At 37.9% G+C, this 72,089-nt stretch overlaps 5 protein-coding genes across 5 annotated transcripts; all 5 read left to right on the top strand.

The window, feature by feature from the left end:
* The first annotated feature begins 15,787 nt into the window (after positions 1-15,787).
* On the top strand, positions 15,788-16,726 carry LOC138376572 (olfactory receptor 6C74-like). The gene has a single exon (XM_069460970.1). The coding sequence runs from the start codon at positions 15,788-15,790 to the stop codon at positions 16,724-16,726; it is 939 nt and encodes a 312-aa protein (XP_069317071.1).
* Positions 16,727-28,148: 11,422 nt separating this feature from the next.
* Positions 28,149-29,096, top strand: LOC138376493 (olfactory receptor 6C74-like). Its single transcript, XM_069460846.1, has one exon. The coding sequence runs from the start codon at positions 28,149-28,151 to the stop codon at positions 29,094-29,096; it is 948 nt and encodes a 315-aa protein (XP_069316947.1).
* A 6,829-nt stretch (positions 29,097-35,925) lies between these two features.
* LOC138376478 (olfactory receptor 6C74-like) lies at positions 35,926-36,873 on the top strand. Its single transcript, XM_069460807.1, has one exon. The coding sequence runs from the start codon at positions 35,926-35,928 to the stop codon at positions 36,871-36,873; it is 948 nt and encodes a 315-aa protein (XP_069316908.1).
* A 3,804-nt stretch (positions 36,874-40,677) lies between these two features.
* LOC138376500 (olfactory receptor 6C74-like) lies at positions 40,678-44,986 on the top strand. Its single transcript, XM_069460858.1, has 2 exons — positions 40,678-40,689; positions 44,039-44,986. Exons 1-2 carry the CDS (start codon positions 40,678-40,680, stop codon positions 44,984-44,986), a joined length of 960 nt encoding a protein of 319 aa, XP_069316959.1.
* Positions 44,987-54,209: 9,223 nt separating this feature from the next.
* On the top strand, positions 54,210-55,139 carry LOC138376503 (olfactory receptor 6C74-like). The gene has a single exon (XM_069460862.1). It carries the CDS (start codon positions 54,210-54,212, stop codon positions 55,137-55,139), a length of 930 nt encoding a protein of 309 aa, XP_069316963.1.
* Positions 55,140-72,089: the final 16,950 nt, after the last annotated feature.

The following is a 72,089-nucleotide window of genomic DNA, read 5'->3' as shown; positions in this document are numbered from 1 at the left end:
TAGCCACCACCTGGAGGCATCCATAGGGAACGGGGCTTGGACCTTTCCTTCTGGGGCCCTACAGTGGACTGAGGGGTGCTCAGACTGTGAGCTCCCTAACCAATGGCCTTTCTTGGTGCTGCTTGCCCAGTGACCCCAGCAGAGAGGGACAAACCCTGAGGTGGAGGGACATTGAACCAGCTTGGGGACCCTATGGGTGACTTGGGACCAGCATTCTTCTCCCTGGAATGGTCAGGGATTGATCTCAGGGGCTGAGGAGACATTCCTGCAGGCCAGATCCTGTACACTCAGGTCTCAATTGCATTGCCCAGGGGCACAGAGGGGATATTTGTGAATTAGTCTCTTGGGGTGTGGGTTCCTACGGGAGCAGATCAGATTGGGTCCTAGCTGAGGTATGGTCACTAGGCACCCCTCCTCCCATGGGAGGCCTGTGCTCCTTATGCAGGCTAGCATCCTGGGCTGGGAACTGGACCTCCCAGCCTGCATCACAGTCATGGAGGATGTTGGCTGGCTAGAGGTCCTGCCTGCCAGCAGAGGCCCTGGAGAAACCATGGAATAGGGGAGGGTGGAAAGTAGTGAGGCTTGTTCCAGACTGCCAGATGGTGGGATTCAGACAGCCCCACCTCCGCAAGCAGACTTTCTGGTTGAGTGGGGCCACTTCGGCCCCTCTCTGGAAGCTTTGCCCAGAGGCAGGGAAAAGACCTTTGACCGCTGCTAACAGCATTTGTGGAGCTTGAGGTCAGGATCACCCAATCCAACCCCACCCAGCCTCACTCCCCTCCCGCCTCTGCTAAGGTGGAGAATAAGGACACACCTGGAAGTTCCAGGGCCACACCCACCACCTGGGGCACTACACTGCTTCCTTAGAGGAAGTAGAGCTGGTCACAGGATCAAAAAACAACATTGCAGTTTGTTTCTCCTGGCAAGAGTAACCTACTGACAGCGAGGTCAATGTGCATGCCCTTTTACTGCATTTACTGACTCAGTATACAGGGTGTGGTCGATTTTTACCCATATGCACCACCCACTTTCTCAGAGACTAAACTGGGTCCATCACCATCTAAACAAAAATCCAAAGGTAAGAAGCAACTGCTGCTCCAGATGGGAAGGAATCAGTGAAAGAACTCTGGATGTATGAAGAATCAAACAAAAAGGACACCCCCAGAAGGAAACACCAGCTCTCTAGCAATGCATACTAACCAAAATCAGAACACTGACATGACATGTAAAGAATTTTGAGCATGACCATCAAATTGGTTTCACTGATCATCACCTGAGAGCACATTTAGGAAGAACATTAATCGGGTGTTGGGCAGATGTGGGGGGGGGGCGAGGGGATGGGCATATACACACATAATGAATGAGTGCAATGCGCACCGTCTAGGGGATGGACACACTTGAAGCTCTGATGGGGGGGAAGGGCAATATACATAACCTAAACTTTTGTACCCCGATAATATGCTGAAATTAAAAAAAAAAGAATTTTGAGCATGGATTGTAAGAAAACTCAATGAAATGCAAAATAAAATAGATACTCAACACAAAGAAACCACAAAAATAAGTGAAGGAAATGAATGAAATATTCACTAAAGAAATTGAAATATTAAAGAAAAATCAAACAGAAATTCTGGAAATGAAAAATTTATTCACTTTATTACAAAACACAGTGGAAAGCGTCAAGAACAGGTTAGATAAAGCAGAAGAAAGACTCTGAGGTTGAAGACAACACCTTTTGACAACATCTTTCAGTTGCAGGGATAGAGCAGAGAAATGAGAAAAGAGCAAAGCCTACAAGAAATGTGGGATTATAGAAAGAGTCCTAACTTAAGAATCATAGACATCCATGAGGGTGAAGAAAATAATACAGAAGGATTGGGAAATGTATTTGAGGGAATAATGGAGGAAAATTTTCCCGACCTTGCTAGAAATCTAGATATCCTGGTATGAGAATCTCAGAGGAATCCTTGGAGATTCATTGCATACAGGAAGACACCATGACACATAGTCATCAAGCTGGCCAAAATAAACATGAAAAAGGCCCTCCTATGAGCTGTAAGGAGAAAGCAGCAGGTAACCTACAGAGGAAAATGCATCAGACTACCTGCAGATTTCTCAACTGAGACTTTATAAGCCAGAAATGACTGGGGCTCTATTCTCAGTCATCTCAAGCAGAATAATTCCAAGCCTAGAATCTTGTATCTGCAAAACTAAGTTTCTTATACAAAGGAGAAATAAAGACCTTCTCAGACAAGCAAACACTGAGGGAATTCGTCAAGACAAGACCTGCCCTCCAGGAAGTACTCAGAACAACATTACACATGGATCAGCACAATAGACACTCACCAGTGTAAAATCATCCAAAAGCTAAAGTTCAAAGGCCAGATACAAAAATGGCTCAAGAGAGAAAACAAAGCAACAAAGTTCAACTCAACAGGATCAACAGAAATCTGCCCACTTATCAATTCTTTCAATAAATGTGAATGGCTTGAACTGCCCACTAAAGAGACAGGCTGGCAGAATGGATAAATATACACAAGCCAAATATCTGTTGTCTTCAGGAAACACATCTAACACACAAGGATGCATTCAGACTCAGGGTGAAAGGACAGAAAACAATCTTCTATGCAAATGGAAAACAAAAGAAAGCTGGTGTAGCAGTTCAGATTTCAGGTAATTTAGTCTTCAAATCAACAAAAATAATGAAAGACAAAAATGGTCATTAAATAATGGTGAAGGGTACAATTCAACAAGAAGATGGAACAATTCTAAATATTCATGCACCTATTCAAGTTCACCCAGACTCATTAAGCAAATCCTACTCAATCTAAACAAAATGATAAAAAGCAGCACAGTAATATACAGGGACTTCAGCACCCGTTTGACAGAACAGGACAGAGCCTCCAAACAGAAAGTAAACAAAGAAACAGTGGGCTTAGATGGAACACTAGAACAAATGGGCCTGACAGACATTTACAGAACATTCTACCCCAAAACCACTAAATATCTGTTGTTCACATCACCTCATGAGACAGTCTCTAAGACTGAGCATATCCTAGGGTACAAAACATATCTCAACAAATGTAAAAAAATAGAACTTATACCATGTATCTTCTCAGACCACAGTGGAATAAAATTAGAAATCAATTCCAACAGAAATGCTCATTTCTATACAAAGTCATGGAAACAAAACAACTTTCTGCTGAATGACTATTGGGTTAAAGAGGAAATTAAGATGTAAATCAAAAGATTCTTTGAACTAAATGATAAAGGGGCCACAAATTATCAAAACCTGTGGGACACAGCTAAGGCAGTCCTGAGAGGAAAAATTATAGCCAGAAATACCCACATCCAAAGACAGAAAGATCACATATCAACAATCTAATCAATTGTCTCAAAGATCTGAAAAGAATGAGAAAACCAATATAAAACCCAGCAGAAGAAAAGAAATAACCAAGATTAGAGTAGAACTAGATGAAATCAATAATAAAAAAACTATACGAAAGATTAACACCTGGAGCTTTGACTTGTGGCAACAGGCGGTACATGGGCAATGTATGTAACCTGAAATTCTGTACCACCCATAATAAGATGAAATAAATAAAAAAAAAAGAAATACTCTTCAGCTATAAAAACAAGAATGAAAACCTGTCATTTGCAACAACATGGATGATCCTGGAGAACGTTATGTTAAGCGAAATAAGCCAGGTATATTAATAGAAAGACAAATACTACATGATCTTACTCATCATAGTGGAATCTAAAAAAGTTGATCTCATAGAAGTAGAGAATAAAAGGAGAGTTACCAGAGGCTGAGATGATTGAGGAAAATGGGGAGACATTTGTCAATGGACACAAAATTTCAGTTAGACAGGAAAAGTAGGTTCAAGAGATGTATTGTATAACATGGAAACTATAGTTAATAATACCTTGTATTCTTGAAAAATGTTAAAAGAGTGGATATAAAGTGTACTCACCACAAAAATGGTAACAGTGTGAGGTAATAATATGTTAATTAGAAAGATTTAGTCATTTCACAATATGTATATACTTGAAAATATGTGTACACAGTACATATATTATCAATTTTATCTGTCAATGTAAAACACAAAATAAAAATAAGAAAATAAATATGTTAACTGCATAGCTACCATCATGTAAAAAAAAAGTTGATTATTTGAAAAAATTTAAAAAATGACATACTTTTTGCTAGATTGATCGGAAACACAAAAGAAAGGACTTTAAGAAGCTCAATCAGGAATGAAAAAGGAGAAATTACAACTGATACCATGGAAATACAAAATATCATCTATGAATACCATAAAAATTCTATGCACATGAGCTTGAAATATGGGGGAAATGGACAAATTCTTAGAAACACACAGCCTCCCTGGGCTCAATCAGGAAGAAATAGAATTCCTGAACAGACCAATATCATGTACCAAAATTGAAGCAGCAATAAAAAACCTTCCTAAAAAGAAAAGTCCTGGACCAAATGGCTTCAAACCCAAATTTTACCAGACCTACAAAGAGGAGCTGGTGCCTATCCTGCAGATATTACTCCACAACATCAAGAAGGAAGGAATCCTTCCCAACATGTTTTATAAAGCCAACATCATCCTGATACCAAAATCAGGAAAAGACTCAACACAAAAAGAAAACTACAGACCAATATCTCTTATGAATATGGATGCAAAAATTCTCAAAAAAATCCTAGCAAACAGAATTCAGGTCCTTATAAAAAAAATAATCCTTCAGGACCAAGTGGACTTCATCCCAGAGACGTAGAGATGGTTCAACATAGGCAAATCTATAAATGTAATTCACCACGTAAATGGAAGTAAAAACAAGGACCAAATGATCCTCTCAATACAAGCAGAAAAAGCATTCAAGAAAATTCAGTATCTTTTTATGATAAGAACTCTTAACAGAATAAGCATAGACGGGACTTATCTCAAAATGATAAAAGCCACATATGACAAACCCACATCCAACATCATACAGAATGGGAAAAATTGAAAGCATTCCCACTTATAACTGGAACCAGAAAAGGTTGCCCTCTATTACCACTTCTATTCAACATAGTGCTGGAAGTTCTAGCTAGAGCAATCAGAGAAGAGAAGGAAATCAAGTGTATCCAAATGGGGACAGAAGTGGTCAAAATATTGCTCTTTGCTGACAATGTGATCTTATATCTAGAAAACCCTAAAGATTCTTCCATGAGGCTACTGGAATTGATAAACAAGTTCAGCAAAGTCTCAGGTTACAAAAATAATGTACACAAATCAGTAGTACTCATATATACCAACAATAGTCAAAGTGAGAACCAAATCAAAGACTCAATACCCTTCATAATAGCAACAAAGAAAATAAAGTACCTAGGAATATGTTTAAAGAGGTAAAAGGCCTCTACAGGGAGAATGACAAAACCTTGAGGAAGGGACTCACAGAGTACATAAACAGGTGGATAACCATACCATGCTCATGGGTCAGCAGAATCTATGTTGTTAAAATGTCTGTACTACCCAAAGTGATCTACAGATTAAATGCAATCCCTATTAAAATACCAACATTATTTTTCATGGATCTAGAAAAAATTCTATGCTTCATATAGAACCAGAGAAGCCCCTGTATAGCAAAAGCAGCCTTAAACTAAAAGAACAAAATGAGAGGCATTAATTTACCAGACTTCAAGCTATACTACAAGGCTATAGTAACCAAAACAGCATGGTACTGGCACAAAATCAGAGACATAGAACAATGGAACAGAACTGAGAACCTAGATATAAAACCATCCTCATACAGCCATCTGATCTTTGACAAAACAGACAAAAACGTACACTGAGGAAAAGAATCCTTATTCAATAAATGGTGCTGAGAAAATTGGATAGCCACATGTAGAAGACAGAGCCAGGATCTGCACCTATCACCTCTCACAAAAATCAACTCACGATACATAACAGACTTAAACCTAAGGCATGTAACTGTAAGAATTCTAGAAGAAAATGTTGGAAAAACTCTTATCAATAGTGGCCTAGGGAAAGAATTTATGAGGAAGAGCCCAAAGGCTATCCCAGCAACAAGAAAATTAAATAAATGGGACCTGATCAAATCAAAAGCTTCTGCTCAGCCAAGGGAACTATCATTAGAGCACACAGACAACCTACAGAATGGGAGAAAATATTTGCATTCTACATATCTTATAAAGGGCTGATAAATAGAATCTATATAGAACTCAGGAAAATCATCAAGCAAAAATCAAACAACCCTATTAAAAAGTGGGCAAATGACATGAACAGAAACTTTCAAAAGAAGACAGGCTAATGGCCAACAAACCTATGAAAAAAATGCTCAACATCTCTAATAATCAGGGAAATGCAAATCACAACCACAGTGAGATATCACTTAATTCCAGTGAGAATTATTTCTATCAAAAAGTCTCAATCAAACAAATGTTGGCATGGATGCAGAGAGTTATGAACACTCATACCCTGCTGGTGGGAATGCAAGCTAGCACAACCGCTGTGGAAAGTTATATGGAGAGACCTCAAAGAGCTAAAAGTAGAACTATGATTTGATCCAGCAATCCCATTACTGGGCATCTACCCAATGAAAAAAAGACATTCTGCAAAATATACATGTAAACGTGAATATTTATAGCAGCACAATTCACAATTGCAAAGATGTGGAAACAACCCAATTACCCATCAATGCATGAGTGGATTAATAAAATGTGATATGTGTATATTATGGAGTAATAGTCACAAAAAGAATGGTGAACTAGCACCTCTTGTATTTTCCTAGATGGAGCTGGAGCCCATTCTACTAAGTGAAGTATCCCAAGAATGGAAAAACAAGCACCATTTGTACTCACCATAGAGTTGATACTATTTGATCAACACTTATGTGTGCATATGATAATAACATTCATTAGGTGTCAGAAGGTGGGATGGGGGTGAAAGAGATGGGTATATTTATACCTAATGGGTGTGGTGTACACTGTCTGGGGGAGGGGCATGCTTGTAACTCTTACTCGAGGGAGCAAAGGCAATGTATGTAACCTAAACATTTGTGCCTTCACAATATTCTGAAATAAAAAAGGAAAAAGAATAAAAGAACAAACAAAGAAACAAAAAAGAAGTCCAATTAGTCCAATTGCTCTAGCACCATTTGTTTAAAAGACTCTTTCTTCTATTGAATTACTTTTGCACTTTTGTCAAAAATGATTTGGGCTTTTGCATTTTCGTCAAAAATGATTTGGGCATATTTGTTTGACTCTATGGACTCTCTATTTTTTCCATTGATTTATGTGTCTATCCATCCAACAATTCCACAGTCTTAATTTATGTAGCTATATAAGAATTCTTGAAATGAAATCCATCTAATTGGTTTTTTAAAAATTATTTTAGCTATTATGGTTCTTATGTATTTCCATATAAATTTTAGGACAAACTTGTATGTATTTATTAAAAATCTTGGTGTGATTTTGGTGAGAACTGCATTAGACCTGCATATCAATTTGAAAAGAATTGACATTTTTACTATGTTGACTCTTCAGATACACAAACATTGTATATTGCTCCATTTATCTTTGATTTCTTTCATTAACTTTTTCTTGTTTTAGGCATACAAGTTCCTTGAGGTTAATACTGACATTTCACTTTTATTTAGTGATTGTAAATGGTGTTTTTTTTCAATGTACATATGTTCATTGTCAGTATACAGAAATTCAACTAGTTTTTGTATATTGCTCTTGCATCCTGCAGCCTTGCTGAACTCAGTTCTAGGAGTTCTAATTTTTTTTTTGTAAATTCCTTGAGATTTTTTTTTTTTTTTTTTTATTTCAGGGTATTATGGAGGTACAAACATTTTGGTTACATGTTATGACTTTGCCTCACCCAAGCCAGGATTACAGGTGTGCCCTTCCCCCATAGAATGCTCACTGCATCCATTAGTTATGAGCTTACCCACCCCCACCTCCACAACCCACAACCCCCAGTGAATATTACCACCATATGAGCACCTTAGTGTTGATCAGTTAGTGGCAATTTGATGGTGCTTATTCTTCCATTCTTGCGATACTTCACTTTGGAGAATGGGCTCAAGCCCTATCCAGGATAATTAAAGAGGTGCTAGATCACCATTGTTTTTTGTACATGAGTAGTATTCCATTGTATACATATACCATATTTTATTAATTCACTCATGGATTGAAGGGCACTTGGGTTGTTTTCACATCCTTGAAATAGTGAATTGTGCTATCATAAACATTCAAGTGCAGATGTCTTTATTATAGAATATCTTTTGTTCCTTTGAGTAGATGTCTAGTAGTTCTGTTGCTGGATCAAATGGTATTTCTATTTTTAGCTCTTTGAGGTATCTCCAAATTACTTTCCACAGGGGTTGTATTAATTGGCAGTCCCATGAGCAGTATAAGAGTGTTCCTATCTCTTCACACCCTCACCAGCATTTGTTGTTTTGGGACTTTTTGATAAAGGCCATTCTCATAGGAGTTAGGTGATATCTCATCATTCTGGTTTGATTTGCATTTTCCTAATGGTTAGAGATGTTGAGCATTTTTTTTATGTTTGCTGGCCATTATTCTCTCTTCTTTTGAAGTTTCTGTTCATGTCCTTTGCTCATTTTTGATGGGGTTGTTTGATTTTTTCTTGTTGATTTTTTTGAGTTCTATATAGATTTCTGTTATGAGACCTCTATCGGGTGCGTAGAAAGCAAATATTTTCTCCCATTCTGTAGGCTGTCTATTCACTCTAAGGATAGTTTCCTCGAAATAGACAATCATGTCACCTGCAAATCGAAATAGTTTCACTTTTTCATTTTGATCTGTATGACTTTTATTTCCTTTTCATGTCTTACTGCACGGGCTAGACTTCCAGCACTATGTTGAATAAGAGTAGTAAGTAGACATCTTTGCCTTGTTCCTGATCTTGGCGGGATGGAATTCAGTGTTTCATTATTAAGTATGATGTTAGCAGTGGGTTTTTTTGTAGATGTTTCTTAGCAAGTTGAGGACATTCCCTTCTATTCCTATTTTTTTCAGAGTTTTAATATGTGTCACATTTTGACAAATATTTTCCTACATCCAATGATATGATCATCTGAATTTTCTTCTTTAGCCTCTCAATGTGGTAGATTACATTAATTTTTTAATATTGAACTAGCCATGCAGCCCTGGAATAAACCTACCTCATCATGGTATATTGTATATATCACTAAAGTCTATTTGCTAAGATTTTTTAAGAATTTTTGTATCCATATTTTGAGGGACATTGGCCTCTTGTTTTCTTTTTGTACTGTCTTTGGTTTTTGGCATTAGGATAATATTAGCTTCATAAAATGAATTGTGAAGTGTTTTTTATTTTTTCTAATACTTTTCACACAATTGGTATTAATTTGTTCTCAATGAGTAACTGCAGAGACTTCTTTTTGGTAGTTTTTACATTTTGAATTTAATTTCCTTGGTGGATGTAGGACTATTTAAGTGATCTATCTCATATTGAATGAACTATGGTATTGTTTCATCTCATTTAAGGTGTCAAATTTATGTGTCTAGTGTTTTTAGTGTTATGTTATTACCTTTTTAATATTTGTACGGTCTTTAGTAATATCCCCTGTTTCATTACTGATATTGAAAATTTGTGTCTTTTGTTCTTCTTTCTTGTCAGTCTCGCTAGAGGTTTGTCAATTTTATTTATCTTTTCAAAGAACCAGCTTTTTGCTTTATTGATTTTCTCATTTTTCTGTTTTGAATTTTATTGATTTCTGCTCTTATGTCTATTTTTTCCTCCATTTTTTTGCTTTGGTTTTATTTGGCTATTTTTTCCTGGGTTCTTGAAGTGGGAGTTTAGATTATTGAGACTTTTTCTCTTTTCTAATATATAAATTTAGTGCTATGAATTTCCCTCTCACCACTACTTGGGCTATGCCTCACAAGTGTATTGTTATTTTATTTAGTTCAATGTATTTTTGATTTCTTTGAGACTTCCTCTTTTACCAATTAACTGTTTAGCAGTATGTTGTTTAGTTTCCAAGCATTTGGAGATTTTTCCTATTATCTTTCTGTTATTGATTTCTGTTAATTTCTGTTAATATCCTGCTCTCTTTCTGTTAATTATTTAATTCTGGTTGGATAATACATTCTGTATGATTTAAAATATTTTAAATTTACTGAAGTTTGTTTTGTGGCCTAGGATGTGATTGGTCTATATTGTATGTAGTATGGCATATATGGTTGGCATAAATTTGGTAGGCAACTGAAAAGAAATTAAATTCTACTGTTGTTGGGTAGAGTGTACTATATTGTTTGTTAGATATTATTGGTTCTTGGTGATATTGAGCTATTCTATATCCATGATGATTTTTTTGTCTAGTTGTTCTATCAAACATTGAGAATAGGATGGTGATGTCTCCAACTATAATTGTGGATTTGTCTTTTTCTCCTTTTCAGTTCTATCAGTTTTGGCTTCACATGTTTTGCAGCTCTGTTGTTTAGGGCACACATTTAGGATTGTTGTATCTTCTTGTGGATTGATCTTTCCATCATTATTTAATGTCCCTCTCTGAGTTTGATAATGTAAGATTTCTTTAAAGTAGCCCACACCAGAGAAAGAAAGACGAGCAGAGTTGAAAGGGATAAGTAAAGAGGCTTTATTGGGGCATGTTGAGCCTAAGAATACTGAGTTATAGAAATGCCCCCTGTATTTCTGGAGACAAGATTTGATTTCAGAAGTCAAATAAGGCTTTGCCTTAAGGAAAAAATAAATGTGTTAGTTCAAAAGCTGCCTCGTCTCAGGAGGGCGTCTTGCTGGTCAGTAGAAGGTGCATCTCAAGGAGACAGCTGTAAACTGGGCCTTTGGTTCTCACCTGTTTTGAAAGACAAGGCAGGCCTCCCTTAGGACCAAAGGTTGCCGGTGCTGCTGACAGGTGGACCCCCGGAGATGAGAGCTAATCAGATAGATATGCTATTGCCCAAGCCGGGCCCAGATGGAATCATGCGGTTAAAGTAATTAACACAAAGCACAGCCCATGTTGACTTCTGGGATCATCTCTGTCTCCAAGAACACAATCACCAGAGCCAAGATGTCTCTGTTTGTTGCTAAAGTAATAGCCTTATCATAAAACTTAGAAGTTTGCCCCAAGATGATTTTGTAACTCATTGTTCCCCTAGTTAGAGTTAGTCAAAGGATCTGTAGTAGCCTTTTAGGAGACTTTGACCCTAAAGCAAACTGCCTGTTAATATGCAAATCCCGTTGCCCTTGGCAACGGGGAGCCTGTATGTACCCTATATAATACCTGTGTGGAGTTTCAGTCGGGGAGATATTTTATGCGGGTAAAATATTTCCATCCGGATACCCTCCTTTATCTATTTTCATAAACTTTTACTTTATAAACTATATCTTTGGCTCTGTGTATTATTATTGCCATTACTTTATATTTTTATTTGTGTTTCCTACTATATTTTTCATCCTTTGCGATGACCCCTGCCTGAGAGACCTGATCGGAAGAAAAAACCTCTTTTCAGGGAGCGTAGCTAACTCCCTGCAAACTGGCGTAGTCAACCTAGAGACCTGATCAGAACAAAGAGAAAAGGACCTCTTTGCGGGGAGCATAGCTAACTCCCCGCAGGGGCGCTTCTGGGTGGGGGTAACGAGTCCTTGAGAGAGGGACCCGGGCGAGCCTCACGGGACCCACGGGACCCAGAGAAGCCACCCCGCCCAGAAGTCTGAGTGGGTTTATATAGGTTTTTAGGGCTGGGGGATGGGAGTTTCTTCGGCCAGGAGATGTCGGTGCAAGGAGTGAGGAATTTGTTTCAGCTTTGGGGCGGGTATTGAGAGATAGGAGGGACTTCTTCGTTTTTCATTAGGGAGGGGAGGAGTACCTGCCACCAGCCTTACAGATAATATTCTTTGCTCTGAAGCCTGTTTTATCTGATATTAATATAGCCACTCTTGTTTTCATGTGTAAATATTTCCATAAAAGTCTTTCCCCACATTTTTACTTTCAAACTGCCTATATTTTTATATTAAATGTGAATATATGTAGACATTACAACATTGTGTTATGTTTTTAATATACTTTATCAATCTGTTTTTAATTGGCATATGTAGCCCACTCATACTTAATGTAATTATATGATTTTTGATAGCTTAGGGTTTGTCTGTGATTTTATTTTTTGTTTTCTATTTTTTGTCTGCTTTTGTTTCTTTTTTCTTTCTTGCCTTCATGTAGGCTTTGAACTTTTTTTTTCCCTAGAATTTCTTATCTGTAGTGTTTTTAGTTATCTCTTTTTAGAACATTTAGAACATGATGCACATGATGTACTTTTCTCTGAGACAAATTAAGGGCATCTAAAATGCAAGTATTTATTTTCTTATATTTCCAACTTTCTAGAGAAGCATCTTGGTTTTTTGAAAGTCAGAGAGAGCGGGGGCTAGAGTTCTGGTTGCTGGGAGCTGTGTGTGGGTGAGCACGTGGCTTTAGTGAAAAGGGATCATCTTATCATTCATTTGTTGCAAACTGAAGCAGAGTCTGATCCTCTTCCAGCTGGTCTCACATACTAAAAAGAGTGGAGGTATTAGGTGTGGCTTAATGAGACAGCTAGTTCAGAGATCTAGATCATTCCCTTTCTATTTAGAGAGCTTCTTTTGGCCATTATTTTGCTGGCGATGAATTCTTAGTTTTAATTCATCTGAGGATGCTTTTGTTTCTTCTCTGTTCTTGAAGGACATTTTCACTGAATATAGGATTCTGGATATAGAGTTCTATATATTGATAGTTCTTTTCTTTAGGACTTGAAAAATATTATGCCATTTCTTTCTGGCCTTAAAAGTTTCTGATGAGAAGTCCACTGTCTTTTGAATTGTTTTTTCCCCCCCATAGGTAATATGTTATTTCTCTCTTGCTCTCACAATTTTTCTTCGTTTTTAATTACCAGAAGTTTGACTATAATGTGTCTTGGTGTGTATTTTTTGGTTTTATACTGTTTGAGATTTATCCACCTTATTGCATCTTATGTTTTGTTGTTGTTGTTGTCGTTTGTTTGTGTTTTTTTACCAAATTTGGGGACAGCCGTGCCCCTTTTCCAGACTCTTCTAGATTCCAATGACATGAATGTTAAATATTTTGTTTTAGTCCCACAGGTCTCTGAGGCTCTATTTACATTTTCCCAGTCTATTTTCTTTCTATTGCTCAGATTGGGTAATTTCTAGTGTTCTAATCTCAAGTAATGAACTTGAAAAAAAATCAATGGATTTTTGTTCTCTCCATTCTACTGTTGAACACATCCACTGAGTTTTCAATATTTCAGTTATTGTATTTTTCAGCTCTGAAATTTTTATTTGGTTCTTCTTTATGTTTTCTATTTCTTAGCTGCAAGTTTCCATTTTTTGCTGATACTTTCTATTTTTCAAAATTTGTTTTAAGAATATTTCTAATTTCCCATTGAAGCATTTTTATGGCTACTTTTAATTCTTTTTCATGTAATTCTAATATCTCTGTCATCTTTATGTTCTATTGACTGTCTTTTAAAATTCAATTAAGATCTTCCTACTAAATATGACCAGTGATTTTAAAATAAAACCTGGACATTTTGGATATTATGTTAAGAGACTCTGGCTTTCATTTAAACCTTGTATTGTATTTTATCTGGCTTTCTTTAACACTGCTCTGGCAGAGTAAAGGGGACCTCCAACCTCATTACAGCCAGGTGGAGGTCCAAGTTCCCCACTTGACCTTTCAGCTTCACCTTAGTAATAGAATACAATCTGGGACTTTATAAACCCTGGGGGTATCATATGTGTTCCAATTTTAAAGATTCATAGAGGACACCTCAGACATTTGAGAGCCCATATTACCATATCTGCATATATAATGAAAAAGTAATTATAATGCTTGTGAAATAATTTTCTAGTTTCTGCAGTGCCCAGTTAGCAGCCACATGGGGTCCTGGAGGGACATTGGTCTCCAGATGGTTTTGTACTATCTTCTTCTAATGATGTCTGGTGTGTCTGGGGTCTGCCCACTGGTCCTGGTGGATCCTGATTGGTCTCAAGAGACAGTTCAATGATAAACATATGATGAAACAAATTTATATCACTTTCATTTCTGCCTTCAATGGGGTGGGTATCCTCCCTAGTCTGGAGAGTGGGAATGGTAAACCTAGTGCCCTGGAATGCATTTTAGAGAAACACTATGTATTTTCAGTGGAGCAGTTTGAGTGAGGAGGCTATTGCCTCCCACCCTGCCCTGAAGTACTTGCCAAGCAAATAGGGTCTCCTGCTGGTGCTGGCTGGTGCAGGAGCAGGAGCAGCATGGTGGCCTGTGAGACCTAGGGCCTGCGGGAAGGGTATGAAATATTATTAGAATTCCAAGTGGACTCACTGGTAAGTTCCAGCAGAACATTGGGGAATTATGTGCTCTCCTTCCTTTCCCAGGATTTCATCAGTCAAGATTGCCATGGGGTTATCACTTTTGTTTATCCTAGTTTTGGAAAGCTCTGGAGTCACTGAAGAAGGATCCTTAGCAGACATGATGCACATGGTGTACTTTTCTCTGGGACAAATTAAGGGCATCTAAAATCCAAATATTTATTTTCTTATATTTCCAACTTTCTAGAGCAGGATCTTGGTTTTTTGGAAGCCAGAGAGAGCAGGGGCTAGAGTTCTGGTTGCTGTGAGCTGTGTGTGAGCGAGCACGTGGCCTTAGTGAAAAGGGATCATCTTATCATTCATTTGTTGCAAACTGAAGCAGAGTCTGATCCTCTTCCAGCTGGTCTCACATACTAAAAAAAGTGGGGGTATTAGGCATGGCTAAATGAGACAGCTTGTTCAGAGATCTAGCTGAGCACTAGATGAACAGAATGGCAAAGGTTCTTGTATGAGAAGTTTATGGATTTAAAGTGTGAAAGAGAATATTTATTCCACTTAGGTGGACAAAGAGGGAGAATTAATCAGAAAATAATTGCTGGAATCAAGTCATACAATCCCTCTTTCTATCTTCTGATAGACATTCCTTAAATATATGCATGGAAGAGTCAGAAGATGCAGATCTTCCCCTGAACTGACCACTTAGGATGGGATGAAGGGAAAATGCTCCACTTTACTGACTGATCTCAGGCTGTAGATCAAAGTGACCTGGGTTAAGTCTCCAACAATCCAATTAGAGTGGGTCTGTGACTCTTCTAACCTAACTCACTTCCGAGGGCTGCAGCTGTAGCCACAGAAAGTTTTCTTACTCGTGATATTATGGCCCCAAATATTGAAACAAACCCTAAGACATGATAAAGGAATTTTTTTTTGTGGGATGACAGACATTAATGACAAGGTTTTTTTTGTTGCAAATTTCCTTCTGCAGTATTCATCTTGCCACTGCATTACATATTAATAATATGAGTGGTATCTTCCCAGGAACATGTTGCATGATCAGATATACAATTAAAAGGAGGACTTCTTTTTCTGCTTGAAAATAGACAATATGTGAAAATGACAAATATTGTTAAAACTTCATTTTCTTTTAGGAAGACTGGTAGCTACATGCACAGTTCTCATTTACCCAGTATTTTAGGCTGCATGTAATATGAAAATATTCATAGATAAAATCACTTATTTTTAATTAACCATGAGCAAAAACTACATATAAAATTTAAAAATAATAAAGTCCACCTGCTATACCTATGTTGTTTTACATGTTTAATAAATCAAATTTCTTCATTCTTTAGTGTGCTACTATCAAAAGCTCAATGAGAGTTGATTGAAGAAATGAAAAGCTAGCGATGGGAGAAGCAAGGAACAGAACAGCAGTCCAGGAGTTCATCCTGGAGGGGTTTCCTGCTGTCCAGCACCTGGGGAATATGCTGTTCCTGGTGCACCTGCTGGCTTACCTAGCCTCCGTCATGGGAAACACACTGATAATCACAATCACCTGGGCTGACCATCGCCTCCAGACACCAATGTATATTTTACTCAGAAGTTTCTCCTTCTGTGAATGTGGTTTTATAACCACAGTTATTCCTAAACTGCTGGTCATCTTTCTTTCAGGAAGGCAAACAATTCCCTTTACTGACTGTCTCACACAAGCCTTTTCTTTTTTATTTCTTGGGGCAACAATTTTCTTCCTCATGGCTGCCATGTCCTTGGATCGCTACCTGGCCATTTGCAAACCTCTGCACTACCCAACCATCATGAATCTGAGGGTTTGCTTCCTTCTTGTTGTCTTCTGCTATGCTTTGTCTTTCATCGTCATCACTGGTCTGTTCTTAAAGGTTTCCCAGCTGTCCTTCTGTGGTCCCAATGTCATCCCTCATTTCTTCTGTGATCTTGGCTCCTTAATTCATCTCTCCTGTTCTGACACCAGATCTACTGAAATGTTGGCCTTTGGCCTCACTTCGTTTATCCTGTTTGCATCCCTCATGATAACCATCATTGCGTATAGCAACATAGTCATCACAATCATGCGTCTCCCGTTAGCCAAGGAGCAGCAGAAAGCTTTCTCCACCTGTTCCTCCCACCTCATTGTCCTCTCTCTGAAGTATGGCAGCTGTGTCTTTATATACGTGAAACCAAACCAAAGGGACAGGCTGGACTCCAACAGAGAGGCTGCTCTTGTGAACACAGTGGTGACCCCCCTGTTGAACCCGATCATCTACACTCTGCGGAACAAGCAGGTTCACCAAGCTCTGAGGGATGCTCTGTCCAGGGTGAAATTGCAATAATGGGAGCATAGGTCGTTGGACAGCAAATAGAGCTCCTCGGTCATGTGGTTCACTTTCCTACCGTGGCAGAAATCTTCTCCGTATATTCTCTGCTTATGGTCATCTCGCTTAGGCTAATATTTGCCTAGGTGGGTACTACCTATCTTGCAATTCAATGCTTTTCAAGTATCAAAAATCAAATTAGTTCTCCATACTGTGATTAAAATTATCTTCCTTGATTTCTGCTTATTGGTCTTATGTGAATTCAATTCAAACAACATTTATATAAAGTCTAATATACATACATGAAATAATACAAACTCTTTAAGATAAGAATAAGAAAGTTATGAATCATATTTAATAATTGCTGTTCATGGAATAGTCTTATGTTTGAACATTCTGATACCTAAGAACAAATAGATAGAAACTTTTTTTTTTTATTTCAGCTTACTATGGGGGTACAAAAGTTCAGGTTACATACGTTGCCCATGTACCGCCTATCCCCCCAACTCAGAGCTCCAGGCGTGTCCATTCCCCAGATGGTGCACAACGCACTCATCATGTAGGCGTACACCCATCCCCTTCCCTCACCCTCACCTCAGTTTGATATCCAATTGGTATCATTCCCAAATGTGCATTTAGGTGATGATCAGGGAAACCAATTTTCTGGTGAGTACATGTGATGCTTGTTTTTCCATTCTTGGGATACTTCACTTAATATAATGGGATCCAACTCTCTCCAGGAGAACCAAAGAGATGTCGTATCACTGTTATTTCTTATAGCTGAGTAATACTCCATGGTATACATATACCATAATTTACTAATCCAATCATGAATTGATGGGCATTTGGGTTGTTTCCACATCTTTGCAAATGTGAATTGTGCTGCTATAAACATTTGGGTACAGGTGTCTTTGTCATAGAATGACTTATGTTCCTTTGGGTAGATGCCCAATAATGGGATCGCTGGATCGAATGGTAGGTCTATTTGAATCTGTTTAAGGTATATCCATAATGCTTTCCACAGGGGTTGCACTAGTTTGCAGTCCCACCAGCAGTGTATGAGTGTTCCTGTCTCTCCGCATCCACGCCAACATGTGTTGCTTTGGGACTTTTTGATAAAGGCCATTCTCACTGGGGTTAAGTGATATCTCATTGTGGTTTTGATTTGCATTTCTCTGATGATTAGGGATGTTGAGCATTTTTGCATATGTTTGTTAGCCATTCTTATATCCTCTTTTGAAAAATTTCTATTCATGTTGCTTGCTCACTTCTTGATAGGGTTGTTTGATTTTTTTCTTGCTGATTTTCCTGAGTTCTAAATAGATTCTTGTTATCAGTCCTTTATCTGATGTGCAGTATGCAAAAATTTTTTCCCATTCTGTAGGTGGTCTGTTTATTCTCGTGACTGTTTCTTTGGCTGTGCAGAAGCTTTTTAATTTAATCAGGTCCCATTCATTTATTTCTGTTGTTGCTGTGGTTGCCTTTGGGGTCTTCTTCATAAATTCTTTGCCTAGGCCAATGTCTGTAAGAGTCTTTCCTATATTTTCTTCTAGAATTCTAATCGTTTCACACCTAAGTTTTAAATCTGTTATCCACCGTGATTTGATTTTTGTGAGAGGTGAAATCTGTGGGTCCTGTTTCAGTCTTCTACATGTGGCTATCCAATTTTCCCAGCACCGTTTATTGAATAGGGATTCTTGTCCCCAGAGTATGTTTTTGTCTGCTTTGTCAAAGATTAGATGTCTATATAAGGATGGTTTTATATTTGGATTTTCTGTTCTGTTCCACTGGTCTGTGTCCCTGCACTTGTGCCAATACCAGGCAGTTTTAAGAACCACAGCCTTGTAGTATAGTTTGAAGTCTGGCAAATTAATACCTCCCATTTTGTTTTTATTGCTTAAATTTGCTTTTGCTATACGGGGTCTTCTCTGATTCCATACAAAGTGTATAATTATTTTTTCTATATCTGTGAAAAATGATGTTGGTAATTTAATAGGGATTGCATTGAATCTCTAGATCACTTTGGGTACTATACACATTTTAACAATGTTGATTCTTCCGATCCATGAGCATGGTATGATTTTCCACCTATTTACAAGTTCTGCTATTTCCTTCTTCAGTGTTTCATAGTTTTCCCTATAGAGGTCCTTTACCTCTTTTGTTAAATATATTCCTAGATATTTTATTTTCTTTGTTGCTATTTTGAAGGGTACTGAGTAAAATTAAAAAAAATAGAAATTATACCATGCATCTTCTTAGATCACAGTGGAATAAAAGTAATAATGAATCCTAACAGAAACTCTCATTCCTACTCAAAGTTATGGAAGCTAAACAACCTTCTCCTGAATGATTATTCTATAATGGAAGAAATCAAGATGGAAATTAAATATAAACAAAATAGACACACCTCTGGCTAGACTAACCAAGAGCAGAAAAGAAAAATCTCTAATAACCTCCATTAGGAACATGAAATGAGAAATCACAACCGATACCACAGAGATACACGATATCATCTATGAATTCTACAAGAATCTTTATGCACACAAACTGGAAAATGTGGAGGAAATGGACAAATTTTTAGAAACACATAGCCTTCCCAGGCTCAACCAGGAAGAAATAGAATTCCTGAATAGACCAATATCAAGAACTGAAATCGAAACAGCAATAAAAAACCTTCCCAAAAAGAAAAGCCCTGGTCCAGATGGGTTCACACCTGAATTTTACCATACATACAAAGAAGAACTGATGCCCATCCTACATAAACTATTCTCTAATATCGAGAAGGATGGAATTCTCCCCAACATGTTTTACCAAGCCAACATAACATTGATACCAAAACCAGGAAAGGATGCAACAAAAATAGAGAACTACAGACCAATTTCTCTTATGAATATAGATGCAAAAATTCTCAATAAAATCCTAGCAAATCGAATCCAAGTGCTTATCAAAAAAATAATCCATCACGACCAAGTGGGCTTCATCCCCGAGATGCAGGGGTTGTTCAACATACGTAAATCTATAAATGTAATTCACCACATAAATAGAAGCAAAAATAAAGACCATATGATCCTCTCAATAGATGCAGAAAAAGCATTTGACAAAATTCAACACCCTTTTATGATAAGAACGCTTAACAAAATAGGCATATATGGAACCTACCTAAAAATGATGCAAGCCATATATGACAAACCCACAGCCAACATCATACTGAATGGGGAAAAATTGAAAGCATTCCCACTTCGAACTGGAACCAAACAAGGCTGCCCACTGTCCCCATTACTTTTCAACAAGTATTGGAAGTCCTTGCAAGAGCTATCAGGCAAGAGAGCAGAATCAAGGGAGTCAAAATAGAGACAGAAGAGATCAAACTCTCACTCTTTGCTGATGATATGATGTTATATCTGGAAAACCTCAAGGATTCAACCGAGAGACTCCTGGAATTAACGAATATAGTAATGTCTCAGGTTACAAAATCAATACACACAAATCAGAGGCATTCATATATGCCAATAACAGTGAATCAGAGAAACCGCTTTTTTACTGCTGTATTTATTGAAGGCAAGATTTGAAAATTGCATGAAGTCATCATATAATATCTTTATATAAGTGAATGGTAATTCATTAATTGTTTCTGTCTATGTGAATCAATCAGCAGTAACTTACTAAGTTCTCTCTTTGGATGTGTTGGTGTTAGAGATACAAACAGCTTTGTGTAACTGCAGGTTGTTAACATGGGCACTTTCACTTTATCATCTTTTAGCTTTGTCAAATATTATTGAGAAAGGTGTCTTTAATCCTTCCTTGAACCATAAACAAAATGAAAAACATTTAAATTTGTGCATATTTCCCCTATAATTGATGTTGCCAAGCCCTAGACCCAATAGGTTGCAGTAAGGTAGGAGGTCCCAGTATCAAATTCTTTCCTCCTGTGCAAGAGTGATGTCTTCCCTAATATGGCCTTTTGTGTAGGTCTGGCATGTTTTCTGGGTTAATCTAAATTCTGATTGATATTTTATGTAGCAAAAATAAAAGAACTCATAATTAGATAAGTTTAAAATGATAATCAGTGCATTAATGACAAAAATAGATTAAAATGGAGTCAGTTACTGTGTTTATAAGTTCATTGAAAAAGTCCTTCCCACCCAAAGTAGAGGGAAGTGTATGCCTGTCACCACTGAGTCCCCATCTGCATGTGATTTGATTTTTTAAAATTTTTTTAATTCAGCATATTATGGGGGTACAAATGTTTAGGTTACATATATTGCCTTTTCCCCACCCAAATCAGAGCTTCAAGTGTGTCCATCCCCTAGACGATGCGCACAGCACCCATTAGGTGTGAATATACCTATCCCTTCCTCCTCCCTCCCAACTGCCAGACACCCGATGAATGTTATTACTCTATGTGCACTTAAGTGTCGATCAGTTAATACCAGTTTGATGGTGAGTATATGTGGTACTTGTTTTTCCATTCTTGGGATACTTCACTTAGTAGAATGTGCTTCAGTTCTACCCAGGATAATATATTTTATTTTATTTTTTATTTTATTTTTATTTCAGCTTATCATGGCGGTACAAAAATTCAGGTTATATATATTGCCCATGTCCCGCCTATCCCTCCAAGTCAGAGCTTCAAGCGTGTCCATTCCCCAGACAGTGTGCATTGCACTCATCATGTAGGTATACACCCATCCCCTCCCCCCACCTACCACCTCAGTCCGAAACCCAATTGATGTTATTCCCAAATGTGCACTTAGGTGATGATCAGGGAAACCAATTTGCTGATGAGTACATGTGGCACTTATTTTCCATTCTTGGGATACTTCACTTAGTAGAATGGGTTCCAACTCTCTCCAGGAGAACAGAAGGGATTCTATATCACCATTATTTCTTATAGCTGAGTAATATTCCATGGTATACATATACCACATTTTACTAATCCACTCATGAATTGATGGGCATTTGGGTTGTTTCCACATCTTTGCAATTGTGAATTGTGCTGTTATAAACATTCGGGTACAGGTGGCTTTGTCATAGAATGACTTTTGTTCCTTTGGGTAGATGCCCAAAAATGGGATTTCTGGATTGAATGGTACGTCTACTTGAATCTGTTTAAAATATCTCCATAATGCTTTCCATAGGAGTTGCACTAGCTTGCAGTCCCACCAGCAGTGTATGAGTGTTTCTGTCTCTCTGCATCCATGCCAACATGTATTGTTTTGGGACTTCCTGATAAAGGCCATTCTCATTGACGTTAAGTGATATCTCATTGTGGTTTTCATTTGCATTTCCCTGATGATTAGAGATGTTGAGCATTTTTTTCATATGTTTGTTAGCCATTCTTATATCTTCTTTTGAAAAATTTCTATTCATGTCCTTTGCCGACTTTTTGATAGGGTTGTTCAATTTTTTCTTACTGATTATCCTGAGTTCTAAATAGATTCTTGTTATCAGTCCTTTATCTGAAGTACAGTATGCAAAAATTTTTTCCCATTCTGTAGGTTGTCTGTTTACTCTCGTGAGTGTTTCTTTGGCTGTGCAGAAGCTTTTTAATTTAATCAGGTCCCATTCATTTATTTTCGTTGTTGCTGTGATTGCCTTAGGAGTCTTCTTCATAAATTCTTTGCCTAGGACAATGTCTGTAAGAGTCTTTCCTATATTTTCTTCTAGAATTCTAATGGTTTCACACCTAAGGTTTAAGTCTTTTATCCACCCTAATTTTATTTTTGTGAGAAGTGAAAGCTGTGGGTCCTGTTTCAGTCTTCTACATGTGGTTATCCAATTTTCCCAGCACCATTTATTGAATAAGGATTCTTTTCCCCAGAGTATGTTTTTGTCTGCTTTGTCAAAGATTAGATGGCTATATGAGGATGGTTAATTTGCCAGACTTCAAACTATACTACAAGGCTGTGGTTATTAAAACCACTTGGTATTGGCACAAGTGCAGGGACACAGACCACTGGAACAGAACAGGATAATATATTTTAGAAGAAAGTGATTTGATATTTAGTGTTTTTGATTTAAGTCCATATTTTCCTTTCATGCTTGAGAATTAGTTATATTTAAGGGATAGTCTGATCAGAAAGGATCTTAGACTTTCCCAGAGTGGGGATGATTGAAATTTTTATTGTTGGGAATAGCTTGACTAAAAGATGTTTTGGAGGTATGGTCTGCGAAGGACAGCTGTGTCTGTGTCTCTCCTGTCTCCACAAAAGAAGTCAGGCAGGCAATTTCTAAACCTAGTCTAAGAACGGAGAGCTCCTGGGAGTGCGGACAACATATACCTTCATCTTGGATGTCAGAACTCTGGACTGCATTCTAGTAAACACATAATCCAGCTGGACGAAGTGACCATAAAACCCCATAGGGGATGAATGAGCCCTTCTAGCAAGATGGGATGCTGAGCCTACTCTTCATCCAAAATCCCAGTGAACAAAGCTAGGCTCCTTAGGGTGGCCTTTATTTAATTTGCTGAGAAAAAGGAAAAAAAAAGGCAAACTCTTTTTTTAAAAAATTAAACAACTTATTTTGGGATAATTGTAGATTCACATACAGTTTTAAGAACGATACAGTGATATCCCATATCCTCTTTACCCAGTTTCCTGCAATGGTATAGTGTTGGCAAATATAATATAATAACACAGCCAGAAAGTTGACATTGATAAGGTCAGGATACAAGATATTCCATTCCCAGAAAGATCCCTCCTGTTGATCTTCCATAGCCACACATACTTCCCTCCTGCTGTAGCTGCACATCTATTCTTCCTTTCTGTAATTTCCATTTTCAGAAATAAACATATATGTATATGTGCTTGTGTGTGTGAGTGTGTGCATGTAGAATTACACAGGATGTAGCCCTTGGGATTGGCTTTTATCATATGTTATAATTCTCTGGGGATTCTTCCACATTGTTGCATACATGAGTAGTTTATTCTTTTTATTGCTGAATATTATTCCATGGTATGCATGTACCATATTTTGCTTAATAATTTACTTGTTGAAGGACATAGGGCTATTTCCAGTAGTTTCCTACAAGTAAAGCTTCTCTAAACATTCATGTACCGGATTTTGTACAACCTTAATATTTCTTTTCTCTGGGATAAATACCTAAGAATGCAATTGCTGGGTTGTATTTTAGTTACATGTTGGGTTTTATAAGAAAGTGACAAACTGTTTTGCAGAGTTACTGAAAAATTTTGCATTCCCACCAGCAATGCATGAGTGACTCAGTTTCTTCTCATTCTCTGTAGCATTTGGCATTATTATTTTTGTTTTATTAGAGTAAGAAATTGAACATCCTCTCTTTAGTAAGCAATGTAACATTTTATATGAAGTATTATCACTTAAACCTTCTAAACTTTTTTCTTTAATTGAAATTTTTATTAAAACGATTGTAGATTCACATGCAGTTGTAAGAAATAGAAATCTCTCTGCACTTTGCCCATTTTCCTCCAGTGGTAATGTATTGAAAAAGTATAGTTTACTCTCACATTGAAGATATTGACATTAACACAATACACCCATCTCTTTGCATACTTTGCCAGTTTTACTTGTAGTCGTGCATGTGTATTCGGGGTGGGGTGGCTTGTGGGACTGTGTTTGTACTTGGTTATAATTTTTTCAGACATTTAGGTTCATGTACCACCACCACAGACAAAGTACCGGACAGTTCTAACAATGCAAAGATCCCTCCTGTGTCCTTTTTATAGCTGCACCCCCTTCACCTCCTAAAAGCTCCCAAACCCATGGAAATTATTAATACTGTTCTGTTAAAGTTTTTAATTTTATTGAGGTTCAATTTACCGATTCTCCACCCATCATTGATTGAGGATTGCTTCTGTTTCTCCAGCCCTTCTGGCCTTACTTGTACATGAATCATTGTACACCCACAGCCAGAAAATAGTGCTCTGGCAGAGTGGCAGGAGTTTTCAGTAAATACCCACAGGTTGCCTGTCATGGTGAGTGCCAAGGCTGTATGTGTGAGGTGCCGGCAGTGTGTTCTTTGATCCGCCTGTTACACTAATCAGATTCACTGGCCCCCCACCTGAAGTCCACCTGTCCTGGTTCTTATTCTTCAATGGAGTGGTTAGCCACATTTATTAAATGAAAAAATCAAAATCAAAATACTGACTTACAGCAGTAAGTGGCAAGCACGGGCCCTGCTGCTGCAACCGGTTGCAATGCCACATGTATGGACATCATATCCTTCCCTCAGAATCTAGTCTAGATTTTCTTTCACCCTTGGCCAGAATACCTGGGTTTAGATCGTTTGCCCTCTAGGGAAACATTGATTTTTATGCTGGAGTGATCTGAGCCCCTGGTTACCATGACCTTAAGGGACCATGGCCATGGATGCTATAATTTAATTTACAAACTTATTACTTGCCTGGAAGACTCCCATGCATTGCTACTAAGAGCCTGTGTCCAATTTTGGAAACTATTTTGGTGTTTCTTATAGTGTTAAGACATGTTGTTCATTTAGCGTTTTCAAATCAAGTCATATACCCAAGAGAAATGAATGTTATATCTTCAAAAAGACTTTTACAAATATCTATAGCAGCTTTATTCATAATAGCACTGACCTCAAAAAGACACAAATGTCCTGCAATGAGTGGAAAACTGTGTTTTACTTTTACAGTGGACTAGTATAAAACAATAGAAAAGAATAAGTCAGTGATACATGGAAGAGCATAGATGAATGTGAGAAAGATGTTGAGAAAAAGGAAGGTGAGAAAGAAAAAAATACATACTGTGTTTTGTTCAGGAAGAAGAAAAAGTAATTTTTTTTTTTAATCGTTGGCCAGGTATTTTATTGGTGGCGGTGGTAGAGAGTAGGCCAAGTCTCCCCTCCCACGTCAGTGAAAAGTAAACATTCTAAATCCCCTGGTATGAAGACAAAATCAAACTCAGAACAATAGCATATTTGACTGAGGAAATACTATAGAAACATAACACCTGATCAGGGAGAGTGAAACTGATAAAATTGTATTTGACATTCAAGTGCCAGGAGGATTGCTTTGCTGTATCTTAAACATTTTAAATTTTCATCTTAAATTTTGTGTTCATAATAATTTAATTTCACTTGGAATTGAGAGTTGATGCTAGAAATAATAATAATTGTTTTCTGTTGGTGTAGGATATTGACTGGAAGGAACATAAGAAATTAATGGTGAAATGGAAATGTTTTCTGATTAGATTTGAGTAGTGGATCCCTGGCTGTTTATGTATGTAAAAAGTCCTGTGTCTGTACAGTTAAGATTTGTGGCATTTAGTAATATGTAAATTATACCTGCATAAAGCAAATGTTGGTTTAGAAAACAAAAACCAGAATAAAAGTAAAGACAACCAGATTGTAAACAAGCATTTTTGTTAAGCCTGACTTTCTTGACAAGTGTGGTTTGGAATTTAACAGATTTCATAACCCCGGGCCAACGATGCCAAATCTACCTCTGATGACTTTCACAGAGAACGGTGCAGAGAATGATGGCAGTATGTTACCATACTCAGTGATGTGGTAATTACAGTGTATTTCTCCTGAATTTTTCCATTCTCGAAAGTGAACAATTAATGTCCCCTGGGATCTGTTGTGATTTTTAGTTGCTTTCCTTTTTTCATAGTCCTCTAATTAAGTATGAATATTCAAGGTGTTTGTTCTTTGGGACCCTAGTGTCCTCGTTGGTGATAATAAGTGATCCTGTGGTACATATAGCAAGAGGGCATTTACATGTACTTTCACTTCTGACTACACTGACAGCCATCTATGCAGAAAGGTGAAGAGCAAGTAGTTGATGGGAAAGTGAGTACCAGGGGCCATGAGCAAGGCAATTTGACATTTGCTGTCTCTTTTTCCTGAGTCTATTTGGGTTGTGTTCACACAAGCAACCAAATGTGATGTTTGTGATGGACTGTGTCGTCATGCCTCATAGAATGAATATGAATACGCTGAGGAATTCTAAAGAGTCACTCCAGCAGATGCTAATGCAGATTTGGGGCCTTTTATGTTGTCTTAATGGTCTAGGATTTATCATCAGGATCAGCATGAGGGAAAGCTGCAACTATTTGTTCTGCAGGGTTTGGAAATCTGTGTCTTTCTTGAAATTGATTAGCCTTAACAATTTCCTATTGAGTTAAGACATGAGCCAACCACTGACTTTTGTATAGGTAAAAGATAGGTACATCTCAAGGAAGAGTGTTCTTTCTTCTTTTTCCTTTCCATTATCGTAGGAGAAAGATCCTGGTTTGTTGGAAGAAAAAAGAAGCAAATAATTGAAGACGATGTTTCCTGTGAGCTACATCTTGGTGAGTACTTGACCATGGTGATGATTTGCAATCTAATGGGTCAAATATTTAACCCAGAGGCTGATTATATTTAAGCCAGTATTGTGGAACATGTACAGTGAAAGCAATAGGCTTGGCCAATGCAAAGAACTGAGTACAATTTAATTATGGTGAGTGAATCCCCAGAGCACTAATTTCTGAAGGAAGCCCAGACCCCTTCCCCAAAGATTCAGTGTCAGTTCCTCTGGTTTCTGGCTGGGTACTGGCTTACTAAACAATGATTGTTCCGCTAGTGACTGCAGTGGGCACCCAGGTGTGATTCCAACCACGCCGGAAACTTCCAACGTAACAATATTCCACAGAAAAGGGAATGTTTAAGGGTGATCTATGACTACTAGCAGAAGGAAGCACTTCCATTCTGCTGGGTTGATAACAAAGGAGGGAGATCTTAGTTCAGCCATTGTGTGTTTATGCATTGAGTCAACACAACGAAGTCATGTAACTATTTATCCCCCGTCTTTAGACGTGATTTCTTTTAAACCCACACGATGGGTAGCTATGGATACTATGAGAGTGAGCTTTCCTGCTCAGTCTAGGGTCTTGCGTGAAGAACTCAGGCTAAATATACTTCAGGAAATAAATGGGTTGGAACATGGTTAATAGAAACATGGATTTTTCATGCTTTCTATCTTCAGAGGGCTAAAGGCAGTACATAGTAGTGCTACAGAGAATGCATGTCATAGCTGAAGTGCAGAAACTTACACTGTGACTCCATGAAAGAATATTTTCTGTGGGGTGACAGCCTTCAGTGTTACCTGTTAGTTTTATTATTTTTGTCTACAAAAGATAATGATTTAATTTTGCATTGTGTACCTTGTATGGAGTATTATTGGGAGATATTATTTTCCAGAAAAGTTAAGCTACACAAAAAATTTATTCTCAAAAAAAAAAAAAATGAAAAAATAAACCTTCAGTTTTTACAGTTTAACAATGGTAAATGTTCAAGTAATTTTTAATAAAATATGTAAACAAAATTGATTCAGTTTTTAAAATAGCAAATGCAAGGAAATGGTTTTTTTTTAAATAGTGACCATCCATGAAATTCTTTATTCTTCAATGATAGTATTTTCTGCCTAACAGATAAAAGAGGGTTGATGACAGAGAGATGGACATAATCATAAAGATGAGGAATGAAACAACAGTCCAGGAGTTCATCCTGGAGGGGTTTCCTGCTGTCCAGCACCTGGGGAACGTGCTGTTCCTGTTGCACCTGCTGGCGTACCTGGCCTCCATCATGGGAAACACGCTCATAATCACCATCATCTGGGCTGACCATCGTCTCCAGACACCAATGTATATTTTGCTCAGAAATTTCTCCTTCTGTGAATGTGGTTTTATAACCACAGTTATTCCTAAACTGCTGGTCATCTTCCTTTCAGGAAGGCAAACAATTCCCTTTACTGAGTGTCTCACACAAGCCTTTTCTTTTTTATTTCTTGGGGCAACAATTTTCTTCCTCATGGCTGCCATGTCCTTGGATCGCTACCTGGCCATTTGCAAACCTCTGCACTACCCAACCATCATGAATCTGAGGGTTTGCTTCCTTCTGGTTTCCTTCTGCTATACTTTGTCCTTCATCCTCTTTACTGGTCTGTTCTTAAAGGTTTCCCAGCTGTCCTTCTGTGGTCCCAATGTCATCCCTCATTTCTTCTGTGATCTTGGCTCCTTAATTCATCTCTCCTGTTCTGACACCAGATCTACTGAAATGTTGGCCTTTGGCCTCACTTCGTTTATCCTGTTTGCATCCCTCATGATAACCATCATTGCGTATAGCAACATAGTCATCACAATCATGCGTCTCCCGTTAGCCAAGGAGCAGCAGAAAGCTTTCTCCACCTGTTCCTCCCACCTCATTGTCCTCTCTCTGATGTATGGCAGCTGTGTCTTTATATACGTGAAACCAAACCAAAGGGACAGGCTGGACTCCAACAGAGAGGCTGCTCTTGTGAACACAGTGGTGACCCCGCTGCTGAACCCGGTCATCTACACTCTGCGGAACAAGCAGGTTCACCAAGCTCTGAGGGATGCTCTGTCCAGGGTGAAATTGCAATAATGGGAGCATAGCTTGTTGGACAGCAAATAGAGCTCCTTGGTCTTGTGGTTCACTTTCCCACTGTGGCGGAAATCTTCTCCGTATATTCTCTGCTTTTGGTCATCTCGCTTAGGCTAATATTTGCCTAGGTGGGTACTACCTATCTTGAAATTCAATGCCTTTCAAGTATCAAAAATCAAATTAGTTCTCTACACTGTGATAAAATTATCTTCCTTGATTTCTACTTATTGATCTAATGTGAATTCAATTCTAAAAACATTTAAATAAGGCTGATAAGAATAAGACAGTTAAGAATAATATTTAATAATTGCTGTTTGTGGTATGGTCTTATGCTTGAACATTCTGATACCTAAGAACAAATAGATAGAAACCCCTTTTTTACTGCTGTATTTATTGAAGGCAAGATTTGAAAATTGCATGAAGTCCTCATATAATATCCTTATAAAAGTGAACGGTAATTCATTAATTGTTTCTGTCTATGTGAATCAATCAGCAGTAACTTATTAAGTTCTTTCTTTGGATGTGCTGGTGTTAAAGATATTAACAGCTTTGTGTAACTCCTGGTTGTTAACATGGGCACTTTCACTTTATCATCTTTTGGCTGTGTCAAATATGATTGAGAAATGTGTCCTTAATCCTTCCTTGAACCATAAACACAATGAAAAACATTTAAATTTGTGCATTTTTCCCCTGTAATTGATGTTGCCAAGCCCTAGACCCAATAGGTTGCAGAAAGGTAGGAGGTCCCAGTATCAAATTCTTTCCTCCTGTGCAAGAGAAATGTCTTCCCTAATATGGCTTTTTGTGTAGGTCTGGCATGTTTTCTGGGTTAAGCTAAATTCTGGTTGATATTTTATGTAGCAAAAGTAAAAGAACTCATAATTGGAAAAATTTTAAATGATAATCAGTGCATTAATGACAGAAATGGATTAAAATGGAGTCAGTTACTGTGTTTACAAGATCATTGAAAAAGTCCTTCCCACCCGAAGTAGAGGGAAGTGTGTGCCTGTCACCACTGAGTCCCCATCTGCATGGTGTGATTTGATTCTTTTTTAAATTTTTTTAATTCAGCATATTATGGGGGTACAAATGTTTAGGTTACATATATTGCCTTTTTCCCACCCGAGTCAGAGCTTCAAGTGTGTCCATCCCCTGGATGATGCCTACAACACACATTAGGTGTGAATATACCTATCCCTTCCTCCTCCCTCCCACCTGCCTGACACTCGATGAATGTTATTACTGTATATGCACTTAAGTGTTGATCAGTTAACACCAATTTGATGGTGAGTATATGTGGTGCTTGTTTTTCCATTTTTGTGATACTTCGCTTAGTAGAATGTGCTTCAGTTCTATCCAGGATAATATATTTTAGAAGAAAGTGATTTGATATTTAGTGTGTCTGATTTAAGTCCAGACTTTCCTTTCATGCTTGAGAATTAGTTATATTTAAGGCATAGTCTGATCAGAAAGGATCTTAGACTTTCCCGGAGTGTGGGGTGATTGAAATTTTTATTGTTGGGAATAGCTTGACTGTAAGCTGTTCTGGAGGTATGGTCTGCCAAGGACAGCTGTGTCTGAGTCTCTCCTGTCTCCAAAACAGAAGTCAGGCAGGCAATTTCTAAACCTAGTGTAAGTACAAGGAGCTCCTGGGAGTGCGGACAACATGTACCTTCATCTTGGATGTCAGAACTCTGGACTGCATTCTAGTAAACCCATAATCCAGCTAGACGAAGTGACCATAAAAGCCCATAGGGGATGAATGAGCCCTTCTAGCAAGATGGGATGCTAAGCCTACTCTTCATCCAATATCCCAGTGAACAAAGCTAGGCTCTCTAGGGTGACCTTTATTTAAAAAAAAAAAAAGGCAAACTCTCTTTTTTTAAAAAATTAAGCAACTTATTTTGGGATAATTGTAGATTCACATACAGTTTTAAGAATGATACAGTGATATCCCATATCCTCTTTACCCAGTTTCCTGCAATGGTAAAGTGTTGGCAAATATAATATAATAACACAGCCAGAAAGTTGACATTGATAAGGTCAGGATACAGGACATTCCATCCCAGAAAGATCCCTCCTGTTGATCTTCCATAGCCACACATACTTCCCTCCTGCTGTAGCTGCACATCTATTCTTCCTTTCTGTAATTTCCATTTTCAGAAATAAACATATATGTATATGTGCTTGTGTGTGTGAGTGTGTGCATGTAGAATTACACAGGATGTAGCCCTTGGGGTTGGCTTTTATCATATGTTATAATTCTCTGGGGATTCTTCCACATTGTTGCAAATATGAGTAGTTTATTCTTTTTATTGGTGAATATTATTCCATGTATGCATGTACCACATTTTGCTTAATAATTTACTTGTTGAAGGACATAGGGCTATTTCCAGTAGTTTCCTACAAGTAAAGCTTCTCTAAACATCCATGTACCGGATTTTGTACAACCTTAATATTTCTTTTCTCTGGGATAAATACCTAAGAATGCAATTGCTGGGTTGTATTTTATTTGCATTTTGGGTTTTATAAGAAAGTGACAAACTGTTTTGCAGAGTTACTGAAAAATTTTGCATTCCCACCAGCAATGCATGAGCGACTCAGTTTCTTCTCATTCTCTCTAGCATTTGGCATTATTATTTTTGTTTTATTAGAGTAAGAAATTGAACATCCTCTCTTTAGTAAGCAATGTAACACTTTACATGAAGTATTATTACTTAAACCTTCTAAACTTTTTTCTTTAATTGAAATTTTTATTAAAATGATTGTAGATTCACAGGTAGTTGTAAGAAATAGAGATCTGTCCGCACTTTGCCCATTTTCCTCCAGTGGTAATGTATTGAAACAGTATAGTTTACTCTCACATTGAAGATATTGACATTAACACAATACACCCATCTCTTTGCATACTTTGCCAGTTTTACTTGTAGTCGTGCATGTGTATTCGGGGTGGGGTGGCTTGTGGGACTGTGTTTGTACTTGGTTATATTTTTTTCAGACGTTTAGGTTCATGTACCACCACCACAGACAAAGTACCAGACAGTTCTAACAATGCAAAGATCCCTCCTGTGTCCTTTTTATAGCTGCACCCTCTTCACCTCCTAAAAGCTCCCAAACCCATGGAAATTATTAATACTGTTCTGTTAAAGTTTTTAATTTTATTGAGGTTCAATTTACCGATTCTCCACCCATCATTGATTGAGGATTGCTTCTGTTTCTCCAGCCCTTCTGGCCTTACTTGTACATGAATCATTGTACACCCACAGCCAGAAAATAGTGCTCTGGCAGAGTGGCAGGAGTTTTCAGTAAATACCCACAGGTTACCTGTCATGGTGAGTGCCAAGGCTGTATGTGTGAGGTGCCGGTAGTGTGTTCTTCGATTCGCTTTTTACACTAATCAGATACACTGGCCCCCCACCTGAAGTCCACCTGTCCTGGTTCTTATTCTTCAATGGAGTGGTTAGCCACATTTATTAAATGAAAAAAATCAAAATCAAAATACTGACTTACAGCAGTAAGTGGCAAGCACGGGCCCTGCTGCTGCAACCGGTTGCAATGCCACATGTATGGACATCATATCCTTCCCTCAGAATCTAGTCTAGATTTTCTTTCACCCTTGGCCAGAATACCTGGGTTTAGATCGTTTGCCCTCTAGGGAAACATTGATTTTTATGCTGGAGTGATCTGAGCCCCTGGTTACCATGACCTTAAGGGACCATGGCCATGGATGCTATAATTTAATTTACAAACTTATTACTTGCCTGGAAGACTCTCATGCATTGCTACTAAGAGCCTGTGTCCAATTTTGGAAACTATTTTGGTGTTTCTTATAGTGTTAAGACATGTTGTTCATTTAGCGTTTTCAAATCAAGTCATATACCCAAGAGAAATGAATGTTATATCTTCAAAAAGACTTTTACAAATATCTATAGCAGCTTTATTCATAATAGCACTGACCTCAAAAAGACACAAATGTCCTGCAATGAGTGGAAAACTGTGTTTTACTTTTACAGTGGACTAGTATAAAACAATAGAAAAGAATAAGTCAGTGATACATGGAAGAGCATAGATGAATGTGAGAAAGATGTTGAGAAAAAGGAAGGTGAGAAAGAAAAAAATACATACTGTGTTTTGTTCAGGAAGAAGAAAAAGTAATTTTTTTTTTTTAATCGTTGGCCAGGTATTTTATTGGTGGTGGTGGTAGAGAGTAGGCCAAGTCTCCCCTCCCACGTCAGTGAAAAGTAAACATTTTAAATCTCCTGGTATGAAAACAAAATCAAACTCAGAACAATAGCATATTTGACTGAGGAAATACTATAGAAACATAACACCTGATCAGGGAGAGTGAAACTGATAAAATTGTATTTGACATTCAAGTGCCGGGAGGATTGCTTTGCTGTATCTTAAACATTTTAAATTTTCATCTTAAATTTTGTGTTCATAATAATTTAATTTCACTTGGAATTGAGAGTTGATGCTAGAAATAATAATAATTGTTTTCTGTTGGTGTAGGATATTGACTGGAAGGAACATGAGAAATTAATGGTGAAATAGAAATGTTTTCTGATTAGATTTGAGTAGTGGATCCCTGGCTGTTTATATATGTAAAAAGTCCTGTGTCTGTACAGTTAAGATTTGTGGCATTTAGTAATATGTAAATTATACCTGCATAAAGCAAATGTTGGTTTAGAAAGCAAAAACCAGAAAAAAAGTAAAGACAACCGGATTGTAAACAAGCATTTTTGCTGTTTAGCCTGTCTTTCTTGACAAGTGTGGTTTGGAATTTAACAGATTTCATAACCCTGGGCCAATGATGCCAAATCTACCTCTGACGACTTTCACAGAGGCCGGTGCAGATACTGAGAATGATGGCAGTATGTTACCATACTCAGTGATGTGGTAATTACAGTGTATTTCCCCTGAATGTTTCCATTCTCAAAAGTGAACAATTAATGTCCCCTGGGTTCTGTTGTGATTATAGTTGCTTTCCTTTTTTTATAGTCCTCTAATTAAGTATGAATATTCAAAGTGTTTGTTCTTTGGGACCCTAGTGTCCTCGTTGGTGATAATAAGTGATCCTGTGGTACATATAGCAAGAGGGCATTTACATGTACTTTCACTTCTGACTACACTGACAGCCATCTATGCAGAAAGGTGAAGAGCAAGTAGTTGATGGGAAAGTGAGTACCAGGGGCCATGAGCAAGGCAATTTGACATTTGCTGTCTCTTTTTCCTGAGTCTATTTGGGTTGTGTTCACACAAGCAACCAAATGTGATGTTTGTGATGGACTGTGTCGTCATGTCCCATAGAATGAATATGAATATGCTGAGGAATTCTAAAGAGTCACTCCAGCAGATGCTAGTGCAGATTTGGGGCCTTTTTTATTGTCTTAATGGTCTAAGATTTATCATCAGGATCAGCATGAGGGAAAGCTGCAACTATTTGTTCTGCAGGGTTTGGAAATCTGTGTCTTTCTTGAAAATGATTAGCCTTAACAATTTCCTATTGAGTTAAGACATGAGCCAACCACTGACTTTTGTATAGGTAAAAGATAGGTACATCTCAAGGAAGAGTGGTCTTTCTTCTTTTTCCTTTCCATTATCGTAGGAGAAAGATCCTGGTTTGTTGGAAGAAAAAAGAAGCAAATAATTGAATACGATGTTTCCTGTGGGCTACATCTTGGTGAGTACTTGACCATGGTGATAATTTGCAATCTAACGGGTCAAATATTTAACCCAGAGGCTGATTATATTTAAGCCAGTATTGTGGATCACATACAGTGAAAGCAATAGGCTTGGCCAAAAGCAAGAACTAAGTGAGTACAATTTAATTATGGTGAGTGAGTCACAAGAGCACTAATTTCTGACGGAAGCCCAGACCCCTTCCCCAAAGATTCAGTGTCAGTTCCTCTGGTTTCTGGCTGGGTACTGGCTTACTAAACAATGATTGTTCCGCTAGTGACTGCAGTGGGCACCCAGGTGTGATTCCAACCACGCCGGAAACTTCCAACATAAGAATATTCCACAGAAAAGGGAATGTTTAAGGGTGATCTATGACTAATAGCAGAAGGAAGCACTTCCATTCTGCTGGGTTGATAATAAAGGAGGGAGATCTTAGTTCAGCCATTGTGTGTTTATGGATTGAGTCAACACAACAAAGTCATGTAACTATTTATCCCCCATCTTTAGACATGATTTCTTTTAAACCCATGGGCTGGATAGCCATGGATACTACGAGAGTGAGCTTTCCTGCTCAGTCTAGGGTCTTGAGTGAAGAACTCAGGCTAAATATACTTCAGGAAATAAACGGGTTGGAACATGGTTAATAGAAACATGGCTTTTTCACCTTTTCTATCTTCAGAGGGCTAAAGGCAGTACATAGTAGTGCTACAGAGAATGCATGTCATAGCTGAAGTGCAGAAACTTACACTGTGACTCCATGAAAGAATATTTTCTGTGGGGTGACAGCCTTCAGTGTTACCTGTTAGTTTTATTATTTTTGTCTGCATTTTGCATTGTGTACCTTGTATGGAGTATTATTGGGAGACACTATTTTCCAGAAAAGTTAAGCTACACAAAAAATTTATTCTAAAAAAAAATAATAAAATAAATAACCAAAAAATAAACCTTCAGTTTTTACAGTTTAACAATGGTAAATGTTCAAGTAATTTTTAATAAAATATGTAAACAAAATTGATTCAGTTTTTAAAATAGCAAATGCAAGGAAACGGTGTTGTTTTTTTTTAAATAGTGACCATCCTTGAAATTCTTTATTCTTCAATGATAGTATTTTCTGCCTAACAAATAAAAGAGGGTTGATGACAGAGAAATGGACATAATCATAAAGATGAGGAATGAAACAACAGTCCAGGAGTTCATCCTGGAGGGGTTTCCTGCAGTCAAGCACCTGGGGAACGTGCTGTTCCTGTTGCACCTGCTGGCGTACCTGGCCTCCATCATGGGAAACATGCTCATAATCACCATCATCTGGGCTGACCATCGCCTCCAGACACCAATGTATATTTTGCTCAGCAGTTTCTCCTTCTGTGAATGTGTTCTTATAAGCACAGTTATTCCTAAACTGCTGGTCATCTTTCTTTTAGGAAGGCAAACAATTCCCTTTACTGAGTGTCTCACACAAGCCTTTTTTACTTTATTTCTTGGGGCAACAATTTTCTTCTTCATGGCTGCCATGTCCTTGGATCGCTACCTGGCCATTTGCAAACCTCTGCACTACCCAACCATCATGAATCTGAGGGTTTGCTTCCTTCTGGTTTCCTTCTGCTATACTTTGTCCTTCATCCTCTTTACTGGTCTGTTCTTAAAGGTTTCCCAGCTGTCCTTCTGTGGTCCCAATGTCATCCCTCATTTCTTCTGTGATCTTGGCTCCTTAATTCATCTCTCCTGTTCTGACACCAGATCTACTGAAATGTTGGCCTTTGGCCTCACTTCGTTTATCCTGTTTGCATCCCTCATGATAACCATCATTGCGTATAGCAACATAGTCATCACAATCATGCGTCTCCCGTTAGCCAAGGAGCGGCAGAAAGCTTTCTCCACCTGTTCCTCCCACCTCATTGTCCTCTCTCTGATGTATGGCAGCTGTGTCTTTATATACGTGAAACCAAACCAAAGGGACAGGCTGGACTCCAACAGAGAGGCTGCTCTTGTGAACACAGTGGTGACCCCGCTGCTGAACCCGGTCATCTACACTCTGCGGAACAAGCAGGTTCACCAAGCTCTGAGGGATGCTCTGTCCAGGGTGAAATTGCAATAATGGGAGCATAGCTTGTTGGACAGCAAATAGAGCTCCTTGGTCTTGTGGTTCACTTTCCCACCGTGGCGGAAATCTTCTCCGTATATTCTCTGCTTTTGGTCATCTCGCTTAGGCTAATATTTGCCTAGGTGGGTACTACCTATCTTGAAATTCAATGCCTTTCAAGTATCAAAAATCAAATTAGTTCTCTACACTGTGATAAAATTATCTTCCTTGATTTCTACTTATTGATCTAATGTGAATTCAATTCTAAAAACATTTATATAAAGCCTGATAAGAATAAGAAAGTTAAGAATAATATTTAATAATTGCTGTTTGTGTATGGTCTTATGCTTGAACATTCTGATACCTAAGAACAAATAGATAGAAACCCCCTTTTTACTGCTGTATTTATTGAAGGCAAGATTTGAAAATTGCATGAAGTCCTCATATAATATCCTTATAAAAGTGAACGGTAATTCATTAATTGTTTCTGTCTATGTGAATCAATCAGCAGTAACTTACTAAGTTCTTTCTTTGGATGTGTTGGTGTTAAAGATATTAACAGCTTTGTGTAACTCCTGGTTGTTAACATGGGCACTTTCACTTTATCATCTTTTGGCTGTGTCAAATATGATTGAGAAATGTGTCCTTAATCCTTCCTTGAACCATAAACAAAATGAAAAACATTTAAATTTGTGCATTTTCCCCTGTAATTGATGTTGCCAAGCCCTAGACCCAATAGGTTGCAGAAAGGTAGGAGGTCCCAGTATCAAATTCTTTCCTCCTGTGCAAGAGTGATGTCTTCCCTAATATGGCCTTTTGTGTAGGTCTGGCATGTTTTCTGGGTTAAGCTAAATTCTGGTTGATATTTTATGTAGCAAAAGTAAAAGAACTCATAATTGGAAAAATTTTAAATGATAATCAGTGCATTAATGACAGAAATGGATTAAAATGGAGTCAGTTACTGTGTTTACAAGTTCATTGAAAAAGTCCTTCCCACCCGAAATAGAGGGAAGTGTGTGCCTGTCACCACTGAGTCCCCATCTGCATGGTGTGATTTGATTCTTTTTTAAATTTTTTTAATTCAGCATATTATGGGGGTACAAATGTTTAGGTTACATATATTGCCTTTTTCCCACCCGAGTCAGAGCTTCAAGTGTGTCCATCCCCTGGATGATGCCTACAACACACATTAGGTGTGAATATACCTATCCCTTCCTCCTCCCTCCCACCTGCCTGACACTCGATGAATGTTATTACTGTATATGCACTTAAGTGTTGATCAGTTAACACCAATTTGATGGTGAGTATATGTGGTGCTTGTTTTTCCATTTTTGTGATACTTCGCTTAGTAGAATGTGCTTCAGTTCTATCCAGGATAATATATTTTAGAAGAAAGTGATTTGATATTTAGTGTGTCTGATTTAAGTCCAGACTTTCCTTTCATGCTTGAGAATTAGTTATATTTAAGGCATAGTCTGATCAGAAAAGATCTTAGACTTTCCCGGAGTGTGGGGTGATTGAAATTTTTATTGTTGGGAATAGCTTGACTGTAAGCTGTTCTGGAGGTATGGTCTGCCAAGGACAGCTGTGTCTGAGTCTCTCCTGTCTCCAAAACAGAAGTCAGGCAGGCAATTTCTAAACCTAGTGTAAGTACAAGGAGCTCCTGGGAGTGCGGACAACATGTACCTTCATCTTGGATGTCAGAACTCTGGACTGCATTCTAGTAAACCCATAATCCAGCTAGACGAAGTGACCATAAAAGCCCATAGGGGATGAATGAGCCTTCTAGCAAGATGGGATGCTGAGCCTACTCTTCATCCAATATCCCAGTGAACAAAGCTAGGCTCTCTAGGGTGACCTTTATTTAAAAAAAAAAAAAGGCAAACTCTCTTTTTTTAAAAAATTAAGCAACTTATTTTGGGATAATTGTAGATTCACATACAGTTTTAAGAACGATACAGTGATATCCCATATCCTCTTTACCCAGTTTCCTGCAATGGTATAGTGTTGGCAAATATAATATAATAACACAGCCAGAAAGTTGACATTGATAAGGTCAGGATACAGGACATTCCATCCCAGAAAGATCCCTCCTGTTGATCTTCCATAGCCACACATACTTCCCTCCTGCTGTAGCTGCACATCTATTCTTCCTTTCTGTAATTTCCATTTTCAGAAATAAACATATATGTATATGTGCTTGTGTGTGTGAGTGTGTGCATGTAGAATTACACAGGATGTAGCCCTTGGGGTTGGCTTTTATCATATGTTATAATTCTCTGGGGATTCTTCCACATTGTTGCATATATGAGTAGTTTATTCTTTTTATTGCTGAATATTATTCCATGGTATGCATGTACCATATTTTGCTTAATAATTTACTTGTTGAAGGACATAGGGCTATTTCCAGTAGTTTCCTACAAGTAAAGCTTCTCTAAACATTCATGTACTGTTTTTAGTATGACCTTAATATTTCTTTTCTCTGGGATAAATACCTAAGAATGCAATTGCTGGGTTGTATTTTAGTTGCATGTTGGGTTTTATAAGAAAGTGACAAACTGTTTTGCAGAGTTACTGAAAAATTTTGCATTCCCACCAGCAATGCATGAGCGACTCAGTTTCTTCTCATTCTCTCTAGCATTTGGCATTATTATTTTTGTTTTATTAGAGTAAGAAATTGAACATCCTCTCTTTGGTAAGCAATGTAACACTTTATATGAAGTATTATCACTTAAACCTTCTAAACTTTTTTCTTTAATTGAAATTTTTATTAAAACGATTGTAGATTCACATGCAGTTGTAAGAAATAGAAATCTCTCTGCACTTTGCCCGTTTTCCTCCAGTGGTAATGTATTGAAACAGTATTTAAAATGTATGGCCGGGCGTGGTGGCTCACGCCTGTAATCCTAGCACTCTGGGAGGCCGAGGTGGGTGGATCGTTTGAGCTCAGGAGTTCGAGACCAGCCTGAGCAAGAGTGAGACCCCATCTCTACTAAAAATAGAAAGAAATTATATGGACAGCTAAAAATATATATAGAAAAAATTAGCCGGGCATGGTGGTGCATGCCTGTAGTCCCAGCTACTCGGGAGGCTGAGACAGGAGGATCGCTTGAGCTCAGGAGTTTGAGGTTGCTGTGAGCTAGGCTGACACCACGGCACTTACTCTAGCCTGGGCAACAGAGTGAGACTCTGTCTCAAAAAAAAAAAAAGAAACAGTATAGTTTACTCTCACATTGAAGATATTGACATTAACACAATACACCCATCTCTTTGCATACTTTGCCAGTTTTACTTGTAGTCGTGCATGTGTATTGGGGGTGGGGTGGCTTGTGGGACTGTGTTTGTACTTGGTTATAATTTTTTCAGACGTTTAGGTTCACGTACCACCACCACAGACAAAGTACCGGACAGTTCTAACAATGCGAAGATCCCTCCTGTGTCCTTTTTATAGCTGCACCCCCTTCACCTCCTAAAAGCTCCCAAACCCATGGAAATTATTAATACTGTTCTGTTAAAGTTTTTAATTTTATTGAGGTTCAATTTACCGATTCTCCACCCATCATTGATTGAGGATTGCTTCTGTTTCTCCAGCCCTTCTGGCCTTACTTGTACATGAATCATTGTACACCCACAGCCAGAAAATAGTGCTCTGGCAGAGTGGCAGGAGTTTTCAGTAAATACCCACAGGTTACCTGTCATGGTGAGTGCCAAGGCTGTATGTGTGAGGTGCCGGTAGTGTGTTCTTCGATTCGCTTTTTACACTAATCAGATACACTGGCCCCCCACCTGAAGTCCACCTGTCCTGGTTCTTATTCTTCAATGGAGTGGTTAGCCACATTTATTAAATGAAAAAAATCAAAATCAAAATACTGACTTACAGCAGTAAGTGGCAAGCACGGGCCCTGCTGCTGCAACCGGTTGCAATGCCACATGTATGGACATCATATCCTTCCCTCAGAATCTAGTCTAGATTTTCTTTCACCCTTGGCCAGAATACCTGGGTTTAGATCGTTTGCCCTCTAGGGTAACATTGATTTTTATACTGGAGTGATCTGAGCCCCTGGTTACCATGACCTTAAGGGACCATGGCCATGGATGCTATAATTTAATTTACAAACTTATTACTTGCCTGGAAGACTCTCATGCATTGCTACTAAGAGCCTGTGTCCAATTTTGGAAACTATTTTGGTGTTTCTTATAGTGTTAAGACATGTTGTTCATTTAGCGTTTTCAAATCAAGTCATATACCCAAGAGAAATGAATGTTATATCTTCAAAAAGACTTTTACAAATATCTATAGAAGCTTTATTCATAATAGCACTGACCTCAAAAAGACACAAATGTCCTGCAATGAGTGGAAAACTGTGTTTTACTTTTACAGTGGACTAGTATAAAACAATAGAAAAGAATAAGTCAGTGATACATGGAAGAGCATAGATGAATGTAGGAAAGATGTTGAGAAAAAGGAAGGTGAGAAAGAAAAAAATACATACTGTGTTTTGTTCAGGAAGAAGAAAAAGTAATTTTTTTTTTTTTATCATTGGCCAGGTATTTTATTGGTGATGGTGGTAGAGAGTAGGCCAAGTCTCCCCTCCCACATCAGTGAAAAGTAAACATTCTAAATCCCGTGGTATGAAGACAAAATCAAACTCAGAACAATAGCATATTTGATTGAGGAAATACTATAGAAACATAACACCTGATCAGGGAGAGTGAAACTGATAAAATTGTATTTGACATTCAAGTGCTGGGAGGATTGCTTTGCTGTATCTTAAACATTTTAAATTTTCATCTTAAATTTTGTGTTCATAATAATTTAATTTCACTTGGAATTGAGAGTTGATGCTAGAAATAATAATAATTGTTTTCTGTTGGTGTAGGATATTGACTGGGAAGGAACATGAGAAATTAATGGTGAAATGGAAATGTTTTCTGATTAGATTTGAGTAGTGGATCCCTGGCTGTTTATATATGTAAAAAGTCCTGTGTCTGTACAGTTAAGATTTGTGGCATTTAGTAATATGTAAATTATACCTGCATAAAGCAAATGTTGGTTTAGAAAGCAAAAACCAGAAAAAAAGTAAAGACAACCGGATTGTAAACAAGCATTTTTGCTGTTTAAGCCTGTCTTTCTTGACAAGTGTGGTTTGGAATTTAACAGATTTCATAACCCTGGGCCAACGATGCCAAATCTACCTCTGACGACTTTCACAGAGGCCAGTGCAGATACTGAGAATGATGGCAGTATGTTACCATACTCAGTGATGTGGTAATTACAGTGTATTTCCCCTGAATGTTTCCATTCTCAAAAGTGAACAATTAATGTCCCCTGGGATCTGTTGTGATTTTTTAGTTGCTTTCCTTTTTTCATAGTCCTCTAATTAAGTATGAATATTCAAAGTGTTTGTTCTTTGGGACCCTGGTGTCCTCATTGGTGATGATAAGTGATCCTGTAGTACATATAGCAAGAGGGCATTTACATGTACTTTCACTTCTGACTACACTGACAGCCATCTATGCAGAAAGGTGAAGAGCAAGTAGTTGATGGGAAAGTGAGTACCAGGGGCCAGGAGCAAGGCAATTTGACATTTGCTGTCTCTTTTTCCTGAGTCTATTTGGGTTGTGTTCACACAAGCAACCAAATATGTTGTTCGTGATGGACTGTGTCGTCATGCCTCATAGAATGAATATGAATACGCTGAGGAATTCTAAAGAGTCACTCCAGCAGATGCTAGTGCAGATTTGGGGCCTTTTGTATTGTCTTAATGGTCTAGGATTTATCATCAGGATCAGCATGAGGGAAAGCTGCAACTATTTGTTCTGCAGGGTTTGGAAATCTGTGTCTTTCTTGAAAATGATTAGCCTTAACAATTTCCTGTTGAGTTAAGACATGAGCCAACCACTGACTTTTGTATAGGTAAAAGATAGGTACATCTCAAGGAAGAGTGGTCTTTCTTCTTTTTCCTTTCCATTATCGTAGGAGAAAGATCCTGGTTTGTTGGAAGAAAAAAGAAGCACATGACCGAAGACGATGTTTCCTGTGGGCTACATCCTGGTGAGTACTTGACTATGGGGATGATTTGCAATCTAATGGGTCAAATATTTAACCCAGAGGCTGGATATGTTTAAGCCAGTATTATGGATCACATACAGTGAAAGCAATAGGCTTGGCCAAAAGCAAGAACTAAGTGAGTACAATTTAATTATGGTGAGTGAGTCACAAGAGCACTAATTTCTGACGGAAGCCCAGACCCCTTCCCCAAAGATTCGGTGTCAGTTCCTCTGGTTTCTGGCTGGGTACTGGCTTACTAAACAATGATTGTTCCCCTAGTGACTGCAGGGGGCACTCAGGTGTGATTCCAACCACACCGGAAACTTCCAACGTAAGAATATTCCACAGAAAAGGGAATGTTTAAGGGTGATTTATGACTAATAGCAGAAGGAAACACTTCCATTCCGCTAGGTTGATAAAGGAGGGGGATCTTGGTTCACCCATTGTGTGTGTATGCTTTGAGGCTACACAACGAAGTCATTATTTCTCCTCGATTGTTAGACATGATTTCTTTTAAACCCACGCGATGGGTAGCTATGGATACTATGAGAGTGAGCTTTCCTGCTCAGTCTAGGGTCTTCAGTGAAGAACTCAGGCTAAATATATCTCAGGAAATAAAGGGTTGGAACTTGGTAATTGGAACACGGCTTTTTCATGCTTTCTATCTTCAGAGGGCTACAGAGAATGCATGTCATAGCTGAAGTGCAGAAACTTACACTGTGACCCCATGAAAGAATATTTTCTATGGGATGACAGCCTTCAGTGTGACCTGTTAGTTTTATTATTTTTGTCTGCAAAAGATAATGATTTCATTTTACATTGTGTACCTTGTATGGAGTATTATTGGGAGATATTATTTTCCAGAAAAGATAAGCTACACAAAAAATTTATTCTCAAAAACAAAACCAAAAATTAAACCTTCAATTTTTACAGTTTAAAATGTTAAACGTCCAAGTAATTTTTAATAAAAGATATTTAAAAAAGGTTCCTTTTTCAGGATTGCAAATGCAAGGAAACAGTGTTTTGTTTTGTTTTTTTTTAAATAGTGACCATTTATGAAATTCTTTATTCTTCACTGATAGTATTTTCTGCCTAACAGATCAAAGCAGGCTGATGACAGACTGAGAGATGGACAAAACCATAAAGATGAGGAATGAAACAACAGTCCAGGAGTTCATCCTGGAGGGGTTTCCTGCTGTCCAGCACCTGGGGAATGTGCTGTTCCCGTTGCACCTGCTGGCTTTCCTGGCCTCCGTCATGGGAAACACACTCATAATCACCATCACCTGGGCTGACCATCGCCTCCAGACACCAATGTATATTTTGCTCAGCAGTTTTTCCTTCTGTGAATGTGTTTTTATAAGCACTGTTATTCCTAAACTGCTGGTCATCTTTCTTTTAGGAAGGCAAACAATTCCCTTTACTGAGTGTCTCACACAAGCCTTTTTTACTTTATTTCTTGGGGCAACAATTTTCTTCCTCATGGCTGCCATGTCCTTGGATCGCTACCTGGCCATTTGCAAACCTCTGCACTACCCAACCATCATGAATCTGAGGGTTTGCTTCCTTCTAGTTTCCTTCTGTTATACTTTGTCCTTCATCCTCTTTACTGGTCTGTTCTTAAAGGTTTCCCAGCTGTCCTTCTGTGGTCCCAATGTCATCCCTCATTTCTTCTGTGATCTTGGCTCCTTAATTCATCTCTCCTGTTCTGACACCAGATCTACTGAAATGTTGGCCTTTGGCCTCACTTCGTTTATCCTGTTTGCAACCCTCATGATAACCATCATTGTGTATAGCAACATAGCCGTCACAATCATGCGTCTCCCGTCAGCCAAGGAGCGGCAGAAAGCTTTCTCCACCTGCTCCTCCCACCTCATTGTCCTCTCTTTGATGTATGGCAGCTGTGTCTTTATATACGTGAAACCAAACCCAAGGTACAGGCTGGACTCCAACAGAGAGGCTGCTCTTGTGAACACAGTGGTGACCCCGCTGCTGAACCCGGTCATCTACACTCTGCGGAACAAGCAGGTTCACCAAGCTCTGAGGGATGCTCTGTCCAGGGTGAAATTGCAATGATGGGAGCATAGGTCATTGGACAGCAAATAGAGCTCCTTGGTCATGTGGTTCTTTTTCCCACCGTGGCGGAAATCTTCTCCTTATATTCTCTGCTTATGGTCATCTCGCTTAGGCTAATATTTGCCTAGGTGGGTACTACCTATCTTGAAATTCAATGCCTTTCAAATATGAAAAATCAAATTAGTTCTCTATACTGTGAAAAAATTATCTTCCTTGATTTCTACTTATTGGTCTAATGTCAATTCAATTCAAACAACATTTATATAAAGCCTAATATACATACATGAAATAATACAAAGTCTTTAAGATAAGAATAAGAAAATTTGAATCATATTTATTAATTCCTGTTCATGGTATGCTCTTATGCTTGAACATTCTGATACCTAAGAACAAATAGATAGAAACCCCTTTTTTACTGCTGCATTTATTGAAGGCAAGATTTGAAAATTGCCTGAAGTCATCATATAATATCCTTATAAAAGTGAACGGTAATTCATTAATTGTTTCTGTCTATGTGAATCAATCAGCAGTAACTTACTAAGTTCTCTCTTTGGATGTGTTGGTGTTAGAGATATAAACAGCTTTGTGTAACTCCTGGTTGTTAACATGGGCACTTTTACTTTATCTCTTTTAGGTTTGTCAAATATTATTGAGGAATGTGTCTTGAATCCTTCCTTGAACCATAAACAAAATGAAAAACATTTAAATTTGTGGATGGTTTCCCTGTAATTGATGTTGCTAGGCCCTAGCCCCAATAAGTTGTAGAAAGGTAGGAGGTCCCAGTATCAAATTCTTTCCTCCTGTTCAAGAGAAATGTCTTCCCTAACATGGCTTTTTGTGTAGGTCTGCCAGTGTCTTCTCGGTTAACCTAAATTCTGGTTGATATTTTATGCAACAAAAATAAAAGAACTCATAATTAGAAAAGTTTAAAATGACAATGCATGCATTAATAATAAAAATGGATCAAAATGGAGTCAGTTACTTACAAGTTCATTGAAGAAGTTCTTCCCACCCGAAGGCAATTGTAGTAGAGGAAAGTGTGTGCCTGTCACCACTGAGTCTCCATCTGCATGGTGTTATTTGATTTAAATTTTTTTTTATTTCAGCATATTATGGAGATACAAATGTTTAGGTTACATATATTGCCTTTTCCCAATCCAAGTTAGAACTTCAAGTGTGTCCATCCCCTAGGCGATGCGTACAACACCCATTAGGTGTTTATATACTCATTCCTTCCTCCTCCCTCCCACCTGCCCGACACCTGATGAATGTTATTACTGTATGAGCACTAAGTCTTGATCAATTAACACCAATTTGATGGTGAGTACATGTGGTGCTTGTTTTTCCATTCTTGTGATACTTCACTTAGTAGAATGTGCTCCAGTTCTATCCAGGATAATACATTTTAGAATAAAGTGATTTTATTTTTAGTGTGTCTGATTTAAGTCCATATTTTCCTTTCATGCTTGAGAATTAATTGTAGTTAAGACACAGTCTGGTCAGAGAAGATCTTAGACTTTCCGATAGTGTTGGGTGATTGAAGGTTTTATTGTTGGGAATAGCTTGACTATAAGCTGTTGTGGTGGTTATGTTCTGCCAAGGACAGCTGTGTCTGTGTCTCTCCTGTCTCTAAAAGAAAAAAAAAAAAAACCACGAAGTTAGGCAGGCATTTTCTGAACTAGTCTAAGTGCAGAGAGCTTCTGGGAGTGTGGAGAACATGCCCCTTCATCTTTGGATGTCAGAACTCTGGACTGCATTCTAGTAAACCCATAATCCAGCAGGAGGAAGTGACTGTAAAAGTCCATAGGGGATGATTGAGCCCTTCTAACAAGATGGGATTCTGAGCCTAATCTTTATCCAATATCGCAGTGAAGAAAGCTAGGCTTCCTAGGATGGCCTTTCTTTAATTTCCTCAGAAAAAAAAAGATAAACTCTCTTTTTAACAGAAATTAAACAACTAATTTTGGGACAATTGTAGATTCACATGCAGTTTTAAGAACAATATGGTGATATATCATATCCTCTTTCTTTTCTTTTTTTAAATTTCAGCATATTATGGGTGTACAAAAGTTTGGGTTATGTATATTGCCCTCTCTCCCGCCAGAGTCAGAGCTTCAAGCATGTCCATCCCCTAGATGGTGCGTATCACACTCATTATGTATGTATACACCCATCCCGTCCCCCCACCACATCTGCCCAACAGTCAATTAATGTTATTCCTAAATGTGCTTTTAGACAATGATATGTGAAACCAATTTGATGGTGAGTACATGTGGTGCTTATTTTTCCATTCTTGGGGTACTTCACTTAGTAGAATGGGTTCCAGCTCTAACCAGAAAATACAATAGTTGCTATATAACCATTGTTTCTTATAGCTGAGTAGCACTCCATGGTATACATATATCACTTTTTATTAATCCACTCTTGTATTGATGGGCACTTGGGTTTTTTCCACCTCTTTGCAATTGTGAATTGTGCTGCTATAAACATTTGAGTGCAGATGTCTTTTTTATGGAATGTCTTTTGTCCCTTTGGGTAGATGCCCAATAATGGGATTGCTGGATCAAATGGTAGGTCTACTTGTATCTGTTTAAGGTATCTCCATATTGCTTTCCACAGAGGTTGCACTAGTTTGCAGTCCCACCAGCAGTGTATGAGTGTTCCTTTCTCTCTGCATCCACGCCAACATGTATTGTTTTGGGACTTTTTGATAAAGATGATTCTCAGTGGAGACAGGTGACATCTCATTGTGGATTTGATTTGCATTTCCTTGATGATTAGAGATGTTGAGCATTTTTTCATATGTTTGTTGGCCATTCTTCTGTCTTCTTTTGAAAAGTTTCTGTTCATGTCCTTTGCCCACTTTTTGATAGCGTTGTTTGACTTTTTCTTGCTGATTTTCCAGAGTTCTAAATAGATTCTAGTTATCAGCCCTTTATTGGATGTATAGCATGCGAAAATTTTTTCCCATTCTGTAGGTTGTCTGTTCTTGTGACAGTTTCTTTGACTGTGCAGAAGTTTTTTAATTTAGTCAGGTCCCATTTATTAATTTTTGTTGTTGCTGTGATTGCCTTTGGGGTCTTCTTCATAAATTCAGTGCCTAGGCCAATGTCTATAAGAGTTCTTCCCACATTTTCTTCTAGAATTCTCCTAGTGTCACACATTAGGTTTAAGTCTGTCATCCACTGTGATTTGATTTTTGTGAGAGGTGAAAGGTGTGGGTCCTATTTCAGTCTTCTACATGTGGCTATCCAGTTTTCCCAGCACCATTTACTGAATAAGAATTATTTTCTCCAGAGTATGTTTTTGTCTGCTTTGTCAAAGATTAGATGGCTATATGAGGATGGTTTTATATCTGGATTCTCAGTTCTGTGCTACTGGTCTGTGTTTCTGTTCTTGTACCAACACAAAGCTGCTTTAATAACCACAGCCTTGTAGTATAGTTTGAAGTCTGGTAAATAATACCTCCCATTTTGTTCTTTTTGCCTAAAATTGCTTTTGATAAATGGGGTCTTCTCTGGTTTCATAGAAAGCATAAAATTATTTTTTCTATATCTGTGAAAAATGATGTTGGTAATTTAATAGGGATTACATTGAATCTGTAGATTACCTTGGGTAGTATAGACAGTTTAACAATGTTGATTCTTCCAATCCATGAGCATGGCATGGTTTTCCACCTGTTTTCGTGCTCTGTTATCTCTTTCCTCAGTGCTTCATAGTTCTCCCTGTAGAGGTCTTTTACCTCCTTAGTTAAATATATTCCTAGGTGCTGTATTTTCTTTGTTGCTTTGTGAAGGGTATTGAGTCTTTGATTTGGTTCTCAGTTTGACTACTATTGGCATATATGAATGCCTCTGATTTGTGTGTATTGATTTTGTATCCTGAGACTTTGCTGAATTCATTTATCAAAACCAGGAGTCTCTTGGTTGAATCCTTGGGGTTTTCTAGATATAATATCATATCATCAGCAAAGAGTGAGAGTTTGATTTCTTCTGTCTCCGTTTGGACACGCTTGATTCTGTTCTCTTGCATGATTGCTCTGGCAAGGACTTCCAGCACTATGTTGAATAGCAGTGGGGACAGTGGGCAACCTTGTCTGGTTCCAGTTCTACGTGGGAATGCTTTCAATTTTTCCACATTCAGATGATGTTGGCTGTGGGTTTGTCATATATGGCTTGTATCATTTTTAGGTAGGCCCCGTCTATGCCTATTTTAAGTGTTCGTATCATAAAAGGGTGTTGAATTTTGTCAAATGCTTTTTCTGCATCTATTGAGAGAATCATATGGTCTTTATTTTTTTCTTCTATTTATGTGGTGAATTACTTTTATAGATTTGCGTATGTTGAACCATTTCTGCATCTCTGGGATGAAGCTCACTTGGTCGTGATGGATTATTTTCTTGATAAGCACCTGGATTTAATTTCCTAGGATTTTGTTGAGAATTTTTGCATCTATATTCATAAGGACTATTGGTCTGTAGTTTTCTATTTTTATTGCATCCTTTCCTGGTTTTGGTATTCCCATATCCTCTTTACCCCATTTCCTGCAATTGCAATATCTTGCAAAATATAATAACATAGCCAGAAAGTTGATATTGATAAGGTCAACATATAGGACATTGAGTCCCAAGAAGGATCCCTCCTATTGATCTTCTATAGCCACACCCACTTCCCTCCTGCTGTAGTTGCACATCTGTTCTTCCTTTCTGTAATTTCCATATTCAGAAATAAACATATATGTGTATGTGTTTGTGTGTGAGTGTGTACATGTAAAATTATACAGGATGTAGCCCTTGGGATTGGCTTTTATCATATGTTATATTTCTCTGGTGATTCTTCCAAGTTGTTGCACATATCAATAGTTCATTCCTTTTTATTGCTGAATATTATTCCATGGTATGCATGTACTACATTTTGCTTAATAATTTACTTGTTGAAGGACATAGGGCTGTTTCCAATAGGTTCCTACAAGTAAAGCTACTCTGAAAATTCATGTACAGGTTTTTGTATGTACTTAAGTTTTCTTTTCTCTGGGATAAATGCCTAAGAATGCAATTGCTGGGTTATATTGCAGTTGCATGTTGGATTTTATAAGAAACTGACAAACTGTTTTCCAGAGTTACTGAGAAATTTTGCATTCCCACCAGCAATGCATGAGTGACTCAGTTTCTTCTCATTCTTCCTAGCATTTGGCATTATTATTTTTGTTTCATTAGAGTAAGAAATTGAACATCCACTCTTTATTAAGCAATGTAACATTTTATATGAAGTATTATCACTTAAACCTTCTAAACTATCTTTTTTCTTTAATTGAAGTTTTTATTAAAATGATTGTAGATTCACAGGTAGTTGTAAGAAATAGAGATCTGTCCGCACTTTGCCCATTTTCCATCAATGGTAATGTATTGAAAAAGTATAGTTTACTCTCACATTGAAGATATTGACATTAACACAATACACCCATCTCTTTGCATACTTTGCCAGTTTTACTTGTAGTCGTGCATGTATATTCGGGGTGGGGTGGCTTGTGGGACTGTGTTTGTACTTGGTTATAATTTTTTCAGACTTTTAGGTTCATGTACCACCACCACAGACAAGGTACCGGACAGTTCTAACAATGCAAAGATCCCTCCTGTGTCCTTTTTATAGCTGCACCCCCTTCACCTCCTAAAAGCCCCCAAACCCATGGAAATTATTAATACTGTTCTGTTCTCCACTTTTAGAATGTTCTCATTTTCAAGATCTAATGCAAATGGAATCATAGAATATGTAACCTTTTGAGGTTGGCTTTTTAAAAGAGGAATTTTACAGAGAAAATGTTTTTAATTTTATTGAGGTTCAATTTACCGATTCTCCACCCATCATTGATTGAGGATTGCTTCTGTTTCTCCACCCCTTCTGGCCTTACTTGTACATGAATCATTGTTCACCCACAGCCAGAAAATAGTGCTCTGGCAGATTGGCAGGAGTTTTCAGTAAATACCCACAGGTTGCCTGTCATGGTGAGTGCCAAGGCTGTATGTGTGAGGTGCTGGCAGTGTGTTCTTTGATCCGCCTGTTACACTAATCAGATTCACTGGCCCCCCACCTGAAGTCCACCTGTCCTGGTTCTTATTCTTCAATGGAGTGGTTAGCCACATTTATTAAATGAAAAAAATCAAAATCAAAATACTGACTTACAGCAGTAAGTGGCAAGCACGGGCCCTGCTGCTGCAACCGGTTGCAATGCCACATGTATGGACATCATATCCTTCCCTCAGAATCTAGTCTAGATTTTCTTTCACCCTTGGCCAGAATACCTGGGTTTAGATTGTTTTCCCTCTAGGGTAATATTGATTTTTATGCTGGAGTGATCTGAGCCCCTGGTTACCATGACCTTCAGGGACCATGGCCATGGATGCTATAATTTAATTTACAAACTTATTACTTGCCTGGAAGACTCTCATGCATTGCTACTAAGAGCCTATGTCCAATTTTGGAAACTATTTTGGTGTTTCTTATAGTGTTAAATATGTTGTTAATTTAGCGTTTTCAAATCAAGTCATACACCCAAGAGAAATGAATGTTATATCTTCAAAAAGACTTGTACATATATTTATAGCAGCTTTATTCATAATAGCTCTGACCTTGAAAATACACCAATGTCCTGCAATGAAAGGGTGGAAAACTGTGTTTTACTTATACAGTGGGCTAGTACAAAGCAATAGAAAAGAATAAATCAGTGATACATGAAAGAGCATAGATGAATGTGAGAAAGATGTTGAGAAAAAAAGGACAGTTCAGAAAGAAAAAATCACACCCTGGGTTTTGTTTAGCAACAAGGAGTAGTAATTTTTGATGGCAGAAATAAAAATAATTGTTTTCTCTTGGTGTAGGATATTGACTAGGATGGGGCACGAGAAATTAATGGTGAAATAGAAATGTTTTCTGATTAGATTTGAGTAGTGGATCCCTGGCTGTTTATATATGTAAAAGGTCATCCGTCTGTACAGTTAAGATTTGTGGTATTTTATAGTATGTAAAGTATACATCCATAAAGCAAATGTTGGGTTAGAAAGCAAAAACAAGAAACAAAGTAAAGAAAACCTGATTGTAAACAAGCATTTTTGTTGTTAAAGCCTGTCTTTGTTGGCAAGTGTGGTTTGGAATTTAACAGATTTCATAACCCCGGGGCAAGCATGCCAAAGCTACCTCTGACCACTTTCACAGAGGCCGGTGCAGACACTGAGAATGATGGCAGTATATTGCCATACTCAGTGATGTGGTGATTACAATGTACTTCGCTGAATTTTTCCATTCGTGAAAGTGAACAATTAATGTCCCCTGGGATCTGTTGTGATTTTTAGTTGCTTTCCTTTTTTCATTGTCCTCTAGTGAACTCTGAATTTTCCAGGGGTTTATACGTTGGGATCCTAGTGTCCTCATTGGTGTTGATAAATAATTCTGTGGTACGTATAACATGAGGGCATTTACATGTATTTTCACTTCTGACTGCAATGATAGCCATCTATGCAGAAAGGTGAAGAGCAAGTAGTTGATGGGAGAGTGAGTACCAAGGGGCACCAGCAAGGCAATTTGACATTTGCTGTCTCTTTTTTCTGAGTCTATTTGGGTTGTATTCACACAAGCAACCAAATATGTTGTTCGTGATCGACTGTCCCATAGACATGTTGTCATGTCCCATAGAATGAATACGAATATGCTGAGGAATTCTAAAGAGTCACTCCAGCAGATGCTAGTGCAGATTTGGGGCCTTTTGTATTGTCTTAATGGTCTAGGATTTATCATCAGGATCAGCATGAGGGAAAGCTGCAACTATTTGTTCTGCAGGGTTTGGAAATCTGTGTCTTTCTTGAAAATGATTAGCCTTAACAATTTCCTGTTGAGTTAAGACATGAGCCAACCACTGACTTTTGTATAGGTAAAAGATAGGTACATCTCAAGTGAGAGTGTTCTTTCTTCTTTTTCCTTTCCATTATTGTAGGAGAAAGATCCTGGTTTGTTGGAAGAAAAAAGAAGCACATGACCGAAGGCGATGTTTCCTGTGAGCTACATCTTGGTGAGTACTTGACCATGGTGATGATTTGCAATCTAATGGGTCAAATATTTAACCCAGAGGCTGGTTATGTTTAAGCCAGTATTATGGATCACATACAGTGAAAGCAATAGGCTTGGCCAAAAGCAAGAACTAAGTGAGTACAATTTAATTATGGTGAGTGAGTCACAAGAGCACTAATTTCTGACGGAAGCCCAGACCCCTTCCCCAAAGATTCAGTGTCAGTTCCTCTGGTTTCTGGCTGGGTACTGGCTTACTAAACAATGATTGTTCCCCTAGTGACTGCAGTGGGCACCAAGGAGTGATTCCAACCACACTGGAAACTTCCAACATAACAATATTCCACAAAAAAGGGAATGTTTAAGGGTGATTTATGACTAATAGCAGAAGGAAACACTTCCATTTCGCTGGGTTGATAAAGGAGGGGGATCTTGGTTCACCTATTGTGTGTTTATGCTTTGAGGCTACACAACGAAGTCATTATTTCTCCTCGATTGTTAGACATGATTTCTTTTAAACCCACGCGATGGGTAGCTATGGATACTATGAGAGTGAGCTTTCCTGCTCAGTCTAGGGTCTTGAGTGAAGAACTCAGGCTAAACATATCTCAGGAAATAAAGGGTTGGAACTTGGTAATTGGAACACGACTTTTTCACGCTTTCTATCTTCAGAGGGCTAAAGGCAGTACATAGTAGTGCTACAGAGAATGCATGTCATAGCTGAAGTGCAGAAACTTACACTGTGACCCCATGAAAGAATATTTTCTATGGGTTGACAGCCTTCAGTGTGACCTGTTAGTTTTATTATTTTTGTCTGCAAAAGATAATGATTTCATTTTACATTGTGTACCTTGTATGGAGTATTATTGGGAGATATTATTTTCCAGAAAAGTTAAGCTACACAAAAAATTTATTCTCAAAAACAAAACCAAAAAAATAAACCTTCAATTTTTACGGTTTAAAATGTTAAACGTCCAAGTAATTTTTAATAAAAGATATAAAAAGATGATTCCTTTTTCAGAATAGCAAATGCAAGGAAACAGTGTTTTCTTTTTTTTTTTTTAAATAGTGACCATCCATGAAATTCTTTATTCTTCACTGATAGTATTTTCTGCCTAACAGATCAAAGCAGGCCGATGACAGACAGAGAGATGGACAAAACCATAAAGATGAGGAATGAAATAACAGTCCAGGAGTTTATCCTGGAGGGGTTTCCTGCTGTCCAGCACCTGGGGAATGTGCTGTTCCCGTTGCACCTGCTGGCTTTCCTGGCCTCCGTCATGGGAAACACACTCATAATCACCATCACCTGGGCTGACCATCGCCTCCAGACACCAATGTATATTTTGCTCAGCAGTTTTTCCTTCTGTGAATGTGTTTTTATAAGCACTGTTATTCCTAAACTGCTGGTCATCTTTCTTTTAGGAAGGCAAATAATTCCCTTTACTGACTGTCTCACGCAAGCCTTTTTTACTTTATTTCTTGGGGCAACAATTTTCTTCCTCATGGCTGCCATGTCCTTGGATCGCTACCTGGCCATATGCAAACCTCTGCACTACCCAAGCATCATGAATCCGAGGGTTTGTTTCCTTCTCGTTTTCTTCTGCTATACTTTGTCGTTCTTTGTCATCATTGGTCTGGTCATCAAGGTTTCCCAGCTGTCCTTCTGTGGCCCCAATGTCATCCCTCATTTCTTCTGTGATCTTGGCTCCTTAATTCATCTCTCCTGTTCTGACACCAGATCTACTGAAATGTTGGCCTTTGGCCTCACTTCGTTTATCCTGTTTGCAACCCTCATGATAACCATCATTGTGTATAGCAACATAGCCGTCACAATCATGCGTCTCCCGTCAGCCAAGGAGCGGCAGAAAGCTTTCTCCACCTGCTCCTCCCACCTCATTGTCCTCTCTTTGATGTATGGCAGCTGTGTCTTTATATACGTGAAACCAAACCCAAGGTACAGGCTGGACTCCAACAGAGAGGCTGCTCTTGTGAACACAGTGGTGACCCCGCTGCTGAACCCGGTCATCTACACTCTGCGGAACAAGCAGGTTCACCAAGCTCTGAGGGATGCTCTGTCCAGGGTGAAATTGCAATAATAGGATCATAGGTCATTGGACAGCAAATAGAGCTCCTTGGTCATCTAGTTCACTTTCCCACCGTGGCGGAAATCTTCTCCATATAGTCCCTGCCTAAGTTCATCTCGGTTATGCTAATATTTGTCTAGATGTATACTCACTTATCTTGCCATTCAACGTTTTTCATATTTGAAAATTCAGATTAGTTCTCTACATTGTGATAAAATCATCTTTCTTGGTTTCTACTTATTGGTCTAATGTCAATTCAATTCAAACAACACTTATATAAAGCCTAATGTACATACATGAAATAATACAAAGTCTTTAAGATAAGGATAAGAAAGTTAAGAATAATATTTAATAATTGCTGTTTGTGGTATGGTCTTATGCTGGAACATTCTGATACCTAAGAACAAATAGATAGAAACCCCTTTTTTACTGCTGTATTTATTGAAGGCACCTTATAAAGGTGAATGGTAATTCATTAATTGTTTCTGTCTGTGTGACTCAATCAGCAGTAACTTACTAAGTTCTCTCCTTGGAAGTGTTGATGTTAGAGATATAAACAGCTTTGTGTAACTGCAGGTTGTTAACATGGGCACTTTCACTTTATCATCTTTTAGCTTTGTCAAATATTATTGAGAAATGTGTCTTTAATCCTTCCTTGAACCATAAACAAAATGAGAAACATTTAAATTTGTGGATGGTTTCCCTGTAATTGATGTTGCCAGGCCCTAGACCCAATAAGTTGCAGAAAGGTAGGAGGTCCCAGTATCAAATTCTTTCTTCATATGCAAGAGAAATGTCTTCCCTAATATGGCTTTTTGTGTAGGTCTGGCATGTTTTCTGGGTTAAGCTAAATTCTGGTTGATATTTTATGCAACAAAAATAAAAGAATTGGTAATTAGAGAAGTTTAAAATGATAATGCATGCATTAATAATAAAAATGGATTAAAATGGACCCAGTTACTCTGTTTATAAGTTCATTGAAGAAGTTCTTTCCACCCGAAGGCAATTGTAGTAGAGGAAAGTGTGTGCCTGTCACCACTGAGTCCCCATCTGCATGGTGTGATTTGATTTCTTTTTTATTTCAGCATATAATGGGGGTGCAAATGTTTAGGTTATGTATATTGCCCTTTTTCCCCCCAACTCCGAGTCAGAGCTTGAAGCATGTCCATCCCCCAGACGTTGTGCATCTCACTTATTATGTATGTATATGCCCATCCACCTCTCCTCCTTCCCATCTGCCCACACATGATGAATATTATGTGTATTTAGGTTTTGTTCATTTAATACAAATTTGATGGTGAGTATATGTAGTGCTTGTTTTTCCATTCTTGGGATATTTCACCTGTGATTTGATTTTTTAAAAGTTTTTTATTTCAGCATATTATGGGGGTATAAATGTTTAGGTTACATATATTGCCTTTGCTCCACCCGAATCAGAGCTTCAAGCATGTCCATACCCCAGATGGTGCACACCACCCCCATTAGGTGTGTATATACCCATCTCTTCCCCCCTCCCACCTGCCCAACACCTGATGAATGTTATTACTATATGTGCACTTAAGTGTTGATCAGTTAATGCTAATTTGATGGTCAGTGCATGTGGTGCTTGTTTTTCCAATATTGTGATACTACACTTAGTGGAATGTGCTTCAGTTCTATCCAGGATAATGTATTTTGGAAGAAATTGATTTTATTTTTAATGTGTCTGATTTAAGTCCACATTTTCCTTTCATGCTTGAGAATTAGTTGTATTAAAGGCACAGTCTGATCAGAAAGGATTTAGACTTTTCAAGAGTGTTAGGTGATTGAAATTTTTATTGTTGGGAATAGCTTGAGTATAAGCTGTTCTGGAGCTTATTGTCTGCCAAGGACAGCTGTGTCTGTGTCTCTCCTGTCTTCCAAAAAGAAGTCAGGCAGGCATTTTCTAAACCTAGTCTAAGTACAGGGAGCTCCTGGGAGTGCGGACAACATGTACCTTCGTCTTAGATGTCAGAACTCTGGACTGCATTCTAGTAAACCCATAATCCAGCTGGAAGAAGTGACCATAAAAGCCCATAGGGGATGAATGAGCCCTTCCAACAAGATGGGATTCTGAGCCTAATCTTTATCTAGTATCCCAAAGAACAAAGCTAGGCTCCCTAGGGTGGCCTTTCTTTAATGTGCTCAGAAAAAAAAAAAAAAAAAAAAGATAAACTCTCTGGCTGGGCCCGGTGGCTCACGCCTGTAATCCTAGCACTCTGGGAGGCCGAGGCGGGTGGATTGCTTGAGGTCAGGAGTTTGAGACCAACCTAAGCAAGAGTGAGACCTCGTCTCTACTAAAAATAGAAAGAAATGATCTGGCCGACTAAAAATATATATAGAAAAAATTAGCCGGGCATGGTGGTGCATGCCGGTAGTCCCAGCTACTCGGGAGGCTGAGACAGGAGGATCGCTTGAGCCCAGGAGTTTGAGGTTGCTGTGAGCTAGGCTGACGCCACGGCACTCACTCTAGCCCGGGCAACAGAGTGAGACTCTGTCTCAAAAAAAAAAAAAAAAAAGATAAACTCTCTTTTTTAAAAAAATTAAATTACTTATTTTGGTATATTGAAGATTCACATGCAGTTTTTTAAGAATAATACAGCAATATCCCATATCCTCTTTACCCAGTTTCCTGCAATGGTAACATCTTGAAAAATATAATATAGTAACACAGCCAGAAAGTTCACATTGATAAGGTCAAGATACAGGACATTGGGTCCCCACAAGTATTGTTCCTGTTGCTCTTCTGTAGCCACATCCACTTCCTTTTTGCTGTAGCTGCACATCTGTTCTTTCTTTGTGTAACTTTTCCATTTTCAGAAATAAACATATGTATATGTTAACATATGTTTGTATGTGTGTGAGTGTATGTATGTAAAATTATATAGGATGTAGCCCTTGACGTTGACTTTTTCCATGTGTCATAATTATCTGGAGATTCTTCCAAGTTGTTGCACATATCAATAGTTCATTCCTTTTTATTGATGAATATTATTCCATGATATGCATGTACTACATTTTGCTTAATAATTTACTTGTTGAAGGACACATGGGCTGTTTCCAGTAGTTTCCTACAAGTAAAGCTTCTCTAAATATTCATGTACAGATCTTTGCATGAACTTAAGATTTCCTTTCTCTGGGATAAATGCCTAAGAATGCAATTGCTGGGTTGTATGGTAGTTGCATGTTTGGTTTTATAAGAAACTGTCAAACTGTTTTGCAGAGTTACGGAAAAATTTTGCATTCCCACCAGCAATGTATGAGTGACTCAGTTTCCTCTCATTCTCTCTAGCACTTGGCATTATTATTTTTGTTTCATTAGAGTAAGAAATTGAACATCCACTCTTTATTAAGCAATGTAACATTTTATATGAAGTATTATCACTTAAACCTTTTAAACTATCTGTTTTCTTTAACTGAAATTTTTATTAAAATACTTGTAGATTTACATGCAGTTGTAAGAAATAGAGATCCATACACATTTTGCCCATTTCCACCTACAATGGTATTTTGAAAAACTATAGTTTACTATCACAATGAAGATATCAACATAACACAGTCCATAAATTCTTTTCCCAGTTTCGCTTGTACTCGTGTGTGTTTGTAGTGCGGGGGGTGCAATTGTCTTTGTACTTGTTTATAATTTTATCACATTTAGGTTTATGTATGACCACAGTCAGGCTACTGGACAGCTCTAACACTGCAAATATCCCTCCTGTGTCTTTTTTATAGTTGCATCCACTTCACCACCTCAAAGTTTGCCCCCAATGAGATTTCTATTCTGTCCTTCATTTTTAGAATGTTCTCATTTCCAAACTGTTACGGAAATGGAATCATACAATATGTAATCTTTTGATATGGGCTTTAAAAGAAGAAATATTACAGAGAAAAGTTTTCAATTTTGCTGAGGTCCAATTTACCAATTCACCCTTGATCGATTGAGGATTCCTTCTGGGATCATTCATTCTCTTTACTTGTGCGTGAATAAATGTTCTTCCACAGTCAGAAAACATTTTCTGGAAGAGTTTGCAGGTGTTGCAGTAAATACCTGCAGGTTATCTGTCAAGGTGAATGCCGAGGCTATATGGGTGGGGCACTAGCAGTGCATTCTTCAATCACCTGCTACACTAATCAGATTCACTGGCCCAACACCTTAAGTGGACCCTGTCCGGGTCTTATTCTTCAGTGGAGCGGTTAGCCACATTTTTGAAATAGAAAACAAAAATCCAAAACACTGACCTACAGCAGTAAGTGGCAAGCTACAGTCCCTCCTGATGCAATTGGTTCCAAGGCCACATATATAGTCATCATCCCCTTCCATTATCATCCATTCTAGATTTTCTTTCACCCATAGCCAGAATGTCTCTTGGTTCAGTTTGCTTGCCGTCTAGGGTAACACTGATTTTTATGCTGGAGGGGTCTGAGCCCCTGGTTACCATGCCCTTAACCGATCATGGTCATGGATGCTATAATTTACTTTCCAAAAAGTTATTACCTGGAAGCACCAAGAGGCAGCCTAGTGAATCCCATTAGTTTCAGACACTATCCAATCCTATTCCAAAGTCAAATGAGGTCTGGGTGTCCTTGAGTTTTGCTCACAGTTTCTGCTGCATCAAGTGATAAAATGTCATAAGGTCACTGGACCTTCCATTTCTCACCACAGTGTATGAATATCTCTTCCCTTCTGGAGAGACAGGGGAGCAACTGGTGACATTAGGACACTCATTGAATCCTAATGGAGCTGTGTTGACCGGGTGTCGGTAGGCTGAGAGGGTCTCCACTCTGGGTCTGTCCTGCGGTGGATCCACAGCAAACTGGTTTGTGTCTGAGCAAGTGTTCACAACTGCCCATGACTTACCCACTGCCTTGCGACAGTCTTGATTTGACCAAAGGTCGTCAGGCTTCTGTCCTTTATCCACATCCCTAAAGCTTTGGCTGCCCGAAGTCTGAGCAAGCACCCAGTTGCAGGACATTCCCTCTTCACAGCTCATTCCGAGAAGTGGCCAATTACAGGAGAAGCATTTCCTGTGAGAACACCTGATTTTGCCAGCCACTTACCCCCACTTGAGGCTCTGCTTCCCAATAAAGTTTCTGCTGTCCTGGCTCATTCCTGTCCATGAAAGAAAAGCCTCATCTGTTTGATGTTGAGATGCTTGCAGATCCTGAAATTGGAGTATTCTCACTATTGCAATAAATAGATGGTGAATAAATTCTGTCCTTACCTAAGTCTGGGTTTGTGTTTATTTGATACTGTCCATGTGCGCTGGTGAAGTTTAGAATGGACAAGTTTGGGAGCTACAAGGAATAACTGTGATTCGTCATTATGGCCAGCTTGAGCCATGTTTCCTGTGATTGAACTTTATCAGCTAAGGAATCTAAGAGTTCCATAGGACTAAAACTTTGACTTCTCTAAATTTCAGAAAGCTCCTACTACACACATACAAACATATATATATATATATATATATATACACACACACACACACACACACACATACATAAGAATTTGGTATTTCTTGATCTGTTGAGGACATTACGCAAATATAGAATTTTAAGTTGAAACAAACATAGAGGTATGTCAGTGTCAACAATTTCCTTCTCTATTTTTTTTTTTACATCTTGTTCTGCAACTTGCTTTTTGTTTTTTACATTTTTATTTATTTTTTTTAATTTCGGCATATTATGGGAGTACAAAAGTTTAGGTTACGTATATTGCCCTTCCCCTCCTCCACCCCCAAATCAGAGCTTCAAATGTGTCCATCTCCTAGGCGGTGTGAATCGCACTCATCAACACCCATCTCCTCCCCGCTTTAATATCTGCCCAACACCCAATTAATGTTATTCCTAAATGTACTCTTAGGTGATGGTCAGTGAAATCAATTTGATGGTGAGTACATGTGGTGCTTATTTTTCCATTCTTGGGATACTTCACTTAGTAGAATGGGTTCCAGCTCTTTCCAGGAAAATACAAGAGGTGCTAAATGACCATTGTTTCTTATAGCTGAATAGTACTCCATGGTATACATATACCACTTTTTATTAATCCACTCATGTATTGGTGGGCACTTGGGTTGTTTCCACATCTTTGCAATTGTGAATTGTACTGCTATAAACATTCGAGTGTAGATGTCTTTTTTGTAGAATGTCTTTTGTCCCTTTGGGTAGATGCCCAATAATGGGATTGCTGGATCAAATGGTAGGTCTACTTGTATCTGTTTAAGGTATCTCCATATTGCTTTCCACAGAGGTTGCACTAGTTTACAGTCCCACCAGCAGTGTAGGAGTGTTTCTATCTCTCTGCATCCACACCAACATTTATTGTTTTGGGACTTTTGGATAAGGGCCATCCTCACTGGAGATAAATGATATCTCATTGTGGTTTTGATTTGCATTTCCTTGATGATTAGAGTTGTTGAGCATTTTTTCATATATTTGTTGGCCATTGTCTTGTATGCCAATAACAGTCAAACTGAGAACCAAATCAAAGACTCAATACCCTTCACTATAGCAACAAAGAAAATAAAGTACCTAGGAATATATTTAACTATGGAGGTAAAAGACCTCTACAGGGAGAAGTATGAAACAATAAGGAAAGAGATAGCAGAGCACGAAAACAGGTGGAAAATGATACCATGCTCATGGATCGGAAGAATCAACATTGTTAAAATGTCTATACTGCCCAAAGTGATCTACAGATTCAATGCAATCCCCATTAAATTACCAACATCATTTTTCACATATATAGAGAAAATAATTTTATGTTTTGTATGGAATTAGAGAAGACCCCGTTTAGTAAAAGCAATTTTAGGCAATAAGAACAAAATGGGAGGTATTATTTACCAGACTTCAAACTATACTACAAGGGTGTGGTTATGAAATTAGCTTGCTATTGGCACAAGAACAGAGACATAGACCAGTGGAACAGAACTGAGAATCCAGATATAAACCATCCTCATATAGCCATCTAATCTTTGACAAAGCAGACAAAAACATACACTGGGGAAAATATTCCTGATTCAATAAATGGTGCTGGGAAAACTGGATAGCCACATGTAGAAGACTGAAACAAGACCCACTCCACACCTTTCACCTCTCACAAAAATCTAATCACAATCTTAGGCATCTATCCTAAAGAGTAAAAGACATTCTATAATAAAGACATTTACACCGGAATGTTTATGGCAGCACAATTCACTATTGCAAGGATGTGGAAACAACCCAAGTGCCCATGAATTCATGAGTGGATTACTAAAATTTGGTATATGTATACAATGGAATATTACTCAATTATAAGAAATGATGGTGATTTAGCATCTCTTATGCTTTCCTCAATTGAGCTTGACCCCATTATCCGCAGTGAGGTATCACAAGATCGGAGGAATAGTCTCCACATGTACTCGCCATCAAATTGGTACTAACTGATCAACACTATGGTGCTCACACAGTAGTAATATTCTCCAGGGATTAGGAGATTGAAGGGGACAAACTCACAGGTAATGGTCACAGACATGTTGAGCATTGTAGAGGGGAAGGGCATGCCTCTAAACCTCGCTTGGGTGAGGCAAAGATATAAAATATCACCAGAAGATATTTGCACTTCAATGTTTATTGCAGCATTATTCACAATGGCTAAAATGTGGAATCAGCTTAAGTGTTTATCAAGGGATGAATGGATAAAAAAGATGTGGTATATGTACACAATGGAATATTATCTATCCATGAAAAAGAAGGAAATTTTGTCATTTGCAGAAACATGGATGGATCTGGAGGACATTATTTTAAGTGATATAAATCAGGCACAGAAAGACAAATATTGCATTTTTACACTCATATATGGGACCTAAAAAAATTGATATCATCGAGGTAGTGAATAGAATGGTGGCTATGAGAGATTGGTAAGGGTGGTGGGAAAGGGTAATCAAGAGGTGTTGGTGCAGGGGTAATTCTGTTAAATAGAAAGAAAAAGTTCTAGTGTTCAATAGTGCAATAGGGCAACTATAGTTAACAATAATTTATTATATTTCAGAATAGCTAGAAGTTTTCAAATGTTCCCAACATAAAGCAATGATAAATGTTTCTGGTGAATCATGTCACAATTACCCTGATTTGATCATTATATGTTGTATGCTTGTATCAAAATATAACATGTACTCCATGAATATGTACAATTATTATGTATCAATAAAAAATTTTAGGCCGGGTGCAGTGGCTCACGCCTGTAATCCTAGCACTCTGGGAGGCCGAGGCGGGTGGATCGCTTGAGCTCAGGAGTTCGAGACCAGCCTGAGCAAGAGCGAGACCTTGTCTCTACTAAAAATATAAAGAAATTATCTGGCAAGATTAAAATATATATAGAAAAAATTAGCTGGGCATGGTGGTGCATGCCTGTAGTCCCAACTACTCAGGAGGCTGAGGCAGTAGGATCGCTTAAGCCCAGGAGTTTGAGGTTGCTATGAGCTAGGCTGACGCCATGGCACTCACTCTAGCCTGGGCAACAGAGCGAGACTCTGTCTCAAAAAAATAAATAAAATAAAATAAAAAATAAAAAATTTAAAAAAATCAAATCACGGTGGACAACAGACGTAAGCCTAAGGTGTCAAACTATTAGAATTCTAGAAGAAAATGTGGGAAAAACTCTTATAGACATTGGCCTAGGCAAAGAATTTTATGAGGAAGACCCCAAAGGCAATCACAGCAACAACAAAAATAAATAAATGGGTCCTCCTCTATTTGTTGTCAGCCTAAAATAACGTTTTATTATTTGAGAGAGAAAAGAATCAGAAGCAAGTTCTAATACCTGTGAACTACAGCCAGGTGAATACATAACCTCCATATGAGTGTCTGTCCAGCAGTTTATCTGTTGTAAACCAAAGCCAGCCTTTCAGGAAATGCAATGTTAGGGCAGTGGATTAGGCCACATCAGACAACTTGTTTAGACAACTCAGCCCGAAATAGCAGAGGCTTCTGTGGCACACAAAAGAGAATTTAAAGGGGGAAAAGGAGAGAAGGCACATGAAAAGGTGGGCAACATTATTAGTCATTGGTGAAATGCAAATAAAGACCATGATAGCACTGCTTACCTGCTAGGATGGCTGCAACCAGAAAAATGGAGAATAGCAGGTGTTAGAGAGGGAGTGGAGAAATTGGAACTTTCCCACAGTGCTGGTGGGAATATAAAATGGTGCGGTTTCTTTGGGAAACAGTTTAACAATTCCAGAAATGGTTAATTATGGAGTTATCAGAGTTACCATCAATTCCACTCCTAGGTATATGTCCAAGAGAGATGAAAAGATATGTGCACACATAGCAGATGCCAGTGATATAGAGACATCTCCTGCTTAATGTCAGTTATCCATTTCTGAACTTCAGACATGGTCAGTGAAAACACAAACTGGGATCCTACTTCCCGTTACTGTAAATGGGAAAAAATATAATCTGTTTTATTTCATATTTTTTATTGTTTTATTACTGTTTCAGCATATTGTGGGAGTATCTGTTTAAGGTCTCTCTTTATTGCTTTCCACAGAGGTTGCACTAGTTTGCAGTCCCACCAGCAGTGTATGAGTGTTCCTGTCTCTCCACATCCATGCCAACATTTGTTGTTATGGGACTTTTTGATAAAGGCCATTCTCACTGGAGTTAAGTGATATCTCATTGTGGTTTTGATTTGCATTTGCCTGATGATTAGAGATGTTGGATAGCTCATTTTTAAAATCACCATTTTCTGGATATACCACAGTTTATTTATTCATTTACCTACTGAGGTGCATCTTGGTTGCTTCCAGTTTTTGGTGATTATTATTAAAATTTGTGTCAATATTTGTGTGCAAGGTTTTGTGTGGACATAAATGTTGAAATTAATTGGGAAATTATCTAGAATTGAAATTCTAGGTTGTATGGTACGACTATATTTAGCTTAGTAAGAAACAGCCAAATGCTTTCCAAAGTTGCTGAAACATTTTGCAATTCCATCAAGAAAGAATGAGAATTGCTGTTGTTCTGTATCCTCATCAGCATTTGTAATTGTCAGATTTTAAGATTTTAGTCATTCTAGATGTATAGTTATATCACACTATTGTTTTAATTTGCAATTTCTTAATGACATATATTGAGCATCTTGTTAGATGCTTATTTACCATCTCTATGTCTTCTTGAGGTATCTCCTTACATCTTTTGCATATTTGTTAGTTGTTTGGTTTTTTAATTGTTTAATTTTAAAAAAGTTGTTAATTCTAATTATTTGGGGGACAAATTGTGTATCAGACATGTGTTTTGCAAAGATATTCTCTCAGTCTGTGGCTTGTGTTTTCATTCTGTTAACAGTCTTGCAGACTTTAATAAAGTCCCACTTAATTTCCTTCACAGATGTCTATCTAAAAGTCATTATCAGACCCAATGTCATCTCAATTTTCTATTATGCTATCATCCAGGAGTTTTACAGTTTTGTTTTCTACATTTACATTTTAAGCTTCTTTTTGTGAATGGTATAAAGCTGTGTCTACATTCATATTTTGCATGTGGATAGCTGTTTGTTCCAGCATCATTTTTGAAAAGATTATCCTTTATAGAATTGCCTTTGGTCTTTTGAAAAAGATCAGTGGACTATATTTGTGTGGGTCTATTTTGTTTCTTTATTAGATTCTATTGATTCATTTGTCTATTCTTTTGCCAATCAGATTGTCTTGATGACTGGAGCTATTTGTACTAAGTTTGATATTGGATAGCAATGGTCTTCTTGGTTTGTTCTATTCCTTTAGTACTGTGTTGGCTACTCAGGATCTTTTGATTCTCCACATAAATTTTAGAAACAGTTTGTTAATATCTGCAAAATAATTTGCTGGGATTTGATTGGAGTTGAAGTTAATGTATAGATCAATTTGGGAAGAACTGGAATCTTGACAACATTTAGTATTCTTATCCACGAACATGGAAAAGCTCTGTATTTGTTTAGTTCTTTGATTCTAGCTAGAATTTTTTTAATTATTTCAGCATATTGTGGGGGTACAAAAGTTTAGGTTATGTATATTGCCCTTACCCCCCCTCCTGAGTCAGAGCTTCAAACGTGTCCATCCCCTAGACAGTGCACATCACACTCATTATGTATATAAACACCCATCCCCTTCCCCACCCACATCTGCCTGACACCTGATCAATGTTATTCCTAAAGGTGCTCTTAGGTGATGATCAGTGAAATCAATTTAATGGTGAGTACATGTGGTGCTTATTTTTCCATTCTTGGGATACTTCACTTAGTAGAATGGGTTCCAACTCTTTCCAGGAAAACACAAAAGGTGCTATATCACCATTGTTTCTTATAGCTGAATAGTACTCCATGGTATACATATACCACATTTTATTAATCCACTCATGTGTTGATGGATACTTGGGTTGTTTCCACATCTTCGCAATTGTGAATTGTGCTGCCATAAACATTCGGTTGCAGGTATCTTTGTTATAGAATGTCTTTTGTTCTTTTGGGTAGATGCCCAATAATGGGATTGCTGGATCAAATGGTAGGTCTACTTGTATCTGTTTAAGGTATCTCCATATTGCTTTCCACAGAGGTTGCACTAGTTTGCAGTCCCAGCAGCAGTGTGTGAGTGTTCCTGTCTCTCCACATCCATGCCAACATTTGTTGTTATGGGACTTTTTGATAAAGGCCATTCTCACTGGAGTTAAGTGATATCTCATTGTGGTTTTGATTTGCATTTCCCTGATGATTAGAGATGTTGAGTATTTTTTAATGTTTGCTGACATTATTCTGTCTTCTTTTGAAAAGTTTCTGTTCATGTCCTTTACCCATTTATTGATGTTTGATTTTTTCTTGTTGATTTTCTTGAGTTCTAGATAGATTGTGGTTATCGGCCTTTTACTGGATGTGTAGAGAGCAAATATTTTCTCTCAAACTGTATGTTGTCTGTTCACTCTAATGATAGTTTCCTTGGCTGTTCAAAAGCTTTTTAATTTGATGAGGTCCCATTTATTTATTTTTGTTGCTGCTGTGATTGCTTTGGGGGTCTTATTCATAAATTCTTTGCCTAGGCCAATGTCTGAAAGAGTCTTCCCTACATTTTCTTCTAGGATTCTTAAGGTTTCATGCCTTAGGTTTAAGTCTGTTAGCCATCTTGAATTGATTTTTGTAAGAGGTGAGAGGTGGGGATCCAGTTTCAGTCTTCTATATTTAGCTATCCAGCTTTCCCAGCACCATTTATTGAAAGAGATTCTTTCCCCAGTGTATATTTTTGTCTGCTTTGTCAAAGATTAGATGACAATATGCAGATGCTTTAACCTCTGGATTCTCCGTCCTGTTCCAAAGGTCTAGTCTCTATCCTTGTGCCAGAACCATGTTGTTTTAGTGACTATAGCCTTCTAGTACAGCTTGAAGTCTGGTAGACTGATACCTCCCAGTTTGTTCTTTTTGCTTAAGATTGCTTTGGCTATATGAGGTCTTCTCTGGTTCCCTGAAAAGCATAGAGTTATTTTTTCTAAATCTGTAAAGAATGATGCTGGTACTTTGATGGGGATTGCATTAATTCTGTAGATCACTTTAGGTAGTATGGACATTTTAACAATATTGATTCTACCAATCCATGAGCAAGGTAGATTTTTCCATTTGTTTGCATCTTCTACAATTTCTTTTCTTAGTGTTTCATAGTTCTCCCTGTACATGTCTCTCGCCTCTTTCATTAAATATATACCTAGATATTTGATTTTCTTTGAGGGATTTTGCAGTGCAAATCACCACAAAAAAGGGGGGGCCCAGTGCTTCCAGCAAGGATTGGAGAAAAGTAATCATTTTTTTTTTTAAGAGTGAACCATACTTCAATTTATTGGCATTGTAAATTTATGAACAAGACAGTATTTTTTTTTCCCATTAAGTGAGATCATTTTCAATCTTCCATAACGTGTGCCCACACATCTTCACCTTGGAAATGTGGCATTTCAAGCAGGGTAGATCATTCCTTTTTCACTTTCATAATTTTTACGCTGCTGCCAGAAGTCTTCCCGGCATTTGCTTTGCATTCTGTCTTCATTGCATCTCTCACTGCTTTTGCACAGATCTGGGAGTATCAGAAGTAGCTAAGTCCGGCCTGTCACCAGTACGCCACCATGATGTCTCGAGAGTGCAGCGGGTCAAGTCGAATCTCCAGGACACCGTCAATGTCGGCTCGGCTCTGCAGGGTCAAAGTAGTCATTTTGATATATGCCTGAGGGTTCTGTTCTCTGTGGCAAGGTCTTTCCCTCAGTAAAAACTATTTTTCTGAAGCCTTGTCTGACCTAAGAAAAAGCCAACTGTATGGCTCAAGTTTCCTCTGGTCTTCTGGTCTCATACAAAGGGAGGAAAAAAGGCTAAGAAACTCTTTGAAGATCACAGCCCAGGGACTCAGGTCCATGCATAAAATGGAGATTCAATCATAAGATTATAGAACATTTCTCCTCTCAGATACTTTACCACACCATCAACAGGGCTCCTCTATGATAATAACAAATTACAATCAAGAGAGCTGCAATACATAATCTATATGTAAGAAGGATTCTCTGGGGAAACCCAGAGACAACAGGGGGCAAAAACAAGAACACCAAAGGAAACTGAAACCTTTAACATCTACAGGTAGAGTAAATTTTTTTTGGTTTTCCTTGAGCTGGGGTCTCATTATAATATGTTGCCCAGGCTAATCGCAAACTCTTAGCCTCAAGGGATTTTCCTGCTTCAGACTCCTGAGTAGCTTGGATTCAAGATACAAGCCACCACACCCAGCTACCTACAGTAAACTTGAAACACAACCTAACTCCTATCCAGGAGGAAAGCTGGTGTAGCTACATCAATTTCAGACAAAGCATATTTCGGAGCAAGGAAATTATCCAAGACACAGAGGGCATTACAGAATTATAAAGGGGTCAATTCTCAAGAAGACAACAATTATAAACACACACACACACACACACACACACACACCCTAACAATAGAACATCAAAATGCACAAAACAAAAACTGACAGAACTGTAAGGAGAAATAGATTAATCCATTATTATATTTGAGGACTTGAAAACACCACTAACAGTAATTGATAGATCCAGTAGAATGAACATCAGTAAGAATTTGGTTGAATTGAGCAGAAACATCAGTAAACTAGATCTAATTGATGTCTACAGAAGAATCCATCCAACAGCAGCAGAATACACATTCTTCTAATGCTCACATGAAAAAAAATTTGCCAAAATAGACTACTTCTGGACAATAAAACACACCTCAATAAATTTAAAGGAATAGAAATCATACAATGTCTACTCTCAGACCACAATGAAATTAAGCTAGAAGTTAATAATAAAAAAAAATTGCTGTAAAATTCCAAGATATTTGGAGAATAAACGCCACACTGCTAGGTAACATATGAGTCAAAGATGAAATCTTAAAAGAAATCTTTTAAATAATATTAATTAAGTTAAAATAAAAACACAGCTTATCAAACTTTGTGGGATGCAGCAAAAATGATGCTTAAAGAGTAATTTATAGCATTGAATATATATGTTAGAAAACAAGAAAGGTCTAAAATCAATATCCTAAGATTCCACTTTGGGAAATTAGAGAAAGAGCAATATAAACCTAAACAAGCAGAAGAAAAGAAAAAATAAAAATTAGCACAAAAACAAGGGAATTTGAAAACATGAAAACAATTGAGAAAATCAATAAAAGCAAACTTTTAAAAAAGTCAATAAAATTGATAAATTTCTAGCTACAATCAGACATCTAAACAAATACAGAGCTATTCCACATTCATGGATAGGAATACTAAATGTTGTCAAGATGCCAGTTCTATTTAGTGAAAGATGTAAGAGACATATGCAGGGAGAACTATGAAACAATAAGAAAAGAAATTGTAGAGGATGTAAACATATAGAAAAATCTACCTTGCTCAAGGATTGGTAGAATCAACATTGTTAAAATGTCCATACTATCTAAAGTGATTTATAGAATTAATGCAATCCCTATCAAAGTACTATGATCATTCTTTACAGATCTAGAAAAAATAATTCTATGCTTTGCATGGAACTAGAGAAGACCTCATATAGCCAAAGCAATCTTAAGCAAAAAGAACAAACTGGGAGGTATCAGTCTACCAGACTTCAAGCTGTACTAGAAGGCTATAGTCACTAAAGCAGCATGGTTCTGGCACAAGGATAGAGACATAGACCTTTGGAACAGGACTTAGAATCCAGACATGAAACCATCCACATATGGTAATCTAATCTTTGATAAAACAGACAAAAATATACACTGGGGAAAAGAATCTCTTTTCCATAAATGGTGCTGGGAAAACTGGATAGCTACGTGCAGAAGATTCAAATTGGATCTCCACCTCTCACCTCTCACAAATATCAATTCAAGATGGCTAACAGATGTAAACCTAAGCCATGAAACCTTAAGAATTCTAGAAGAAGATGTAGGGAAAACACTTTCAGACATTGGCCTAGGCAAAGAATTTTTGAAGAAGACCCCCAAAGCAATCAGAGCAGCTACAAAAATAAACAAATGGGATCTGATAAAATTAAAAAGCCTTTGTACAGCCAAGGAAACTATCGTTAGAACTAATAGACAGCCTACAGAATGGGAAAAAATATTTGCTCTCTACACATCTGATAAGGGGCTGATAACAATAATCTATCTAGAACTCAAAAAAATCAATAAGAAAAAAATCAAACAACCCCATCAATAAATGGACAAAGGAAATGAACAGAAACTTTTCAAAAGAAGACAGAATAATTGCCAGAAAACATATAAAAAAATTGCTCAATATCTCTAATCATTAGAGAAATGCAAATCAAAACCACAATGATATATCACCTAACCCCAGTGGGATTGGCCTCTATCACAAAATCCCAAAACAACAAATGCTGGCGAGGATGTGGAGAGAGACAGGAACACTCTTACACTGCTGGTGGGACTGCAAATTAGTGCAACCTCTGTGGAAAAGAATTTGGAGATACCTCAAAGAGCTACAAGTAGAACTACCATTTGATCCAGCAATAGCACTATTAGGCATCTACCCAAAAGAGCAAAAGACATTCTATAATAAAGACATCTGCACCTGAATGTTTATGGCAGCACAGTTCACTATTTCAAGGATGTGGAAACAACCCAAGTGCCCCTCAATTCATGAGTGGATTATTAAAGTTTGGTATATGTATACAATGGAATATTACTCAATTATAAGAAACGATGGTGATCTAGCACCTCTCATATTTTCCTGGATAGAGCTTGAGCCCATCCTCTGAATTGAGGTGTCACAAGAATGAAAGAATGGGGTCCACATGTACTCTCCATCAAACTGGCATTGTCTGATCAATGCTATGGTGCTCACATGGTAATAATATTCTCCAGGGATTATGGGGTTATGGGGTAATCTCACAACTAATTGACGTGGTGAGTATTGTAGAGGAGAAGAGCATGCCTCTAATCCTCAGTTGGGTGAGGCAAAGTCATAAAATGTAACCAAAATGTTTTTACCCTCATAATATTCTGAAACAAAAATAAATAAATAAAGATGCCAGTTCTTCTTAAATTGATCTATACATTAACTTCAACCCCAGTCCAAATCCCAGCAAGTTATTTTGCAGATATTAACAAACTGATCCTACAGTTTATGCGGAGAAGCAAAAGATTTTGAGTAGCCAATACATTACTAAAGGAGTAGAACAAACTAAGAAGACCGATGCTATCCAATATCAAACTTAGTACAAATAGCTACGGTCATCAAGACAATCTGACTGGCAAAAGAATAGACAAATGAATCAATAGAATCTAATAAAGAAACAAAATAGACCCCCACAAATATAGTCCACCAATCTTTTGCAAAGGACCAAAGGCAATTCTATAGAGAAAGGTAATCTTTTCATTTTTTATTTCAGCATATTATGGAGCTACAAATGTTTAGGTTACGTATA

Source organism: Eulemur rufifrons, chromosome 28, assembly GCF_041146395.1.
Source record: "Eulemur rufifrons isolate Redbay chromosome 28, OSU_ERuf_1, whole genome shotgun sequence".
NCBI lineage: Eukaryota > Metazoa > Chordata > Mammalia > Primates > Lemuridae > Eulemur > Eulemur rufifrons.
The sequence above is the reverse complement of the archived record's forward strand: the minus strand, read 5'-3'. Positions and strand labels throughout refer to the sequence as shown.

Bases quoted from the DNA above. Each gene is read 5' to 3' on its own strand.
- LOC138376572 (XM_069460970.1), top strand. From the start codon at position 15,788: ATGGGAGAAGCAAGGAACAGAACAGCAGTCCAGGAGTTCATCCTGGAG.
- LOC138376493 (XM_069460846.1), top strand. From the start codon at position 28,149: ATGGACATAATCATAAAGATGAGGAATGAAACAACAGTCCAGGAGTTC.
- LOC138376478 (XM_069460807.1), top strand. From the start codon at position 35,926: ATGGACATAATCATAAAGATGAGGAATGAAACAACAGTCCAGGAGTTC.
- LOC138376503 (XM_069460862.1), top strand. From the start codon at position 54,210: ATGAGGAATGAAATAACAGTCCAGGAGTTTATCCTGGAGGGGTTTCCT.